The following is a 72,089-nucleotide window of genomic DNA, read 5'->3' as shown; positions in this document are numbered from 1 at the left end:
TTTCACCCCAAACGATTTGATCTTGATCAGAAATGACATTGGAGTCAACAAATCGGGGGAAGGAAAGCTCGCTGCTAATTAAAAAGGACCCTACAAAGTTAGCAAAGTCTTAGGAAAAGGCTATTATAAGGTGACCGACCTAAGCGGCACCAAGTTACCAAGGTCGTGGCATGCTTGTAACATGAAAATGTACTATAGTTAAATGCAAACTCTACTCCCTGATGTACTCTTTTCCCAACTTCACGATTTTTTTCCAAAAATCAAAGGGTTTTTTCTGAAGAAGGGTTTTTAACGAGGCATCACAGTAGAGACTAAGGGATCATAGATAGTGAAAAACCCTTAGTAGCAGTAAAAGTACCTTCGCAAATAAATAAAGATCTTTTATCTCTTATAAATTCCTTCTCGTTTGTTTTTCTTTCTACGAAACGCGCCGACTTAAGCTTGACAAAGCGTGAAAATTTCATGAACCGACCTAGATGGTCGTCAGGATAAAACGACGAGGTACAAGTCGGTGTAAAGAGGTTATAAAAGTTGATCGTGAAAACTCGGAAACATTCCGACTCATAGGTCGAAATGAAAACCCGAGAAGCAAAGAAAACGCATCGCAAAAATAACCTAAGTCATAGGAACTCAATAAATCAAAAAATTGAGTATAAGGAATACTAAAAAGAGATCGAAAAACCTATCAAAGAGCCAAAAGACTGTCCTGAGTCCTTAAAGTTAAAAGGCTCAAAAAAGACAAACAGTCAAGAAAGAGGTTTTCAAAAAGATCGAGGGGATTTTTCAAAAACCAAAATCAGAAAAGCATGCACACAACAAGACAAAGAAAGGTAACTTAAACCCTTATCAAAAAAAGGGGTATTTTTCATCAACCTAAACCCTTATCCAAAAAAGGGTATTTCTACAAATATTTTGTTTACGGCCTTAAAAGGCCAAGAAATGTCAACAGACCACCACAACATAAAGAGTTTAAAAAAGAGGGGACCCACAAGCCGGGCCCCCATATAGCCACAAATATTTTTAAAGAGTATCATCACTAGAGCCGAAGGGAGTAGTCGGATCACCACCAGAGTCAGGGAGAGTAGTCGGAGCGCCATCAGGTCCAGGGAGAGAAGTATCCATAGGAGCCGGAGAGGAGATTCTGTGAGCCTTCGAGGAGCTCGGAGCATCCTTAGAACGAGGAGGGGACTCCATTACCCTCTGTCCCTGAGTCTTCAAATCTGACTCGGTGACATATTGGGGAGAGGGAGGAGAGACTATAGCCCCGTCAATAACGACCTTGTCCGGATCCAAAGGTGAGAGATCCAGGGCGGGAGCAAGGACTCCGACCTGTTCCTTAAAGATCCTCCATGCTTCCTCGGCCCCGTCAGCAATAGAGTCCTCCAATTCGGTATAGTCACTCCGAACTTTCAGCAAATCTTTCTTCACCACCACGAGGTCCTCAAACAAGCTCGCATAACTCTCTTGCGCCTTCAGCCTCAGGCCCTCCTCCATGTTGCACCTAGCTTGCAACTTCCGCTCACTCTCCTGAAGGCCATCCCTTTCCTCCTTTAATTTGGCGACCTCCTCCTTCAGCGCCCTCTCATGCTCCTAATACATGAGAAGCCTCCCCTCCAACTCTTCAACCCTCGAGGTTGAACCCAGAGAGCTAAGAGGAGTCTTCTCAAACATATCAAGGAACTTTGTGCATACCCCCGCCGCCCTGATACTCTCCTGATCCAGAATAGTGAGGTAGTTTCGAATAGAAATATCATCCATACCTATGCGTGTATGGGGATAGATGTATTTTCGGACAAATTGAGGTGCATCCACCTTAGCCTCACCTTCAAAAGAAGAGCTAGACTCCAAGGTCTTACGCTTCTTCTTTTTTGGCTCAGGGGAGGATCGGGGAGGAGGGGACGACTGAGAGGAGGTTGAAGACGAAATGACAATAGGTCGGTTCGGGGTCCCCAAATTGTGAGGAAGGGGGGAAGGAGAAGGAAGAGGAGCGTTAGTTACCCTGGCACCGCCAACCCTGGCACGGGACCTTGCCTTGGCCTCCTGGACTCTCTGGTAAGACTCCCTGGAATTCTTCTTCGCCATCTCTGTAAAAAATAATCAGTAGCCAAAGAGTCAGAAAAACAAGTCGGTACAAACAAGTCGGAAACAAAGTGAATAAATAAAAGCTACCTAGTTGTATCTGGACAAAGGTCGGCGACCCTTGGAAAAATTTTTTGGTATCCAGATAGGGGCCCTCCCCCACACTTCTCGAAGGAACCCCACAATGGCAGCCTCCACCTCATCCAGATCGTCCAAACTATATTTCTCATAGGGGGAGGCCTCCAGCTAGTACAGAGGAAAGCAAGGGGAAGAACTCTCGTCTAAGAAGAAGGGGTGGTGACCCTCTACAGCTTGAACTTTGAAAAAATAATTTTTGAAGTCATGAAAGGATTCATCAAAAAGGGTGAAGACTCTCCGACCTTGTATAGCTCGGAAAGACACCAATTGTTGCTTATTATTTTGTCCACTGAAGGGCTTGGTCATGTGGAAGAGATAAAAGAAAATCCTCAAGGAAGTCGGAAAGTCTAAAGCATGGCTGATAAACTGGTAGATTTTCAGAAAACCCCAAGAATTGGGGTGGAGTTGGGTAGGAGCAACACGGCAGTGACGTAAGACAGCCATTTCGAAGTCAGAAAATGGAAGGAAAATACCCAAACGGGTAATCATGCTCTCATACATAAAGAAGAAATGAGGGGCCATCTCAGTAGCCCTCCCGAAGCAAACCCGGTCTTCCGGACCCGGGATCACCAATTCATACTTCGGTTCATCCTCCTCAGAAGTACAAATTCTGTGGTGAGTGCGAAGGTTGGTGATAAATTCGGTATCAACCAAAGGTTCCTCTCCTAAGACCGTAACATCGACCCACTGAGCAAGAGTTTCTATGGAAGACATTTTCTTTTCCTAAAAAAGGATTAGTGAAACCTACAAAGGAAAAAAGAAAAAAGGTCAAGAACAGGGTCTCTAAGGAGGCATAGAATCAAACAGAAGCCTACAGAGTCAACTCCTCTCTCTAAAAAAGTAAAAACATACAAGCAGAAGCATTTCATAAAAGAGAAGAGGAGAAAAAGACTAACCTTTGTCTGGAAGCAAGGTAGAGGAAGAGGAAAGCCTTCAGACGAAGAATGCCCCACGAATAGATGAGAAGAAAATTTGAAAAACGCAGAAACGAAACAACGAAAGAGAGGGAAAGTATTTATAGACACGTTAGGGGCATAATGGTAAAAACGGAAAGCGGTCATTAATGGGTGCACCGTTACCAAGGTAATTAATACCTACGCGAACCCCTAACGGACGCGACATTTGATTAGACGTAACTATAAAAACCAAAAATCGCGAAAGTCACGTCGGTTCCGAACAATCACGTCGGTTCCCTTACAAGTCGGCTACGACCCCGAGTAGAATACTCGAACCCAAGTCTCAAAAGAAATTGGGCTCGAGTAGGGGCACTGTTCATACCCTGGCCCAATGATAAGGCCCAGGTCCAAATGAAAGGCCCAATCCAAAGGATTGAGCCTCGCCCTACGCCGACTTTCTTCCTATGAAGTCGGTCCTTACCACGACTTACCCTAAAGAAGTCGGGACGAGGATTAGCTGGCAGATAAACACTCATTCAAATGAGTAACTGCCCCTAAAATCTCTCTAACCACTTCCAGGAGCCATATCCCAACCTCCCTAAGATAAGGGGACGGTTATCCACCTTAAATGGCGGAACTACTGCAACAGTGGTTATGGGTTTACCACTATAAATACACTGACACTTCTCAGGTATCACTAAGTCCCAATACTCTCTAGACCTGCTTACCCCCTTGCTGACTTAGGCATCGGAGTGTCTTTGCAGGTACCACCCCCATTCACTCGTATTCACAAGTCGGACGGAGGCCCCGAAGACGCGAATCCGCCCGAAGGCTTCCCTCCATAGACGATTGGGCCAACCCAGCGAGTCCAGCCCAATAATCTCCGGTTACCCATCGTAACACCTTCCTATTAATAAAATAAAATTCGCAGAATGACTTCTTGATTAGCTAGGAACAGATACAAGAGCCATCCAACCAACCAATCGGAGGTTTGTTTATTTATTTTTTTAACAAAAAATATGTTCTTAAAAAAGAATATCGTATTTCTTTTTAAGTGCATCTAAAAAGATGAGCGGCTAAGCCCGAGAGAAAAGAAAAGATTCATAGTTATCTCTTAGTAATCTCAATATGTCCTAATTTATAAGAAAGTAAATTAAACTAACTTGTCCCCAAAAAGAAAAAACTAACTAAATGATATTTTTTTCCGAAATATTAGTAAATCGCAGTATAGAAAAGAGATTATTCTTGGTCATTGAATATGAATATGAACATATAGAACAATATAAACAGTTTGGACTTTTCTTTGCAGGTACATGATTTTCACTACATTTACAGCATTTGTGGCTGTTATTAGTATTGATTCCTAAGAATGAAGACGTGGTTTAGTGGGATGGATAGATAATTAAGTATTCGGTCTTGTTATACATTTAATTTTTTTTAAATTTAATTTAATTAAATTAGTTCAAGTCCAACAAAAATTAATTTTATTAGTGAGAGAGTGAATATACGCTCTAATTATTCTTTTTAATATGAATATTTGTATTTCACGTTTTTTCTCTTTTTTTTTTCTTTTTCACATTCGTTCCTTTTTTAGAGTTATCTTCTTATCGTCATTTTTTTATTATTGCTGTGTTGTTGTATTTTTTTTTTCTTTCTCTTCCTGGTACTTTTGTAACATTATATATATATTTATTTTTTTTTTGTTTATATTTTTGTCAAGAGAGTAAAATAAAAAAAATTATGAGAAGGTAAAACAAGAAAGAGAAGATGAACAAAAAAAAAGAAGAAGATGACGATATAATGAAGAAGAAGAAAATGAGTCTTGAGTTATGCAAAATTTATCAAACAATAATACCAAAATCTTTTAATCATGACACAGAAGTTTCTCAATTTTGACATCAAAATTTTTTAACCGAAACACAAGTTCTTATTAAGAGAGTGAAATAAGAATTATGAGTTAAATGTGTTGTGCTTGTTGTCATTAACTTAGATTTGTTATAATTAGGTCATATCAGGTAGTTATAGTGATTATGATGTCATTTAAGTCATGTTTATGATTTTTTTTTTATCCAAAAGTGATTTGGATGTATTTTTGTGGTTGATTAAATTTTATTTGTGTCTGTTCTCAACTGAGTTTATATGTCATCATTATTAAGTAATTTCAATGTCATTCTGAGTTAAATGAGATGCACTTGGTCTCATTGACTTGAATTTGATATAATTAAGTTATATATACAAGAGAATTGTGGTGGCCTCCGATGTCATTTAAGTCATATTCATGACTTTTTCTTATCTAAAATTGATTTGTATGTGTTTTTGTGGTTGATTGAGTCTTGTTTGTGTGCTTGTTTTGAATTGAGTTTCTGTGTCGTCATCGTTAAATAATTTAGTGTCATTCTGATTTAAATAAAGTGCACTCGGTCTCATAGACGTAGATTTGATATAGTTAGGTCATACAAGAAAGTTGTAGTGGTTTTGATTCATGACTTTTTCTTAATTTGATTTCTCCTTCTATTTGTATTCCTTATTTTAGTAGAAAAATCTGCAAGCTTAGAATAAATTTTATAGAGCTTTCTAACTTCTTTAAATGTGTTGAGACTTGAGAGTTATCCCAACTTTTGACACAAATTACTCATCAACATCACACAAACACTGCAAAAATACAAGAAAGTTATAAGCACAACACCATTGTAAACTAACAACAATACCGAAATTATTCATATTCGTAATCAAAGAATTGTATCAGCTCATTACTAAATGAAAATCACATAAAAGTAAAAAACACAATAACTAATTTCATTTAGCACTAAATGTATAGCATAAGAACCAACAACATCAACCATAAAATCATATATCAAAGTAACCACAACAAAATACACAACATTAAAATCGTTTCTACCTTGCACTAAATTATGTTTTAAACAATACCGAAACTATCATTAAACGTAACAAAAATAGATTGATAAAAAAAAAACAATTCAAAACTCATAGATTCCATTCAAAATCCAAATCCTTAATCATCAACACTGGTTTTCACAAAAAAAAAAGAAATGATTCATCTCGTATTCTAAACTACTATACAAGCATCAACTACTCGAACTACATCAATATAATCAAAGGAATGAATCAAACCTCATCGAATTGATTCGATCCAAAACAATAATCCAATTCGCCCCTAGTTCAACTGATCTGAACTTGCATTATACATTATTTTTAAAGATGAAACTGTTATATGTATAAAATGAAGATGATGATAATAATAATGATAACGATGGTGATGATGATGATGATGATAGAGGAGGAGGAGAAAAAGGAAGGAGAAAAAAATTCAAATGAAAAAAAAGGAGGAAGAGGATATAGAGGTGGTGGTGGTAGTGATGACGATGACGCTAACAAAAGAGAAAGATAAGGAAAAAGAAGGAGAAGGAGAAGAAGAAGAAGCAACAGGGGGTGTAAAGAGGAGGAAGAAGAAGACGAAGAGTGTGCACGCATGATGTGAAAAATGGTTTTAACAACTTAGTTAAACTTGGTTAAGTATTTTGTTTGGTTGTAGAGCTTTATTCTTAAGTATTACCTTTATTACTGTCAGATGTCAAAGTAGAATAAGTAGAGTATTTTTTTTCTAATGTTTTTCTTTTCATTGCTCATTATTAAGTATCTTCAATTTTTGTTTTTCTTTTTTGTATTTAGAAGGGGATTAAAATCCCAAACAAAAGACCACAAAACTAGATTGAAACATAAACCGTTTAGGGTATTATAAAGATTCTCCTTACATCATCTGTCAGGATTTGCTTCAAATCTCTTTGTGGCTGATCTATAAACATCCTAAGCTGGAGTTCAAACTTTCCTTTGATAACCAATCTACTCCCTTATTTCTCTATCTATATGTGTGTTGCGAATAAGACACCATTCCCCCTTGAAAAAACACCTTTGACAGAGAAATAAAATAGACACAATCACAACACAAGAATTTAACGTGGAAACTCCAATTACCGGAGAAAAAACCACGGCCGTTGTCAAATGACAACCAGAGAATATCACTATGTGAAAATTGTTACAACACATAGACTTCTTTCTCTCTAACACCGGCACCCCAGTACACCCACACTCTCTCAAAGCAAATATCTAACTACACCTCACAACACTCTCTAATCAAAGAGTACATAGGAAAAGAAAAATCAGATACAAGCTTAAAGTGTTTCTGACTGGTGCAAAAACAATGGAGAACTTAGCCTCATATTTATAGCCTAGGCCACCCACTCCATTTGCTATCCTAAGCAATGTGGGACTAATTCAACCAAATCCTAACAATCTCCACCTTGATTGAAATAGTCACACATCTTCAACTTCCATTGTCAACACCGACAATTCTTTGCTGCCATTGTCTATACCGACAATCATAGTTCAGAGAACTATCATACTCCACCATGAAAGTATACTCACTTGGAATTAGACCACTCCAAGCATTTCGCCTTGGTACAGATCGAAACCTTGCTGAAAATTCATGGTGCAACTTTCAAATTGGATTTTCCTGGAAGTTCTTCAGCCATTGACCTAACTCTACCACACACCTTGCATCTCAACGCCAACCAATGCCCGTGTGCAATTGTGGACCCGATTGCCACAACTTATCCTTATCCATGGCAGTGCGGTAATACCATGAGGATACTTCTTGTCTTCTAGAGAACATCATCTTCTCTCATAGAGAGAGCAACCAGAGATCTTCTCCTTCAACGCCTTATGCAAACCTGATTGTATCAACACATCCTTGACTTGTATTTGCCACAAGCCAAAATTGATTCTTCCATCAAATTTCTCTATTTCAAGCTTCACAGCACTTGAATATCCTGACATTGTTGCAACCGTATACTGGAATAGTATAACTCAACTGTAGACCGTGCATTAGGAAGGGTCCCCAGGAAAGAGAGGTGGGTCACAATGGACACACTTAAATACCAGGTCTTTCCTTAGCCAGAACCTTTCTAAACTGCACTCTCACAGTGTCACACTGCCTTCCAGCAACAACAACAGCAACCAAAGATCAACCTCAAGCCACAGGACAAAATTCTTTTCTGATGTGGAAGGTCAGACTAGGCTGCAACCACAGAGCATACTAAGAATAAATCCCACCGAACCGAAGCTCTGATACCACTTGTTGGGAATAAGACACCATTCCCCCTTGAGAAAACACCTTTGACAGAGAAATAAAATAGACACAATCACAACACAAGAATTTAACGTGAAAACTCCAATTACCGGAGAAAAAACCACGGCCGTTGTCAAATGACAACCAGAGAATATCACTATGTGAAAATTATTACAACACATAGACTTCTTTCTCTCTAACACCGGCACCCCAGTACACCCACACTCTCTCAAAGCAAATATCTAACTACACCTCACAGCACTCTCTAATCAAAGAGTACAGAGGAAAAGAAAAATCAGATACAAGCTTAAAGTGTTTCTGACTGGTGCAAAAATAAATGGAGAACTTAGCCTCATATTTATAGCCTAGGCCACCCACTCTATTTGCTATCCTAAGCAATGTGGGACTAATTCAACCAAATCTTAACAATGTGTGATTGAATATCAGTTGCCAATTGTAGGTTTTATAAACCTTGAGAAAAGAAAAGCGAATTTGAATCAAGACATTCTTTTCAAATTCAAGCATATTACTGAATTATTAGTAGGAGATTTTTTTATTTAGTCTCTTGCAACAACAGGATGTTAAAGATGAAAGAGTAGAGAAAATGACACCAATATGTATCATGGTTCAATTTTAAAGTATAATAAAGTTTACGCCCAGTTTCTACCACAATAATAGTAGAATTTCACTATATCAATCACTAAAATTACAAGTACTACCAATTCTAAGACCAAAACAAAGATAAATGAACCAAACTAATTCTATGCGATAAACAAAGTTACGATTCCGAGTTTCACAAACAAACACCAAGACCAAACCAAAATGCCAAGTCTAAACAAAAACCAAATGACAAAAACCCAAACTTAATCTAAAACTATTTTAGTTTTTCTTTATAGTTTATACCTTTTCACTTATAAGTTTTTTTAAAATAATCTTTTCTAGAATCATATGTCTTTTTCTATTTATTAGGAAGATTCAAAACAAAAATTGAGTATATTAAATTGAAACCCAATAAAAAAGAATGACACTCAAATGTGCAGTATATGAATTCTAAATTTTTTCATTGCTTTCCTTAAAAACTGATATTCTTCTTATAGCAAAATCAAACTTTATGATACTCACTAGTCATTGCTGTCAATCATTTCTCATAATTTTTATGATAATTTTTTTTCTATTGGTAGCAGTAATCTCTTCCATATTCTCCTCATATCTTGCTCTTGATGGTTGATTCTTTCTAAATATAATTAAATCAACATTTAAGTCAATGTCAATCTTAAAACTTTATTGCACATTTAATCAAACTATAAATTAAAATTAATCCTCAATCAAAACCAATCAAATTAAATATTTATCATCACAATAAATGATAAAATCTTTTCAAATTCAACCGTTTTTAACTTTTTATTAGCATCTTACCCACTCTTAATAATTTCACTATTACTAGCTCATTGCTTTACCCTTTTGCTTTGGACTGCAAATTGTGAACCTTGTAAAGCTTCAACCTCGCTTTAAATGAGTTCATCTCATACTTCCCTCAATTCTCCTAAAAAGCCACATGGAGGCACTAGATGAGGGTGTCCAGGCTCTCAGGCATGAAAAACATGGTGTCCGATCGGAGGGTTTGAGTGTCCATGAAATGGATAAATCAGCGTGTGCATTATTGTCGTGCTGTTGGGTGAAGGATGATGGTGATTGTGGTGGTAACATTACTACATTTTATACTTTTAGTAATATTTCTCTTTAAACATTTGTTAAAGTATTAGTAATTACCATAAAATTAAATATTAAATAATATTTATAAATAAATATTAGAAAATATATTTAAATTTTTTAAAAATTTACTCAAAGTGTTACCTATTCTCATTCAGAAATTTAAATAAATAAATTTCCATGTTCTGGAGGTAGAAATCGCTCGAAATCGTTCTCACTCTTACTCTCATACTATGAAATTAAACCACCTCTCGCTCCTCTTCAATCATCTCTTGCTCTGCCTCTTCGATCTCTCGTTTTGCCTCATCGACCTCACGGTTCGCGAATTGGAACCACAATCGCGTGTTCTCATTCTCACTTCGGCTTGCGTTGTCTTGCCTCTAGTTCATCCTCTTGTCGCTTGTGTTGTCACTTGCGCCGTCGTCTTTTCGCTGATTCCATCGTCTGCTCGTTCCACGACCTGGAGAGTTCTAATTCTCTTATTTAATTAGCTTCTTTCTCTTTCATTTCTCTTTAATCTTTAATTAATAATTAATTTGATGTATAATTATTAGTTTATTTAAGTTTTTAATTAGTTATTAGCAGTTAGGTTTTGAATTTCAATTTTAATTAAGTTATTTATTTGCTGATTAAATTGTTAAAAATCATATATTATTAATTTAGATATGCATCATTGTTTGGCAGATAATTAGAGCACACCAGATGTTTGATAAAAATTTCTACACCGTCTTTCAATTCAATTAATTAGTGCATCAATCCAAACAATTATGTTCATTGTTTAGAAGTGTAAATAATAGGAAAATATGAGTGCAGTGGTTGTGGCTGGGTCTTGGGTGATGTGATGATGTATACGAATAAAAATAAAAAAAAATTCTTATTGGCCGTCAAAAAATTAATAATGAGTTAATCCCCATATAATTTATGAAATTAGTTGTTTGTATAGAAATGTCTCAAATTTCAATTGCACCATAAATGTTTTTAAAATTGAAAAATTATACCATATTAATTCTTTATTTTTTTTTTGTCAAGTTACTTCTCATGCCGCAAGTGACTTAACGTATTTTTTTTATGTTGGACTAGACGAAACAAGTTAGCTTTAGTTTTGATGTTAAATGCTTGATAAAACAACGTTGTTTAACTTTAATGGTTATAATTTTTTTGGAAATAAGACATTTTATGGTTCATTAAAGTTAAATAATATTGTTTTATCAAGTATTTAGTGCTAAAAATTAAAGTAATATCATTTCGTTTAGTCCAACATGAAAAAATTATGTGTTAGATCACTTACGACATGATGAATAATTCGACGAAAAAATTGGATATCAATATAGTATAATTTTTTAATTTAAAAAATTTTTATAATGTAATTAAAATTTTAAAAACTTTTTAGGTGCAATCGGTTAATCTCATAAACTATTTTAAAATTTATCTTAACTAATGATAAATATAAAATTAAATTTTATTTTAAATATTAATATAAAATTGAATCAAATTAAATATTATAAATATTTTTAAAATTTTGTAAAAATTTAAAGTACAAAAATATACTTTATTTTTACTTAAAACTTTAAAATTTCTTAAAAAAGGGAATTTGGAATCAAATTTGACTACATATTATTATTGATAAATCGTTAAAAAGGGGTGAAAATATTCTTAAGTTTCGGCTTTCGAACAATTCACACACGAGCTTTTCTTTATACTATAATTAATCTTTTTTCAGACAACTTTTTATCCCCTTTTTGCTGATGTTGGCGGCTGCTTAACTGCTCAGAAAATAACTATCAATTTGATTGATCATAATGACAAGTGCAGCCCTCTTAATAAACGTGTTTAATTTAGTTACGGCAATTAATTTAAAATATATGTAATTATTATTTAATTATTAGTTTATGTTTCTTATCACTCTATTGTTAAAAAAAATAAAAAACAATAAAAAATTATTTTTTTATTTTCTCTTGTTCTGATTCCAACGTTACCATTAACAACAAAAAAAAAAAGCTAATATTACTTCACTCGTTACAACTCTTTAATATTTGTTAATAATTTTTATTACATCCAATATTACTTCATTCGTTACAACTCTTTAATATTTGTTAATAATTTTTATTACATCTGGTATTTTATTTTTATTTTTTTATTTTTTTTAACCAAATATTTTAAATAATAAAAAAAAATCAATCAATAATTTTGTACGCTTTTCTTTTTTAATAGTTAGTGATACTCAACTTTTAAGGTGTTGTTTAATTGTACCTAAAATGGTCCTATTAAAATCTATCAAGATTTAACATATCTAAACATACACACCTGCAAAGTAAATTATGACCAACAAATAAATATTGAGTATTTTTAACATTTTTTTACATAACATATATTATTATTCTATTCTATAACACTTAGTCTACCCAATCTGAAAATTAAACTTTATTATTAGTTTATGACACAATGAGATTTGAACAATTAAACTTTATTCATATACCATTATCATTTGAGAAGACATATCAGAAATTCTGAATGTGGTAGGACTATTATTTATAGTCAAAGATATAATTTTTAAAAGATAGGTTTGTAGTTAAACCCTAAAATATCTCTTGAGGTTGGTGTCGCGCACTAAAATCGTTCCTAAAATTTCAATTGTATTAATTACGTCTCTGAGATTAATAAAAATATACCATATTAGTCCTTGGTCCATTTTCTATTAATAACGTGATGACATGGCTTGATGACGTGGTCCGTTAGTGACACATGTCACTCTATGATTTGGCCACGTGTAATGATATGATGATGTGTTGACCAGTGACACGTGGCATACTGATGTGGATGGTTGTGCATGCCACGTGTCACAACCGTATTCGTCCATGTGTCATCCATTATGTCATCATTGTAGATGCACCAAATTAGTCCCCTTACTTTGCATTAGGTGACTCATTTTAGTCCCTAAAATTAAATGTCGTGCACTAGACTAGTCCTTTCACCAATTTTTTCTCTTTTTTTTTTAAATTTAAAATTTTTAATATTTTGGATGCACTCATTTCAATTCTATTTTTTTACATATCGTTTAAATACAAGTGTTTTTATAAAAAATTTTAATTATATAATTTATTTCTATAATAATTTAACATTGATAAATTTTGTAATATATAAATATGTTATTATATAAAAAGAATTATACGATTGATTAGACACATTTTTTTTTATCAAAAAACATGTGATTTTAACAAGAAATTAAGAATTAAAATACATATTTTTTTTCGATTCTTATGAAATTAAATACACGTTTCCGTTGTGTGTAAATGGGCTAGACTGAAGGCACTTTAAGCACCCCCACTACCATCTTCACGTCAATTCCAAGACGGTGGTTAGGGGTACCCGCAAGAGAAAAAATATTTTATAAAAGCACTTGTATTTAAATAAAATGTGAAAAAATAGAATTGGAATTAATAGATTCAAAAATATTGAGAATTTTGAATTTATAGAAAAAAAAACTAGTGAAGGGACTATTTTGGTGCACGACATTCAATTTTAGGGACTAAAATGAGTCACTTAATGCAAAGTGAGAGACTAATTTGGTGCATCTATAATGATGACATAATGGATGACACGTGGACGAATACGGTTGCGACACGTGGCACAAACAGGCACGTGACCAAATAGCATTGTGACACGTGGCACAATCATCCACACCAGCATGCCACGTGTCATTGGTCAACACATCATCATATCATTACATGTGGCCAAATTATGAAGTAACATGTGTCACTAATGGGCCACATTATCAAGCTATGTCATCACATCGTTAATAGAAAATGAGTCAGAGACTAACATATATTTTTGTCAATCTCAAAAATGTAATTAGTGCAATTGGAATATTAGAAACGATTTTAGTACACGACGCCAATTTCAGGGACTATTTTGGAGTTTAACTCGTCTAAAAACAGATAAATAGTTGAAAAAATATATGAGGTTTAGAAGTAAATCTTACGATATATACTTTTGGTCACTATAGTCATTATCACTACTGGTATAAAACGAACCGAAAATGCATTGTCTGTAGACTTGATAAAAATCAGCAGGTCAATGAAGAATAAAGAAAAGAAGAAAACAAGAAAAAGGTTTGTTACTTTATGTGTTTGTGTTTTTTTTTTTTTTCATTTACCAAAATTGAAGAATATAACCGTAATTTGTTTGTATTCACATGAGAAACTGCGAATAATGTATGTTGGAACAGGGAATAGAATATAAATAGAACAGAAATTTTTTCCCGGAAAAAATGTTATCATTCTCTTCAAATTATTGACTTGTCAACACACAACATTATATATGAACAAATTAAAAGTGGGATACAATTAGAAGGGAATTACCCTTTGCCATGAGTATATCAAAATCAAAGTAATCTCGCTAGCTAAACAATTTGGAGCGTAAATACGTGTTATTTTTTTAGGCATTTTTAAATTAATTAAATTTAAATACATCTAAAAAAGGACACTTATATTTTCATGACGTCTAAATACATGCATCTAATAAATATAATATTTATTTTTAACAATAATATTTGAAAAAAAATAAAAAATCAATTTAATTAATTTAAAATTATTTTATTTAAAATTAATTAATTATTATTAGAATAATTATATAATTTAAATATAATAAATATATAATTATAAATGTTATGTATATAAAATTATAGATATTATGTTATATAAAGTAAGTTTACATATTATCCTTTTAGTATTGCTGTTTTTACATATAGACTATGGAAGGAGTAATTAACCCAATAATAATTGATACATGCATTAAGATTGTTGTTGATTAATAATAGTAACAATAGCTAGCCAATGAGTTATAACTCAAATGATATAGTCTCCCCATATTCAATTAAGAGATTACAGGTTCGAGTCTCATATCTTTGATAAAAAAATAGTAACAATAGCTAATAAATTATATCTTAAATGACATAATCTTTTCATACTTATTTAAGAGATCGTGAATTCGAGTCTTTATATCTTCGGTAAAAAAATATATATATAGTAATAATACTAATTATTGAAAGAATCAATAATAACTATCTTTGGTACCTAGTTAATAAGTAGAGTTGTATGCAAGGTGAATCACTCCAAACTTTGGAATGCAACCTAAGTATACCTCTTGCTTTCTCTTTCAAATAAGATGCACAATCTGCTTGAATCACCATGCAAAGCTTGGACACTGCACCAACCCTAAGCATCTCAAGAACAACCTCCTTTGATCCCGAATATTTTCCGATCACCGATAAAATATGGATTGCCCGGTCGTCCGTCGCGGAAGAAACCCTAAGAATCCTTTTAGAAACCATTGCTATTGCCGCGGCATGTTTAAGAAACATTTCTCTACCTTCAGCACATGAACATAGATGTGCTAGAAGGTTGAATATAAGTTCGGAAATGTTTTTCTCCGGTTTTTCGAGTTCAAGTTCGATTAGGTCTGAAACTGCACCCGACTCGACAATGCTCTTTCGATTCCTACCCAAAGGGCATGTTTCTATGAGGATTTGCAAGGTGGATTTTAGGGCTTGTTGAGATATTGTTCTTTTTCCCAATACTCTCACCATTCCCTTGAAGAATTGGAAGTTCAAGTTCCCTAAGATGGTTGAATTTGTGTTTTGAATTGTCAACTTCAATAAAGGCATTGCTTCGTTTACTATCTTAACGTTGTTTTTGTGCACGTTAAGGTCCAAAATCCAAGTCAAAGAGTTGATGAAGTCCAAGTTTTCTCCAACAAGAGCCTTCATGTTGGTCCTTGATGGTATATTCCAGGTAAGATGAAGAATTCTTAGAGCTTCTTCTAGGCACATTGTCTTACTCTTACCTAAAATAATTTCAACTTTTGTATTATACACTTGTATTTTTGTAATCAAAGAACAACTTAGTATCGTAGAATAGTCGGTAATACTAGAAAGACAAAAAAATAAAAAACAGTCCGAATTTATCTTATTTAATATTTATTAATTATCACAAATTATAACTATTTTTAATTAATTTTTTTTATTACTAAACATTTTCAATAAGTAAATGCTAGCTAGACATCCTTTCTAAATTCTAACCCTAACTTATCATACGCAAACAATTGTACTATGAGTTTGATTAAGAAGTGAATTTTTTCCCATCAACATTAACCAAATTTTTTAAATTTAAAATCTTAAATTATATATCTTAAATTTTAATTTTAAATCTTAAATTTTTTAAAAATAAAAATGTAAAAAAATTATAAAAAATTAACTAATATTAATTATTTAAATATTAATTTCTTATATATACTTATTGCTATATGCTATATGGTAAGATAAGTTTTGCACAAACTCTTATTGCAAATCATGAAATTAAATGGAGGTGACTTATATTAGCTTGTTGAATCCTAGTTAATCAAGATCAAGCTAAGATAAAGTTTATCAATTTTTTTGGCTAACATATAACCAGCTTTTAAAGAAGCGGTGCAAAATATAATTATTTATACGGTAAAGCAAGCATTGATTGTTTTTGCCTAATCATTTTTTATTATCAAACATTTTTATTATTTATATATACTTTCTGCTAATACGCATGATATGATTTTATAATATTACTAATAAATGTGCCTTTTTAACAATAAACTATGAACATTATATATGAATAATTTTGTACAAAATTAAGTAGTGTATATTGACCACAGTCAATTCTATCTTCATTCAAACATTAACTACATGGATTACACTAAACACTTTTTACATAGTATAAAAATATAATTGTTATTAATTAATTTATGTATTTAAATTATTTTTAATTAACAAAATAAAAAAAAATACATATCTAATTATTAAGAAAATATGAATAGTAAAATAATATTTAATTATTGAATTAATTACCTTGTTGGAAACGCTGGTTAATGAACATAACCATGGCATTAGCAACACCAGCTTCAGCCATGCAAGTTCTAGTCCTCTCACTTTCCATGGCAAAACCATGCAACTTCTTCAGCGCTCTTTGATTCCTATGAGGAACCTTAAGATCCTTCACTAGCTTCTCAACTTGCACCTTCTCCAACTGCGGATTTGGAATCTGTTGATGATCAGCACCGTGGCCTCTAGCTGCATTAGTTGCTTCACTCCATGCCTGAATCAGTCTCCTTAAAGTGTGATTTGGGGTCAAATATTGCGAGCTTCGCGGCAATGGCTGCTTCGTCACGGGGCAAACGCACTCTTTCGCCTTCCGCAGCCATTGCTCAATGCTTTCTCTTTCGTATGTGATGCCTGTTACCGCAGTCACAGGCTCCTTCATCATCTCAAGGGAAATTGGGCAAAGAAAATATTCAGGAATCTCAGTTTCTGCCATTATTATTCTCTGTATATCACAACATACAAATTCTTTTGATATAATTTTTTTTAAATGTTAATTTGCTGAAGAGAACTGAATAAGAAGAATGTTCAGTGATTTGTTATGGTAAGAGAATGCGGCTTTTTATTTATAAGTATATTATAAGGTCTTCAATCTTGAGGGTCGACATTTCTAGATTATTTTTTTTAAAAAAAATAATAAATAGGAAGAAAATAAAGTTATATTGATTTGCTTTTTTGTAAATTCGTTGATTTTTTCCAGTCATAGATCGGTGCTGAATATTTTGTCAATGATGCGTTGGCTGGTCAAAACCTGTAGCAACCGTTTGAATCTAATTATTGTGGCTAAAGAAATTTTTTTAGATGCATGTACGAATTTTTCTAAGTGGGCATCATGGTGTTTGACGTGGCGTGATTTTATTGGCAGTTCATAGTTTAGATCGACGGCTGCTAACACCAATAATATAAGGAAGTAATGAGCAAGTCTTTAACTCTTTATGCTTGGTCTGGAGATTACAACTAAGTACACGTTGTACACAGTAAAAAAAATAAATTATTATTTAATGATTTTTAATTATTAATTTTATTAAAAAAATACTGTATATGAATTTTTATTTTATTACAAATAAAGATTAAAATAATTATTTTTTTTTTTGCAAATTATAAAAAAATTATACCCTTGTCTCAATACCATTCTAAAGCATTTTACACCTATATCTTTCATAATCAAATTTATCCAACAAAATTTTGAAAGTTGAGAATTGATATTCAATATTTTAATCCCGCCGCTTTGGGGGGTCTTTTGTGGTGTACATTTAAACCACACTTAACTGGAACTTTCAGAAATGGAAGCAATGGGTGGATAGTGGAGAATATATATGGCCGAAAATAAACATAATTTTCAAACTCTATAGTCTTCGTGCAGGCAATGAATTGAACTTTGAGTACGTATTTCATCTCTTTGAATATATATATTTGAACATTGTTTAAAAGCAACAAAAATTGTGGGTATTGTGAAGTTTAGTTTAGACTTTTTTAGTATTATTACTTCCATTATTATTTTTTTGTTTCCCATTTATTTTTTAATCCAAAAATTAAAGACCAATATATTACAAATTTGATATTTATTTAAAATTTATTGTTGACTAATAAATTATTACATAAATAAAATGAGGTTTTAACTTTAAATATTTATTTAAATAGATTAATGAACTATCTACTCGACTAACTCAATTTAATTATCTTTTCATTATTTCACCCAACTATGCAAGTGTGTACAACAAATTATATATATATATATATATATATAGAGGAAGCCACTCTGATAACGACGTCTAAAACATCTTTTTTTAAAGATGTTTTTTAATAATTAAAATTTAACACATATAATTGATTAAATCGTATTATTTTTTGTCAAAATTAGGCCAGATAAATTAATTTAATCGAAAAATGGTGAATAAAATTTTGAACCAGTCTAAGTTAATATTATTTTTATAAAAAATAACTACAATATCCTTATTATAAAAAATGACTAAAATACTCTTATTATATATATTAATTTTAAAAATTCTAAATTCTAATCATTTTCTTCTCTGTTATCATAGGATTAGGATTTAGAATTTTTAAAATTAATATATATATAGGGATATTTTAGTTAATTATTTTTATAAAAAAATATTAATTTAGACCAATTTAAAATTTAATTTATTAATTTTTTGACTAAAATGATTTATTTTCGGTCTAATTTTAATAAAAATAATACAATTTAATTAATTATATGTGTTAAATTTTAATTATTAAAAAACATCTTTAAAAAAAATATTTTTAACATTTTTATCTAACTAGCTCATATATATATATATATATATATATATATATATATATATATATATATATATATATATATATATATCTGTGTGGTCGGCCACCATGTCTTTAACCCACTTTCTTTTTTGGGATTGTGCGTATGTTTATCTTTTTGTCCCTAGGTTTCAAAGATTAAAGTGATGATCGAGGTTAGGTTTTGAATAATTGAATTCAAACAGAGGACTAAAACTAAGTTAGCAGTAGTTTTAGGACCGAAATTACCAAAGTGCCGAATTTCAATCATGATATATTGAAAAATAATTTTTTTTATGCCTAATTTTTTTCTTCACTTTTATATCTTCTTGATGTTTATGTTATGCAATTTGTTATCAGATGCTTTTTTTTTTGTGATTAAAAATTTAAAACAACCAAATAAAAAGGAAAATAAAATTCTAAGAGACTAAGAAGACACATGACGATCTCTCTAAATACGCATCTCAAACTCATTTTAAGGCACTGGAAAAAAATGCAATTTCAACGTCGTTTTTGACATGATGTTCACTACTATGTTTGCATATCGCAGGATCAAGCGAAAATCAATACGTCACTTCCAAGTCATGATATCTCTGACTTTAAGCACCAAAGGATCTACACAACCGGTATTATCATGAGAATTGTTAACAAGAATGAAAGCCTTCAGACAATCCATTTTGTAAATCACATCTCTTTACCCCAAGTTCCAGACTAAAAGAAATTCCCTCTAAATAGCAAACAACTCTCCTTGAAGAATATTGTAGCTCTCTATTATTTTCAAATAGTCTCGTCGTCAATTTTCGTTCAAGTCTCTGTTAACACAGAAAAAATCAATTTGATCCCCAGAAGCAGAGTAACTAGCATCACAATTGATCTTAAAAGTACCCATCAAATGAGGAACCCAAGAGCAACAAATCATATAAGGAATATAAACTCGTTGTAATTTGAAGACATTCCGAAACTCTTTCTCAAAGGCTTTGCCATTTTAAAAGGAGGTCAGGGCTCATGATAGTTAAAAATCTCATTGTTCCTAACTCTCTAAATTCACCACAGACCGGAAAAAAATTTAAAAAGATGCTCTTTGCTATAGGACAAGAACCAATTCATCAAATCCAGAGGATGACTAAAAATCTCTAGAGTCTGCCAAATAAACCGAGCTTTCGGACAATCCTGAATACAGTGAAAAACTGTTGCCTGGCAAGTCAAGCAATTGGAGCAACTATCTGTAGGTGAAAGGTCTCTCTTGAGACGAAAAACAACAGTGGATAGTGGCTCTAACAGACAAAGTCAAGCCAAGAATTTGATCTTTTTCGGAACAAACTGATGCCAAAGCCAAAGCCAATTCCCTCTCTCCTCCCATACAAACATCTTCACATAGAACCAGAAGTAGCCATTACAGGGATCATAAACCTTAGTCGTCCCACCAAATCAAATCCAGCCTACCACTGAACCCGCTTGCACATTCGGATTGTAGAAGAGAATACTTTCATGCAAAACCTGGTGAATCGAAGAATAACCTTCTCAAGGTGCTACTCCCCAACTGACCATAGATCTAAAATCTAGAGATCTGAATCAGAAATGTGAACATAATTAATCTCATTACATAGCTGTCCCTCTTTCCTCCATTTAGAGAACCGAAAATTCTAGTCTAAATCCCAATACACCAATCAAAACCATCCTTCAAAATATTCCAAATTTTACATAGACTTCTGCAAACATAAGATCCGTTATGCGTAGAACGGCTAAAAGTGTCACCCAGAGAAAAATGGTTTTTAGTTGCCAACAGTTGAACCCAAAGCTTGTGGGGATGATGGAAGAGTTGTCAAACTAACTTCCCAAGAAGAGAAACATTAGCACAAAATGGATTCCGTATTCCCAGACCACCAAACTTCTTTGGAGTGACCAACACCTTCCAGCTAGCAAGATTTAGTCCCTAACCATTGGCTTGACTTTTCTAGAGAAAATTTCTCATCATAGATGTTATAGAATTTATTATCCCTTTGGAAAAGAGAGACTTGCATGCGGTAAGTAGGAATAGTCGCCACAACCGAATTGATCAAACAGAGCCTTCCCGTCCTGTTGAGTAAACGCCCTTTTTAGCTGGCTAGCCGTCCTCGGATCTTATCTAGAACCTCATTAAAAGATACTCGAGTCAACCGAGAATGACTAAGACTAATCTCGAGGTATTTGCCCAAATTCTGGATGAAATGAATGGAGGACACCCTAGTAAAAAATTGTTTTAGTCACTGAAATATTATAGGAACACAACGCTTTAAACTTCTCCACATTAATCTTCATCCCAGAAGTTTTACAGAAGCTCTCCAATGCTGCCATAATATTTTGAACTTGTCATTTCTCCGCTTTATAGAAGAAAAGCAAATCATCGGCGACCATTAAATGGGAAATTCTCGAATCTCTCCAGAAACAGCAACCGGCTTCCACCTCCCCATAACAACTTGATGGTTAATCAAGCAGAACAGTCTCTCCATATACAACATGAAAAGATATGATGACGTAGAATCTTCTTACTGAAGACCCCGTCAAGGAGTAAAACTGTCTAATTTATCGCCATTTTAGAGAATAGACAAAGAGGATGAAGTGACATATCTCATAATCAGCTTGACTGTCGAAATAGAAAAATCGAATTTCATGAGGGTCTGCTTTAGAAACCTCCAACCAACTTTGTCATACGCTTTCTCTAAATCAATCTTAAATGCAGAGTTCCTTTCTTCGACTTAGTCATTTTCATGAAATGAAGAACCTCTTGCGTTATAATAATGTTGTCCAGTGCTCCCTTTCTAGGAATAAACCCCGTTGGAGAGGGTCCACAATATCCCTAAGCTAAGGCCAGAGTCTGTAGACTAGAACTTTAGTAATGACCTTGTAGACCACATTACAAAAACTAATAGGTTTAAATTTTTTCATCGATACTGGTGAATCCACCTTTGGAATTAGAACCAAAGAGTCTCCATCATCCTTAAATCAATAGTACCCCCAGAAAAAGCTTTCCTAACCATATTTCAAACATCCGAACTAATAATCTCCCAGTATTTTTTGAAGAAGTAAGCTTGGAAACTATCCGGACCCTGAGCCTTAAAGTATTTTTTTTCAAACCGGTGAAGCCTTTTCGCCACCTCAGTATTATTTTTCACCTTTCTGTACCAAGAAAACGTCTTCTAATAGTCTTCAAGTCAAACAGAGCACTATTCCCTAAAGAATTGGCAAACTGATCAGTACGTCTACTCGAAAAATGACAATCCTTAGTTTCATGAGAGAAAAAAACCTCATTAAAATCACCGAGGATAATCCAAGGCCCTTAAAAAGACGAAGACTGAGCTACCAGGTAACCCCAAAGAAGACATCTAGTATTATGTTGAGGACTACCATAGATACTACTACACTTCCAAACCACATTTTCAAGATGAACTTCGATTGTGACACACTGATCGCAAGCATTAATTAATTTGCAGCAAGTACCTTGCATTGAAGAAAAGAACCAGATACCACCCTTATGCCGAACTGCTTCTTCTATACCCAAAGGATAGTAACCGAGTCTTTACCAGAACAGTTTTAAATTGAAAGGGAGAATGGGTCTCAACCACAATTAAAAAAACAGGCCTAAATTTTCTAACAAGCTCCTTACAATTTATCCGGGCTAACTTATTAGAAACAGCTCTAATATTCTAAACTAAGATATTTAAACTATCCATTAAATAAAACTGATAAGAGAATATCAAGAAAAAGGTGAAATTAACTTGCACCACCAACCTCAGTAGAAGACTTGTCCCCTGGAACGGAACAACTCGGGCCTCCATGCACTACTGCTTTCTGCTTCATTGATGATGCATATTTATCCCGAGCCACAATCGACGAGATCAGTAACGGCACATCGCTCTCCGTACCTCCTTGCACCCCCTCCTTTTCAAACATTGATGCAACACCAAACTCTCGAGCCCCACTCACAGGAACCAGCGGCGGCGCTACTCTCTTCTCTGGCTGAATCACGGCTGGACCCTCAAGGACCAGAGCATCCCCCGCTGCGCTTCCAATCGGTGAGTTCTGCAAGGATGCCGGACGCGGGCGTTTCCTGATGGAGGGCCTTCTCGTCACTGGCGTATGGGTAGACAATGGTGCATGCTACTGGGTTGTCGCATGCCCGACCCAGACTTCCTGCTCCCTGGATCCTTGTGAAATCTGAGGTTTGGGCTGTTGGTAGCCACCCAACCCAGAACAGATTTGATTGAAACCTTGGGCCTTCATTGTTAAATTGTGGCCCAGTTTAAATTTTTCTTTCTTCAACACCTTATGCCAGCCCACTTCCTCCTCTCCACATACCTCCTTGCCATTGGTCCCGTTTTCATACACGGAATCATCTCTAGATTTTACACGCAAATTAGTGTTATTTTTTTCTTGCCTAAATTATCGGCCAGATCAACAGTTTTTGTTCCGCCTAAATTTTGAAGACAAGCGTTTTATGTCATTAAAATGTTAAAATTTTTATTCTTCCCTTTAATAAAAAATATATCTTTTTTTATTTGTCATAAGTGTTTTATAGATAAGTTTGGATAAACAATTTAATTAAATTCTTTTAAAAAAGATACTTAAAACATAAGAATTTATATTAAAAGTGGCTTATAGATAAATTATTTTGTAGTTAATGTTTTATTCACAAAAGTACTTATTTTAAAAAAAATGATAAAAAAATTATTATAGGAGAAGTCACTTTTTTTTTTCGTAAGCATTTTTAAATAATTTTTTAGCAAGTAATAAGTTAATTTTAAAAATTATACCAAACATTAATGCTATAACTTTTCATAAATTAAAAGTTAAAAAATTACTTATAAACCTATTTAAACTGGCTTATAAAATCACCTCTTAACAAAATATTTATTTTATTATTCTTAAATTTCAAGTATAGTTTTCATGTTAATATTTAACTCTTAATTTTCATTCTTGAATTTAATTTAATCAAAAAGCATATTAGTCATTGAATATATTCGTGCCTTAATCTAATTTTCAAAGTTTCGATTTGCTTAATTTAATTCTTTAACTTAGCATTTGTGGTTCACGTTAGTCTCTGGTCTTAATTTTGTCATAAAATTATTAACAGCGTATTTAAATGAACTGACAACTACCCCATTAGACTTTCTAATGGCTATGTAAAGTGACAATTAAAAATTATTTTTGCCTTAGTTTGCTCCCAATAAAACATTAAAATCCTAATCATAATTTCACTGAAGAATTTTAAAGATTTCTTAGTGAAACAAATAAAGATAAATAGTTTCTATTACCACATCAGATAGTTGTTAGAATATCTAATGTAATAGTTGTCAATCTAACATGAGCTACGGATGTTAAGTTGGAGGATTAAATTGAGTAAATTAAAACTTTGAGGACCAAATTAAGACGCTAGTATAATTTTAAAGACCAATTTAAAGATTAACACCATTAAAATTAGTGTTTATAAACATTTAAATTCTTGGTGTTTTAATATTATTAATGTAAATAAATTTTTGAAGATCATGTAAAAGATAGGTAAAAAATAATTTTATTTAAAACTAAGGCCAGTTTGGATAAACTTCTTAAATAAGCTCGTTTGAAAAAGGCGCCTAGAATATCAGGCCTTTTATTAATAACAGCTTATAAATAAATTATTTTGTTTTTGAATTTTTAGTTATATAAGTACTTACTTTAAAGTTGTAGCGTTTAGATAAAAGACTCAAAAAATACAATTTTTTGTTATATAAAGAGAATGAATATTAAAATAACAATGATAACAAATATTTTTTAATATTGAATGTTAATTTTACATAATTTCATCACTGAGATTTTATACCACAATGTTAAATAATACAAATTTAATAATAAAAGTAAAGTGGTAGAACGGTAAAAAAATTTCTGGAAAGAACATATGCAACAGATGCTTCATATGGAACATTGTGTGAAAATGGTGGTGGAAGAAAAATACTTCTAGTAGATGAAATCTTGCGTAAAAATAGTGGTGAGGAGCCAATATTTCTAGCAGAAACAGAAAATATTTTTCGCAGCCAAGAATGAATTAGCACCAATGGTCTCTTTTATTTTGAAGTCAAATTTTTTTAATGGGAGTGATAAAATAACTTTTGCGAAGGAAGAAGTCATATTTTTCTACTTCTTCAAAAGCTCTCAATTAACTTTTCGAGAAGTTAAAAACATTTCTAAAAAATAATACCAAACACTCGTAATATAACTATTCCAAGGGTTACCTGAAACTAAATTACCTTTGGGTTTATATGTGAGGCCCAAATCCTTAATAGAGCGGATTTCGACTTAGCTGACGTCCAATAGCCGTCGTCCGAGTTGTTTGTGAGAAGGTGGGAGGTGGTACCTGCAAAATACTCCGATGCTTAAGTCAGCAAAGGTCTTAGCATGTTTTAGGATATTGGAACTTAAGTATACCTGAAGAGTATCGGTGTATTTATAGAGGATGAGCCAATAACCACCGTTGGAGTAGTTCCACTTCTGGTGGTGGATAACGGTTCCTTTATCTTAGGGTTGTTGAGATCCCTCCTCTAGAAGTGGGTGAGAGATATTAGTGGTTAGTTATAACTCCTTTGGGAGTGAAGGGATTACCATGCAGCGCTTCAGTCTGACCTGTGAAGAGGTCGGTTACGGCAGCTGTGATTTGGACTTTCTCTGCTTTTGGACTTGACTTATATTTTGGGCCAGGTATGAACAATAACTTTTCACAATCCAAAAGTTAAAAAAAAAAGTAACTTTTGCTACTTTCTAAACAGGCTCTAAATCTTTTAGAGTGTACTAATTAAAGTATGAGTAATTACCCAAGTCAGTCAAGGATTTTAAAAGGGACATTTTAATCTCTAAGAAAAATTAATACACAGATCAATCTCCAAGGTTTTACTTCTGCAAACAAATCAGTCCCCAATTTATTTTTTGCAGAGTAATTACCCAAGTCAGTCCCAAAAATTTTAAAAGCGGACATTTTAGTTCCTAAAAAAATTAATACACAGATCAATTCCCAACATTTTTTTCTGTTAGACATAATAGTCTCCGTCTGTTTTACTTTTACTATATGTCAACCTTTATTATTATTAACTTAGCTTTGTGTATGTGGACGATGATACTAGCATATTAATACACTATTTTCATTAGAAACAAGTAAGGTAAATAATAATGCTTTAAAATCTAAATTAAAATATTTTGTTAATACAAATATATTTTTTAAAATAAGACATCTTTTGATTATGTTAAATACAAAAATACCAAATGGTTTCAACCTTGAATTTTTTGTAGCATAATTTCTAATAATTTTTTATTATTATTATTATTATTATTATTATTATTATTATTATTATTATTATTATTATTATTATTATTATTGAGTGACTATATATATATATAAATTTAATGAATAAATTTATTATTATTTTTGTCCAAAAAACATAAAAAATTATGGTATAGTATTATTATGTAATTAATAATAATGATAATAACAATTTTATTTTATTTTTTTTTATGAAAAACTGTTATGTTTGACAGAAAAAATGTTAAAATTAATCTGTATATTAATTTTTTTGGAGACTAAAATATTTGCTTTTAAAATTCTTGGAGATTAAATAATTACTCTACTAAAAAATGAACTGAAAACTGATTTGTTTATTAGAATAAAACTTTAAAGATAATTTTGTATATTAGTCTAGTTAAAACATCTAAAACCTTTTTCCCAAGGAATGAGTTAAATGCACATGTTATGCCGATAATGGTAGTCATTGACGATGAAGTCAAATTATGAACGGAGGCTTTCAGATTATAGAGCTAGCTAGAGGAGACGTGTGAAACTTGCTAGAGATGAGTAAATGAAAGACACTTTGTTTGCATCCTTCAATTTATGTGTCTCTAACAGAGAAATAGTTAGGGTTTCAGCCAAGATGCCATAATAACTTGGAAACATGGTTATCCTTTTTGGACTAAGCTCTTCAAAGTGAGGCTCAATTTTATCGTTATAGAAGTCTTGTATGTGATGTGTCTGGTTATGAATTCGTGGGGTGCTAGACAAATATGTGGGACAGTTTTTTGTGAGTGACAGGGGGTAGAATTCGAACCGTGTGAGTTCTTTGTTTAAAAAAATTGCTGAACAAATCGGAGGGTCCGATTTGGAAGGTGAAAAAATTTGAATTTCGAAACAAGTAAATCGGACCGTCCGTGTTGTATATTGTTCGGTAGGTCGGCTACCGGACGGTTCGGATCGAGATCCGGGATGTTGGTAGGGATTCGTCAGGTCGTGGACTGCCGATCGGAGGATGCGAGGTCACGATGTCCCGTGTTCCTTGAGGAGAGGGGGGTGTCACTTGCAAAGACACTCCGACGCTCTTGTCAGTAATGTGCTGGCGGAAGAGGTAGTATGATGTGTGACGTACCTTGGGGGGAGAGCCAGTCTTCCCCTTATATACATGTCAGTGGTGGGCCCCCCATGGGGATAGGCCCATGTTCTGAAGGATGCCGTCCCCATAGCTGCGTGCGAGCCGTACAGGACGCGTGTCCGGGTCGGTTGCAGGATGCGTGGCCGGACCGGGTGGAGCTCGGGTCGGATCGACCCGCGGGATCCTGGGCCAGGCCGTAACAGTGCCCCCGACGCGCCAGTGATGGTCGTGAGGGCTATTGGTGGCGCGTGATGTTCTCGTTTCGTGTGTTGTCGTTGAATCGGCTGGCCGTGGGGTAGACGCATCTCTTGTGCGCGTGTCTTTTGGTTTGCTGAGGCGTCCGTTTGTCGCTTCGTTATTCGCGCTGGGCATTAAATGCTCATAATGAGTTGAAAAATCCCGTGCGCAAAGACCATTTTGCCCCTGCCTCTTTTCGCGCTCCTTGTGGTGGTTTTTAAACAGTTTCTTTCTCTTTTCCTCCTACTCTTGCTATTTTCACCTTCCTCTCTCCCTGATATCCAAAATTTCTTGTTCGAGCGCCCTCGTGCCTCTTTTTTGCTCTCAAGTTCCTGCAACCAATTCAGGTAATTCTTGGTTCCTATTCTCTTGTGTTTACACTATGTTTTACTACTGCATAGTTGCTGTTTGTGATTGTTGCATGCTTGGTTTACTTTTGCCGAATGACTTTCCAATGGTGGGGTAGGCGAATTAAGGGAGGGGTACCATTCCTGGGTAGGTTTTTAGGTGGTTTGCGTGATAGGCGTAGCTTTTAACCGTATTTGGCCATGATTTGAGTTTGAAAAGGTGTAGTTTCTGGGTTTTTATGGGCTCCCGACCTCGTAGACTGACGGAGTGGTACCCCGTTGTAGGTATGCCTCGCATTGTCTCCCGGGCTTCTGCATCTGGCGCGGCCTACGACCCGTATGCCTGGGTAACTTCCAACATAAAGGATTCGCCCAACCAGATGGATCTGGCGGAGTTGACCGAGTTCCGGCAAGCCGGTTACTTGTGTGGGGGAACAGACGAGGAGGCCAACTATGAGGCCGCTGTTCCTGCCCCCAACGAGCGTATTTATGAGATCAATTTCCACTCTCCTCGTGTCCCCGATTGGATTTGGTTCTACAAATCCATGTTCACTCAAGTCGGCGTTCGGATACCGCTTTCTGACTTCCAAATGGCGCTCCTTAACCGGATATCCGTCTCCCCCTCACAGCTCCATCCAAACAGCTGGGCCTCAATCCGCTGTTTCGAATTGGTTTCGAATACCTCGAGCTACCGGTGTCGGTGGACGTCTTCCTCTTCTTCTTCAATCTTACTAATCCTTCCAAACAAGGGAAAGCTAGGAAAAGGTTCCTTTCTTTCCGATCTGCCCAGGGTAGGAGAATATTCGGCCTCTTCGAGGACTCCTACCATGGGTTTAAAGATAAGTTCTTCAAAGTCCGCCCCGTCAAATGTCGCCACCCCTTTTGGTTGTCGTTAGAGGGGGAGCGCCTTATCCCAACTTATTGGAGTTTTGGGGCGGGGTCGAACTCTTTCATTAAGGTGACGTATAAAAGGTTGTCGCCCGTAGATAAGCAAATAGCCGATGTACTTTTTGCTATTTTTGAGAAGAACCCCGTGAACCCCCATCTCCTCATGGGTGAACGGGAGGTCGCCAGGAGCTATATCCGTGAGTTGTCTTGTTTGTTTGCCTTCACTTGTTTATTATTGTTTTCTTTACCCGATCTAACGACTAATGCGTCTGTTGTTTGCTGTAGTGGAAATGTCTGCCACCGTGACCGGACTTGAGAATTTGATGAAGACCTTTTTTGAAGCGAGCGACGACGAGAATGCCGAAGAAAAGGATGCCGGGAGGTCGGAGGGTCCTTCTGGGGAGAAGGATAATCAGGCTGTGCCTTCTCCCCACGATACCGGCGTGTTGGAGAAACAGACTGCAGGGGCCCCGGCTTCCCCTATTCGTGAAGAGGTGCCCGTTGAAGGGCATGCGTCCTTTACCCCCCAGCCGGACAGTGACGTGGAGCTCATCCATACTCCCAAGAGGCGGAGGATGTCTTCCAGCCCGGAAGGGGCCCTCACTATGATGGAAAGGAACTTCGATGTTACCAAATTTATTGACTCGCAGCTGATACCCGGGACCGAGGAGCATTTTCATGGGACTGATCTGTCCGGGCAGGCGAGGTGGATGTACCGGACCTTGCTTCGTGGAGCCGTGATAGCTCGAAAGGCTGAATTCGAGTTGTCGGGAATGGAGGCACTCCGGAGGAAGCTCGAGTCGTCTGTCAAAGCGAACAATGACTTCAAGGTCCAAGATGAACTGCTCCAGGGCCAGCTGTCCGAGATGGGGGGAAAGCTCAGTGCTTCCGAGGAGAAAGCGTCGTCCGTTGCGGAGAAGTTAAAAGCGTCCGATGAGACTGTGGCCCGGCTGTTCGAGCGTGAGATGACCTTGGAGGGTCAGCTGAATGCCGCTCAGGGTCGGGTCGCCGCTTTGGAAAAAGAGCGGGAACGGGCCGTCTCAGAGGCGAAAACCGCTAAAGCTGAAGCTGCAGAGCTTAAGAAGAAACTCAAAGTGACCAAGGAGCAAGGGAAGAACGCGATCTCCATGACCGAAGAGGCCCTGAAGGCTCAGCTAAAGATCGCAGCTCCTGATTTTGACACGTCGGCAATTGGCGTTTTCAAGATTATCCAGGACGGAAAGATTGTTGACATGCCGAGGAAGTGAGATCTTGTAACTTTGGATATTTTGTTACGCATTTACTGAACAACTTATTGCTCGTTTTTTGTTTTGACTCTTTATAAATTATGCTTGTTCGGTCGTTTGGCCGGGTTGCCGTTTACTATATTTGTTGCCGTTATTTCTCTCGGGGTGGGCTCACGCCCGTTTTCCCGTTTTATGTTTGTTATGGCTTGGATCGCCGTGGTCGTGTTGTCGCCGTCATTGGCTTTGGTCGTAAGGAAGATGGCCTCCGAGGTGATCAGTCCCGGTCTGCCGTTTCAAGGTGCGCTCGTGCGCGGCACGCGTAGGGAAGTGGTAGACAAGTACGAAAATTTTTGACAAGGAGGAGTTAATCGTTAGCTAGGCAAATTAATCAATACGGCGAGTATTTTATAAAATAAAAAGGTAAATTATCATGCGAACAGAGCAAGTATTTACTATCTGTTTAGGTTCTCCGGTCGCTAAGTCGTCTGGTCATGAGTAGAACCTTCTTAGGTTACCCGCATTCCATGTTCTAGGTATTTCCTTGCCGTCGAGTCTTTCGAGCTTGTAGGCACCTTTTCCGAGCACCTCTTTAATCCTGTAGGGGCCTTCCCAATTTGCTGCCAGCTTCCCTTCTCCCGGGGTCGGCACGCCGACATCGTTGCGTCGTAGGACGAGGTCTCTTTCCTCGAAATCTCTTCTGAGGACTTTAGCGTTGTATCGCAGGGCTATTCTTTGTTTTAACGCCGTTTCTGATAAGTGAGCCATCTCCCTTGTCTCCTCCACCAGGTCCTTTTCCACCGCTTCGCTCACCCCTGCGAGCAGTAGCCGGGGGCTTGGCTCGCCGATTTTGACGGGTATCACCGCGTCGACCCCATATGTTAGGCGGAAAGGGGTTCCCCCGTGGCGCTTTGCTCGGTTGTTCGGTAGGACCATAGGACAGAAGCGAGCTCGTCGGCCCATGCTCCTTTCTTGTTGTCTAGGCGCTTCTTTAATCCAAGTAGGATGACTTTGTTTGCGGCTTCCACTTGCCCATTCGTCTGGGGATGCTCTATCGAGGAGAACCTCTGTTTTATCCCCAGGCCAGCGAGGAATTCCGTGAACTTCTTGTCCGTGAACTGTGTCCCATTATCCGAGATGACGACCTCTGGGATACCGAAACGGGTTATCACCTGCCTCCACATGAACTTCCGGCAGTTGGAGGACGATATTGTGGCCAGTGGTTCAGCCTCTACCCATTTGGTGTAGTAATCAATGGCGACAATGAGGTATTTGACTTGCCCTGGGCCGACCGGGAAAGGTCCCAGGAGGTCAACTCCCCATTGACCGAAAGGTCGAGTGGTCGTTAGTGAACTCAGCTCGGAGCCCGGTGCCTTGTGGAAGTTGGCGTTTTGTTGACACTTTATGCACCTTTTGACAAATTCCTTTGAGTCTTTCATCATTGTCGGCCAATAGTACCCGGCTCGGATGAGCTTCCTGGCTAGGGCTTTGCCCCCGATGTGGTGCCCGCAACACCCCTCGTGGACTTCTCTAAGTACATAGTCCGTTTGGTCGGGGTGTAAACATTTCAATAGGGGCTGGCTGAGTCCCTTTTTGAACAGTTGTCCTTGTATGATCGCATATCTGGCCGCCTCCCTTCTCAAAGTTTTGGCTGCTTTCTCATCGTCAGGTAACTTGCCGAGTTCCAGGAAGTTCATGATGGGGTCCAACCACGAGGGGCTTGACTCCGTCAGATGGAGAGCGACCGTTGGCTCCTTCACCATGCCCTGGATGAGAGACCGGTTACTCGTTTCCAGTTTTGTGCTCGCTAGTTTGGACAAGAGGTCCGCCCGTGTGTTCCTTTCTCTTGGGACGTGTTGGATCGTGACCTCTTGGAACTGACTCGTCATTTCTTTAACCTTTTCCAGGTATTTTTTCAGGAGGGGGTTCCGGGCTTGGTAGCTTCCGTTTACTTGGGAGGTGACGACCTGTGAGTCGCTGCATACTTCGACCTTCGTTGCCCCGACTTCACGGGCTAGTATTAGTCCGCTTAAGAGAGCTTCATATTCCGCTTGATTGTTCGACTCAGGGAACTCGAACTTGGTTGATTGCTCGTAGATGACTCCTGCCGGGCTTTCTAAGATGACCCCTGCTCCCCCGGACGTTTGATTGGAGGCCCCGTCCACGTGGAGCTTCCACCGTGTGCCCTTTTCCTCAGGGGGATCGCCCGTTACCTCAACCAAGAAGTCGGCCATTGCCTGGGCTTTGATTGCGTGCCGGGGCTCATACTGCAAGTCCTATTGGGAGAGTTCGATGGACCAAGTCATCATCCTACCAGCCAAATCAGATTTTTGTAGTACTTGGCGAATTGCCTGGTCCGTTCTCACGACTATACGGTGACCCTGGAAGTATTGCCTTAACCTTCAGGAGGAGGTTAGAAGTGTCAAAGCCAGCTTTTCTAGTTTGCTATACCTCAGCTTGGCTCCTTGTAGAGCCCTATTCACGAAGTAGACCGGCTGCTGAGTTTTCCCTTTTTCTCTTACGAGCACTGCTGCAAGCGCTTCCTCTGTTACTGCCAGGTAGAGGTAGAGTGATTCTCCGGCCTTGGGCTTCCCGAGTACCGGGGGCGCTGCTAAAATCTCCTTGAAGTGGTTGAATGCCTCCTCGCACGCCGGGGTCCATTCGAATACTATTCCCTTTTTCATCAGATTGAAGAAGGGCAGGGCTTTTGCTGCCGATGCACCGAGGAAACGGGATAACGCCGTCAGTCTCCCCACCAATCGTTGGACATCTTTGATATAACCCGGGCTCTTCATCTGGAGAATCTCTTGGCATTTCTCGGGGTTGGCTTCCACCCCTCTTTGGGTGATCATGAATCCCAGGAACTTTCCTGCCTCCATGGCAAAGGCGCATTTGAGCGGGTTAAGCCTCATGCCGTGTTGCCGGAGGGACGCAAGTACGCCTCCCAGGTCACTCAGGAGATCGTCTGGCCTTGTGGTTTTTGCGAGGATGTCGTCCACGTAGACTTCCACTGTCTTGCCTATAAGCTCACTGAATACTTTGTTCATCAGTCTCTGATATGTGGCGCCAGCATTTTTCAGACCAAATGGCATTACTTTGTAGCAATAGGTCCCTCCTGGCGTTATGAACGCCGTTTTTTCCTCGTCGGGTCGGTGCATCGGTATCTGGTTATACCCAGAATAGGCGTCCATGAAGCTCAGATACCGGTATCCCGCGGCTGCGTCGACGAGCACGTCAATGTTGGGAAGGGGGTAGCAGTCCTTAGGACATGCCTTATTGAGGTCGGAGTAGTCTACACACATTCTCCACCTCCCATTGTGTTTCTTCACCAAAACTACGTTCGACAGACAGGTCGAGTAGTCCAGTTTCCGGATGAACCCCGCTTCAAGGAGGCTGGCCGCCTGTCTGGCCACCTCCTCTGCCCGTTCCTGTGACATCTTTCTCTTCCTCTGGGCCACTGGCTTGGCTTCTGGTTTGACGGCCAGATGGTGTGACATGAGCTGAGGATCTATCCCTGGCATGTCGGCTGACATCCAAGCGAAGAGATCGGCATTGGCTCTAATCATCTCCATCAGAGGCTCCTTTAATTCATGGGGAAGGTTTCTATTTATGAACGTGAATTTCTCGTCCCCATCACCAACCCTAAATTTTTCCAAATCCCCTTCTGGTTCAGGTCTGGGATTATCTTCTATCCTGGCGTCCAGGTCGGCGAGGAAAACTCCTGAAGCTTCTTTGGACTTTTTCCTGAGAGAGAGGCTGGCGTGGTCGCAAGCAACTGCCGTTTCCAAGTCTCCTCTGATAGATCCTACGGATCCGTCATCAGCAACGAACTTCATCACGAGGAGCCTCGTACTAATGGCAGCCCCCAGGTCGTTGATGGTCTTCCTCCCCAAGATAACGTTATAAGCTGTGGAATCCCGTAAGATTACGAAATCTGCCATGACTGTTCTTCGTTTCTGCCCCTGCCCCACGGAGGTCGGGAGCGAGATAATTCCATCCGGCTTGATGAAGTGGTCTCCCAATCCTACCACACCGTGCTGGTGGGTCGCCAGGTCGGCGTCTCTCAATCTCAGGGCGTCGAAAACATTTCTAAACATGATGTTTGAGTCTGCTCCTGTATCTACCAGGATTCGTTTGACGAGGCCTGTTCCGATCCTGGCCGTGATGACCATGGGTGGACTTTCCGGCATCTCGTCGAACCATTGGTCTTCTGGGCCGAAGGAGATGGATGGGAGACCCCGGGAACTTCTAGCAAATGAGGAGGAGACCGTTAGGACCTTGGCGTCCTTTTTCTGTGCCGATTTTGACCTTGGGGCGGTATTCCTGGCCGTTACTACATTTACCACCGTGAGGCTGTGGTCGTCGCCCTCTGGTTCTTGGCGTCGTCTTGTTAACCGGGACCTGTCCTCGCCATCGTGGTCCCGATTACGTCTCCTCGGCTCCCTTATAAGGTGTGAGAAGTCGGCTAGTTTTCCATCCATGATTGCTTGCTCCAGGACATCCTTTAGGTCGAAGCAGTCTTGGGTCTTGTGCCCGTAACCCTTGTGATAGTCGCAGTAGAGGTTCTTGTTTCCTCCCGTCCTGTCCTTCAGAGGTCGAGGCCTCGACAGTATCCCTTTCTCTGCAATCTGTTGGTAAACTTCGGTGATCGTCGCCGTGAGGGGGGTATAGTTAGTGAACTTCCCGACTCTGGGGGCGGGTTTGGGTGCTTTGCCTGGACCGCCGTCCCTGGCGTGTTCCTTTGGCCTCTCTCTGCTCTCGTAATGCCGGGTTTGGTTGTACGCGGGTTGCCGTTTATTGGCAGCCACGACCCGGCTAACTTCCTCATCGTTGATGTACTCTTTGACCACGCGCTGGATCTCTTGCATTGTCCAGACGGGCTTCGTGGTAAGATGTTTCCTAAAGTCCTCATTCGAGAGGCCATTCGTTAGACACAAACTTGCCACAGAGTCCGTCAAGCCGTCAATCTCGAGGCACTCGTCGTTGAAGCGATCCAGGTATTTCCTGGTCGGCTCCCCGGCTTTCTGGGTCACCCCCAGCAAGTTGATCGGGTGTTTAGCTTTGACGATCCTGGTCGTGAACTGAGCTAAGAAGGCATGGCTGATGTCGGAGAATTGGGTCACCGAACCCTGCGGGAGGTTATTGAACCACCGTATTGCTGGGCCAGCCAAGGTGACTGGGAAGGCGCGACATCTCACCTCGTCGCCTACTCCTTCCAAGTTCATCCTGGCCTCAAAGGCTGTCAAGTGTTCCAGGGGATCTTGTGTTCCATCATACTTCATGTCCGTTGGCTTGTCGAAGTGTTTTGGCAGCCGGACCTCGAGTACGGAACGGTGGAAAGGGGTTGCTCCTATTATCACGGGTCCATGGGTAGTTCTTCTCGACTCGACGTTCTCCTGACGCACGTCCTCGTCGCCTCTGTTCGATGCGCGTCGCCTCTCGCGTCTGGCGTAGATGATGGGGTCTCGACTTCTTCTTCTGGCGCGTCCCCGTCCCCCCGTGCTTTCCGACTCATACTGGGGGCTGGGTGTGCGCCTTGAGCGGCTCCTCGAGCGGGAACTGGTGGGGCTTTGCTCCAGAGTGTGTTGGTCGCGTTCTTTGTCTGCTAGCCTGTGTTCCAAGTCTTGCATCCTGTGGCGTAGCTCTTGCATTATCCTGGCGTGGTTGTCGCCAGTCCCTCCGAAGGGACGTCTTTCGTGAGTCTGCGTCGTGTCCCTTGGAGGCGACCTCTGTTGTTGTCGAGTTTCCGTCGCAACGGCGCCTCCTCCAGGCACGGGGGGCGCGGCCTCGCAACCTGTCCCAGTTTGGACTAGGACGAAGTCCATGGACGAGTTCAACCCTTCTCCCCACAGACGACGCCAATGTTCGGTAGGTCGGCTACCGGACGGTTCGGATCGAGATCCGGAATGTTGGTAGGGATTCGTCAGGTCGTGGACTGCCGATCGGAGGATGCGAGGTCACGATGTCCCGTGTTCCTTGAGGAGAGGGGGGGTGTCACCTGCAAAGACACTCCGACGCTCTTGTCAGTAATGTGCAGGCGGAAGAGGTAGTATGATGTGTGACGTACCTTGGGGGGAGAGCCAGTCTTCCCCTTATATACATGTCAGTGGTGGGCCCCATGGGGATAGGCCCATGTTTTGAAGGATGTCGTCCCCATAGCTGCGTGCGAGTCGTACAGGACGCGTGTCCGGGTTGGTTGCAGGATGCGTGGCCGGACCGGGTGGAGCTCGGGTCGGGTCGACCCGCGGGATCCTGAGCCAGGCCGTAACATATATATATCCGAATTTTTTATATGAATGCGAAAATGAAATCGCTCGGTCCGATTTGAATATTATAAATTTTTTTTAAATCAGCTGAAACTAATCTACAGGTCCGATTTATGTATAGATGCATATATAAAAGTGTGTAACTCATATAGAAGAGATCAGATCCCGTCTTCTTCTTCTTTTTGTTCGGCTTCTTCTTCTGGTTTCTTCTTTTCGTGTTTCTCTCTTGCTTGGTATGAAGCAAAAAAATCTGGTAGTGAAGTTTCTGTTCTTGTTTAGGTGAGTGAGAGAAATGGATAAAAGAATTCTTTTAAAAGTGTATTATTTTAGTCAGATTTTGTACAAACATATTTGAAAGAATAAAATTTATTTGTGAAAATCTATTAGATGTTATTCCCTTCACAGTCTCATTTGAAGAGCTCAAAGGTGCGATATATGAGAAGATAGATTCTGAGATGTCAAAGAAAATATCATGTATTTTATACAGATATCTCATACCGGTGTTTGGTGGATTCGTCCAATTTTGAACCAAATATGTAACGGACGAAACGAGTATGCAAAAGATGTTTTCAATGTATATTGAAAGTCATGCTCAAATCTCGTTCATCGAGTTGTACGTTGAATTCGAAAAATTCTCATCAATATTACAAGATCTAGATTAGTTGTTTATTTATTTAGGTTACAAAAAATGTTATAATATCTAAAATTATAATTTCTAAAATTAATTATAAAAGTTAATTAAATAATTATAATTTCTAAAATTATTACAAAAAATTGTAACTATGTAGTATTTTTTACTAAGCTATCATATTACTCTAACTCAAATATTATCATTCATTCAAATATTCTCTAACTACATTTAAACAAACATTCTAACTATTATTTAACATATATTCCTAAATTTTTAAAAATAATAATAATCATTCTGTTTATATTCCTAAATTCAATTTCTAACAATAATAATAAATATTAACTTCCTAACAATAATAATTATAATTATAAAATATTAAAACGATTTCAAAAAAACTTACATAATCAGGATGACTGAAATAATGTATAATATGAAGTTCAGAACGATAAACATCTCTAGAGTTTTGTTTCTTTGGCATTTTGATTTTTCTTCCAGCATGCAGAGCAAGAAGCAGTGGAGAAAGGAAGAAGAAGAAGAAGGAGTGGCTGCTCTTTGGTATGAAGGTGAAAGTGATTGTTCGAATGGTGGGTGTGGGTTCAGCATGGGTCTATGTTGGGATTAAGGGCACCGTTGCGGGGAGAGTTCTGTGCGCGACACGTGGCTGGGGCATCACAACTCGGACTGTGCATTTTGCCCCCAACAACTCGGACCGTCCGATAAGCATGCATGAACTCACATGGTCCGATTTGTGTTAATCTAACACCACACAGATGTAAAGCACCTGTGTTCTCCATGACCTTGTCCAACCCCATTGTTGCCTCCATATTAAAATTAAAAAGCGTCAAAGTGAGTTTAACTTCCTAACTACATAAAAATAAATAAATAAATAAAACTGATACGAATATAATGAGGAGTACATAAATAAAAACAAGGAGTACATAAACAAAAGTCAGGCACGGTCGGAAAGAAGGGTTGTAACAAACCATGGACAGGTGGCAGCTGGTCCACCTATTCTAGGCAGCAGGAAGAGCACTAGGGAGAAAACAAATAGCAAGTGGTTAGAGAATTATGATCATTAGTGAATTGTGGTATGAATTCTCCATTCCTGTAGCTATTCTCTCTTCCCCTATTCTATCCCTTTTTTAATTCTTCTCAATTTCTCAGTACACCCTTTATTCTTGTCTCAGGTTACTGGTTGCTGGCTGCTTCCTAAGGCTAGGAATTTTTGCACCTTCTTAAACCCCTTCTTCTTTCTGCTAGTCATATTCTTCAATTCCTTTATACTCATACTTCTATATTGTGAATTGCTTACTGATACACCTACTTAATATTAATACCACACTACACTTTCTCAATCTATTGGCTTCCCTATATCATTTGGTGCTTTCATCCCATGGCTGTAGTTGACAATACCCGCATGAAAGGCATGGAAGCTGACTTCAAGAAACTCTTTCAGATGTTCGAATCCATTTCGGAGGAGACTCACGCTGAGCACGCACGATCGTCAGAAGCGACGAATGTGAAAATTGACGCGCTGCAACAATCTATTACTCAGCTTCTCCATGCCCAGCCTCATCACAGGTCTGAGTTGCATGAGCTCTCCCATGGTTCGAACTCAGGATCAGAATTCCACCAGCGTCCTTTTATGCAACCGCGTCGAGTGGGTTTCGATCTGCCTAAATTTGATGGTTCTGATGCGTTGGGTTGGATCTTTTCTCTAGATCAGTATTTTGACTACTTCCATGTGCCTGAGGAAGATCAAATCAGCATCGCGACTATTCACATGACCGGTGCCGCGATTCCTTGGTTCCAAATGTCACAACGCGCTGCTTGATTTCGTTCATGGAATCAGTTGAAGCGTGCCATTGAACTCGAATTCGGGCCTTCTCTGTATGAATCGCCACGGGAATTATTATTCAAATTGCAACAATTGGGTACGGTGAGTGACTATTACAACGAATTTGTTGCTTTAGCTAATCACACACAAATTGATCCACCTGATGCATTGAATGATTGTTTTATTAGTGGGTTAAAATCTGATATTAGACAAGAGGTGAAGGCACAGTGCCCTCCCTCCTTGATGCGTGCGGTCACATTAGCTAGACTTTACGAGGACAAGTTTTCTTCAGTACCGAGGAGCACTTATGGTCCGGCCTCTCCCCGTCCTCAGCCGACTCCTGCAACTGCAATTTCGAGTAATAGGCCCATTCAGCGGAATACTCTGCCGCCGTTGCTTCCAACTCCACCCCAGCGTCCTACCTTACCGCCGATGAAAAGCTCGGTGCGGAAACTGTCCCCGGCGGAGATTCAGAGCAAACGGGAAAAGGGATTATGTTACTGGTGCGATGAAAAATTTTCAGCTACTCACCGTTGCCCGATTCGCCAGTATATGCAACTGCAGCTAGTGTTAGATGATGCAGATGGAGGGGACACAGGAATGCAAGAGTCATCAGAATCTGAGCCCAGTTTGGAGGCCTTGGAGTCTCAGGTAGTTGAGCATCATTTATCTTACAATGCTATGCATGGTACAAGTAGTCCTGCTTTGATCCGTGTTAACGCCATCATCAATGGCCTAGAGGTCCAGGCCCTGATTGATGGTGGCAGTTCGGATAGTTTTATTCAACCTCGCATAGCCAAATTTTTGAATCTACCTATTGAACCTGCATCGGGATTTAAGGTGATAGTGGGCAGTTTTGAAGTCTTGCCGGTAGAGGGTCGCATTGCTAGTTTGGATGTTAATCTATCAGGTTGCCTTGTTAGCATTCCAGAGGTTTACGTACTCCATGTGGCTGGGGGAGAGTTGGTGATTGGTTCAACTTGGTTACAAACATTGAAGGCTCATATTGTAGACTACAATTCTTCATTTCTTCGCTTCTGGCATAAAGGGAAATTTGTCACTGTGCAGGGTTATAAGAGTCCACCTTCATCTCAAGCTCAATTTCATCATATACGAAGGTTGGTAAGCACCGATGCAGTGGCTGCAGTGTTTACTCTTGAACTTCAGCAATTGGATGGGATTGTCAAGCCACCCTTGCAGTTACCAGAAGCTCTTCACCCTGCCTTGGTTAGTTTGATGCAGAAATATGCTGTTATTTTTTAGCAGCCTTCGGGTCTTCCTCCCCGACGTTCCCAAGATCATGGCATTCCTTTAATTGAAGGGGCTGCACCAGTTAAATCCCGTCCTTATCGTTTCTCTCACAACTTGAAAGCACAAATTGAAACAATGGTGTCTGAGATGCTGCAAGAGGGGATAATTCAACCCAGCAAAAGCCCTTTTTCCTCTCCTATTCTTTTGATCAAGAAAAAGGATGGCACTTGGCGTTTTTGCTCTGATTATCGGGCACTAAATGCAATCACAGTCAAAGATTGCTTTCCCATTCCTACCGTTGATGAGTTGTTGGATGAACTCTTTGGGGCTACTATTTTTTCGAAACTGGATCTTCGCTCGGGTTACCACCAAATCTTAGTCAAACCTGAGGACCGCTTTAAGACAGCGTTTCGCACGCATCAATGGTTGTATGAATGGTTAGTGATGCCCTTCGGCCTTACCAATGCCCCTGCTACTTTTCAGAGCCTTATGAATGATATATTCAAGCCTTACTTGCGCAAATTTGTACTAGTTTTTTTTTATGATATACTTGTCTATAGTAGTGGTTTCAACTTACATTTAGAGCATTTGGAACTAGTCTTAAAACTGCTGCAGCAAGAGTCTCTATTTGCTAAACTTTCTAAATGTCTTTTTGGCTCCCCGGAAGTTGATTATTTGGGACATACATCAGGGGCGGTGGGATTCACATGGAAACGGCTAAGGTTCAGGCAATTCTGGAATCGCCTCAACCTGCAAGCGTAAAGCAACTTCGGGGGTTTTTAGGCCTTAGTGGTTATTATCGACGATTTATTAAAGGGTATGCCTCATTAGCAGCTCCTCTCACTGATTTACTTAAGAAAGACTCATTTAATTGGTCGGAGCAAGCTACTCAAGCCTTTCGACAGCTGCAGCATGCTATATGCACCAAACCAGTCTTGGCATTGCCCAATTTTAGTATTCCTTTTGAAGTGGAGACAGACGCTTCAGGTACTGGTGTTGGGGCTGTTTTAATTCAACAAAAACATCCCATTGCTTATTTTTCCAAGAAACTACCTCCTACTTTACAGAAGCAATCCGCTTACATCAGAGAGTTTTACGCCATCACTGAGGCCTTAGCTAAGTTTCGCCATTACTTGCTAGGCAAAAGATTTATTTTGCGCACTGATCACCAAAGCTTGAAAGCGCTCTTAGAACAAGATCTTCATACACCAGAGCAACATAAATGGCTTCATAAATTGCTCAGGTTTGATTTTGAAATCCATTACAAGGCTGGGACTGAAAATGTTGCAGCGGATGCACTCTCTCGCAGCTTCTTTGGGGCTTGGTCGGCGCCAAGAGTAGAGTGGCTAGACCAACTTCGTGCAGAATTGGTGGCGGATGAGGATCTTCGAGTATTATTGGCAAAGTGCAACTCCAATTCGGTTGAGGATTTGAATTACTCTTGTCAAAATGGCCTCTTGTTGTGGAAGAACCGATTAGTGGTACCTTCCAAAAAACACTTTAATTAGGCAAATCCTCCATGAATACCACGATAGTGTGATTGGTGGTCATGCGGGAATTGCTAAGACTGTGGAATGCATTTGTTCCATTTTCTATTGGCCTCATATGCAAAAGGATATCAGGCAGTATGTCTTATCTTACTGCATTTGTCAACAAGCAAAGGTAGAAAATAAGGCACCAGCCGATTTGCTCAAACCATTACCTATCCCTTCACAGGTATGGGAAGATATTGCAATGGATTTCATTGTATCTCTGCCAGTTTCATCTGGCTATTCAGTTATCATGGTGGTTGTCGATCGTTTGACTAAGTACGCCCATTTTCTTCCCTTGAAACAAGATTTTAATAACAGGATAGTTGCAGGAACTTTTATCAACAATGTGGTTAAGTTGCATGATTTCCCAAAATCTATTGTATCGGATAGAGATTGGGTATTTATCAGCAAATTTTGGCAGCACCTCTTTAGTATCCAAGGTACTAAATTAGCATTGAGCTCAGCTTATCATCCCCAAACTGATGGCCAGAGTAAAGTTTGTAATCGAACCCTGGAGATGTATTTACGTTGTTTTTGTTTCGAGAATCCTAAGCGTTGGCTGGAGTTTTTGCCGTGGGCTGAGTTTTGGTATAACTCCTCGTGGCACAGCAATATCAAGATGACTCCCTTCAAAGCTCTTTATGGCAGGGACCCTCCTACTTTGGCTCGTTATGAACTCTCTAGTACTGATAATTCTTTCTTGCAAGAGTGGCTTCAAGACCGTGATCACTTACTCGATCAGCTGAAGTTTAATTTGGAACGCTCCCAGCAGTATATGAAACATGTTACTGATAAACATCGCCGACAAATTGAATTTCAAGAGGGCAATTTGGTGCTTGTGAAGTTACAGCCGTATCGCCAGCATTCCGTGGCACTGTGTAAACATCAGAAGCTGGGGTTGCGTTATTTTGGTCCTTTTCCGATCAGCAAAAAACTCAGTGATGTAGCCTATAGAGTGGAGTTACCTCCAGAAGCGCGTATCCATAATGTCTTCCATGTTTCAGCTCTCAAACGATTTCGGAGAGAGGGTACTTCCCAATACTTCCCTCTCCCATTGACCACTACTAATGTGGGGCCAGTGTTAGAGTCTTCCAGGATACTTTCTCCACATTCTATTATGAGGGGTGATAAACTAGTGCCACAATGTCAGATGCAATGGGGACAGGGCAACTTGACAGAGACAACATGGGAAGATGTTCATCACTTTCACAAGTTGTTTCCGGAATTCAACCTTGAGGACAAGGTTGTTGCTGATGGGGAGGATAATGATACGAATACAGCAAATGAGGAGTATATAAATAAAAGCAAGGAGTACATAAACAAAAGTCAAGCACGGTTGGAAGGAAGGGTTGTAACAAACCATGGACAGGTGGCAGTTGGTCCACCTATTCTAGGCAGCAGGAAGAGCACTAGGGAGAAAACAAATAGCAAGTGGTTAGAGGATTATGATCATTAGTGAATTGTGGTATGAATTCTCCTTTTCTGTAGCTATTCTCTCTTCCCCTATTCTATCCATTTTCTAATTCTTCTCAATTTTTCAGTACACTCTTTATTTTTGTCTCAGGTTAATTTTTCAGTACACCCTTTATTTTTGTCTCAGGTTACTAGTTGCTGGCTGCTTCCTAAGACTAGGAATTTTTATTCTTCAATTTCTTTATACTCATACTTCTATATTGTGAATTGCTTACTAATACACCTACTTAATATTAATACCACACTACACTTTCTCAATCTATTGGCTTCCCTGTATCAGAAACTATCTACTAATATGTATTCATTCATTTTATTCATATATAGACTCTTCAATTATTCATCTTTAGACTAATAAAATCAATGCCCCCAACACATTCATTGCGCATGAGCAAAAATGTTATTTGTATACTAAAATTAACTATAAAAATCAATCACTATATATTTTATATATAAATATGTATATTTAACTTATTTTTAATATATATTTTATATTAATAATTCATTTTAATAACTAATTTTAATAGACACCTAATATTATTAAAAATAAAATTATCTAAGCTGGAAAATGGAGTTAATTACCTTGAGAAACTTTGAGATAAACTCAAACCATAAAACTTATTCACTCTTCTTTTTTAGCTTAACAAAAGGAAATATTTGGGATGAAAAATTGTTACGCCACTCTTATAGGTTATAAGGTGTTTGTTGCTCTTCTTAAAATAAATATTTGCGATGAAAAATTGAAGAAAAGTCTAGAATTTTTTTTATTTATAAATATTTTATTTATCAATCAATAATAGATATCTAAACAGGCACCACAAACAAAGGCGCAAGCCCATTCTGTAGTGAAAAAAATAGTTTATCAAGGAACCAGGTCGAGTGGTCAGCTTACTCGTCCGCTTAAGCAAGTGTCGGGGGTTCGAATCCCGTTTTGTGCGTGCAGTAACCCATTGGCCAGCGGCAGATCCTTAAATGGAGCTCCAATCCGCAATGGATTAGTCCTTGACCTGTCGGATTGGAAGATACCGTAGACAACCAAAAAAAAAAAAACCAGGTTGTACAAAACAATGGCCATTTTTCCATTATGTGGAAGATACTAGTCATCTCCCCAAGCCTCGTCCCTCAACTTTTGCCTGGTAACAATGCGGTCCCTCCTGGCATCCTCTTGCTTTCTGTGTTCTCTGGACCCAGATCCTACCGACGGTAACTTTAATCCCATGCCATGAGCAATCAGCCGCTGTGCTGCTTGGGCAGATGTTTTTGGTCGTTGCCGTGGTGGTTCCAAGTCTGAAACAAGGAAACAAGAAAACCATGATATCAAGACAAGGATAATTCATCTTACCCCTAATTGAGGAACAAGTGCTCATAATAATTGAATGATTTTGATTGAATGACAGTCAAGAAAAAATTTTCACGACTAGTTGACAATCTAATGCTGCCTGACTGCCTGTTTTAACACAGTCTAATAGTTATTTATTATTTTCTTCGATTGGAAGTGAAAATCCACTTAAACTACAAAAGTGCAAATGGAGCAATTACCTTTAGTTTTAATTGAACCAAGGAGTGTATCATCTTCACTAAGTATCCTTACATTGAATGGACAACGAATACTTTTTCGAGCCTCAAGTGCTGCAATACAAAATGTTTCATATAAGTTGCCAAGAAATCAAACTAGAGATCAAACATGGAGGGGCGGGGGAGAGAGTAGAAACAGGAAAAATTGTTCACAAGAATGGAAGGTGGTGTTGATTCCAGGGTATCTTATTCTTAAATATTGATGCATGAAAATTTTATGATGGTACTGCTTATAGTAAGAAATAATACTAGAGTCAGGAAACTATGAAATTACCAACTGAAGGTGTTTGGAATACTGCAAGAGCAACTGTATCATTAACCCAGCGAATCACAAATCCACGATCTTTGAAGTCCTCAAAAAGCCTCTCCAGTTCGATTGTCCTTGTACTTGGTGGAAAGTCAGCCAAAACAAGAACATGTGCAGTCCCGTATTTTGCTGAATTTGAAAAAACAATAGTTAAAATCCAATCTCTTCCAACACACTGCCTTATGTATAGAAAACCTAGCACAATGGATAAATTATCTTTTAAATGAAAATGAATCTTTGATCTGATATATTATGAGAATTCATAACCTCCTAGCTGCACCACATACAATTAGATTTGATACAAGAAAACGCAGATCTTACACTAAGCACATAACCAGTTATTACAGTTCAATTGAAATGTCAGGGGTCATTACTTACCGTTCTGTACAACTTTTTTATCTTCTGAACTACAGTGACTCCCTTCATCCTCAACATCGTCGACTGAGCTATCACGTAATTGATCACTATAAAGTTCATGTTTTTCATAAGAAAATGTTCCTCTTCCACGCCGCTTTGGGGCTGGACTCTTAGAGTTCTCCAACTTAAGATTTGATACTCCAACTATACAATCTGAGGATACTGTGGGCAGTAACTCATCAGGCTCTCGATCTGCCATTGCTTCCCAATCTGTGACATTTCATAATATCATTCAAATTGCACGATTTCAATAACAAACATCATTAATTTAACATATAATATGATCAGCTTCTACAGGAAAGGAAGTCAATGACATAACAAAAAGAAATATCTATTAGAAGAGATATATTTGGTCCCTCCCTCCCCCAAGAAAATAAACCCATCAGGAAAAACTAACAATAACTGCATGGTATTCCCAAATGCCTACATCCATCAATGAGAAGAATAACAAAATTCACTATCATAATGAGATTTAAGGATTCAGTTAATGCGTACATGGTCTCTAACCTCTAACTTCTACAGAGTTTAAGGTTATCACAATCTCAACATTGACCTACATATTAATAAAAGCATGTTAGTGTTTTCCCTATAAATTCATTTTTGCTTCTGTTATGACACTGTTCACCTACCCAACTGTTCTTTCTTTATTGAGTGTCACCCACATGCTGTTTCATTCTACCTCTTCCATTCTTTTTGGTGCCTCCCTCCCTTTTGTCTTCACTTTAATTTTTGCCAACCAAACAAAGAATTACCAGTTCACTCTTTGGCTTCCCTTCAATTTTCTAGTTCACAAACACAACACTATTTTCCCTCTCACCAGCTCTCGTGTCACTATGACAGCACAATGCACTTTTCTCTTAACGTTACAATTATAGGCCAATATCACAATCGTCTCCATCAACTGTTTGCAAATGCAATATTTGGATTGGGAATAATATTTAAATGTACAAATGCACAATCATAAATAGAAACATCTTCTTTAAGGTGAGATTGTCTCTAAAGTTAAAAATTAAGGAAGTTAAGCTTCCACCCTTAAGTCATTGAGTGGATTATGACTGTGATGCTACACCTAACTTGATTCTAAATCTAAAATTAAGCAACTTAACCAAGAACAAATATATAAACAAACAATTGTTATCCAAGATAATGAAAATTGAAAACATACCATCGTCTGAAGAATCATTGTGAGGGGAAGTCTCAGCAGGCAATTCCGCATGCTTCTCATTAAGCCCTTCAGAAGATAAAAAATAAATAAATAAATAAATAAAAAGAACTAATTCCGATTAACATAGGCACATTGCAACCAATTTTTGCAGGAAAATTTACGCTACTTTACCACGATCCAAATCCCCGTTAAAGTTAGAATCTTTGCAAGACGAAGAAGAAGAAGAAGAAGAAGAAGAAGAAGCAAGATTAGTCGGTGCAATCCTTTCCCCCTCGTACTCTTTCCCAACTCGCGTCTCACTGAAAATGGAAGAGGGGGGGGGGGACATTTTGTTTAGAAATTCCTAATTTAAGTGTTGCATTTCAAACGGAAGAGGAAAGAAAAAAAGAAGGTACTTTTGTTGCGTTTGTTTGATGAGAGAAGCGCGGGTTCTAAGTTCATCGGCTTTGAGGGAGAAACCCTTGGATGAGTAAAGTGTGGCCAATTCGGTGAGAGCGGAGGCCAATTGGAGCTGCGTGACGATGGAATCGGAAGGGTCTTTTAGGGTTTGGAGCTCAAGATTTGAGATCACCGATTCGATGAAAGCGATGGCGCCGTCGGTGTCTCCGGCGGCGGCGAGGTCCTCCGCGGCTTCGCTCCAGTTTTGTGGTGGCTGTTCGACTTTCTCCATTTGATTTTGCTTCCTTCCAAGTTCCAACCCAATTGTGAATTGTGCGCTTAATTTTTAACTTCTTCGGAGATTTGTTTTTTTCTAAATAATTCTGCTTTTTTTTTTTGTGGTTTTTATCCGGGAACAAGATACTTTTAATTGTTAAAAAAATTTGAGCGAAAAAAAATCCAAGACAATAGATGCATTTTATTTAAATAAAGGAAAGAAATATAAACATCTAAAATCTAACCGTCAATAACAAAAGAGGGATGGCTTTTCAATTACAATTGAAACTCAAATAGGAAAGAGTAAGAACTAAGTGAGAAATTAGGGTCCAAAAATTTTTTTGCAATAATTCTTCAATTGAATATTCAGCTACCTTCCAAATCTCTTCTGGTGTCAATACTTTGCCTTCAAAAATTCATTTGTTACGGCTAGTCCATATGCTCCAAATCAAACACGCTACCAAACTTCTTCGTTTCTTTTGGTGGCTATCGCCGTTTGTTCTGTCAAGTATTGTCTTCCACCATTTGCAAAATAGATTATTGTTGTCTTCTTCTTTCGGGTCAGCTGCTGAAATTTGAGCTAGATTCCAAACCTGTCTTGAGTGAATACAGGTAAGTAAACAGTGGTTGACTGTTTCTTCATGTTGGTTACACCGTGGGCATGTGCTGATTATGGCTGGAATCCTTGCATTTAACCTTTTTCTAATAGGGAGGCCTCTGTGCAAAGCTTTCCATAGTAGAACCTTCATCTTCATTGGGCACTTGAGGTCCCAGAGTGCTGACCAAATTCGCTTATTCCAAAAGTGTGCTGGCATCATTTCAATTGGGGCACGGAAGAAAAGGAACCCCACCTCATATCCTGATTTCACAGTGTAAGTCTCTTTTTTTTCCTTATTCCATTTGATCTTGTCTTCCCCTGAATGAATCTGTGTTTGTATGATGGCATGTGCAATTTTTGGCTGAAAATTATTATTAATTAATTCAGTGTTCTAATTCCCAGATTCTGTGATGAGTTGAGCTACCCAAATTAAATTGGGGTTAATTTGTTGGTCTTGCATATGTGATAGCAGTCCCTAATTTTCAACCCAATGATCCTCCCAAATTCTAATCATAAACTGTCTTCTAACTTGCCATATAACACCTTTTTCTAGACTTTTTTTACCTTCTAGTAAACTCCTCCAAGCCCATGATGGATTGTGCCATGTGTCAGCTTTTAGGAAGGAAGTGTGTCTGAAATACTTACTCTTAAACACCTTTGTAACCATTGATTGAGGTCTAGTGATTAAACGCCATCGTTGTTTGCCAAGCATAGCCAAATTAAAAGCCTTGAGGTCCTTGAACCCCAATCTCTCGTATCCTTTTGGTCGACATAAAGTGTCCCACTTTATCCATTGTATCTTCCTTTTCCCCTGCTTTTGTCCCCACCAAAAGAGTGTCAACAAACTCTGAATCTCGTCCACAAAAATCTCAGGAAGCTTGAAACAGCCAAATGTATAAATTGGGATTGTCAAGCCAATTGATTTAATTAAAACTTTTTTACCACTAACTGATAGCAAAGTTCTCTTCCATTGCTGCAGTTTTTTGCTAACCTTTTTCTTGACAAATTTGAATGTTGATTTTTTTTTATTTCTAGACAGTGGTCGGCAACCCTAGATATTTATCTTGAGCATCAACATTGGGGACCTGAAGAATATTCACAAGCTCGTCTCTGTTATACTGTGGTGTATTTCGGCTGAAGAACACGGCCAATTTATTCAGGTTAGTCTCTTGACCACTAATAAGTCCATATAACTGTAATATCTGCATAATACTCTGGCAAGACTGAGGATTAGCTTTACTGAATATGATAGAGTTATCAGCAAAGAATAAATGGCTAATGGTAGGGCAATGACTGTTTAATTTAAGGCCAGTTAGCCCATTATTCTGTTCTCCTCTGTGGAGCAGATGGGATAACCCCTCTGCACAAAGAATAAATAGGTATGGGGAAAGAGGGTCTCCTTGTCTGAGCCCTCTAGTAGGTCGAAAGAAACCTCTAGGTTGACCATCCACAGTAACAGAATATGAAACAGTAGACACACACTCTTTGAGCCAATTAATCCATCGATCACAAAATTCAAGCTGTTGCATAATCCTCCATAAAAAACTCCACTCTACCCTGTCGTATGCCTTACTCATGTCTAATTTCAAAGCCATGTCCCAATCCCCAAATCTCTTATTCTTCAGAAAATGCATAAACTCATGTGCTATAAGTACATTATCATTTATTAACCTTCCTTTGATAAACGCACTTTGATTTTCACTAACAATTTTATTCATGAGGAATTGAATAAGCATTTTTGAAATAATCTTATAAAAAACTGTACTCAAGCTTATAGGTCTCACTTGAGCCATAGTAGTTGCATTATTAATCTTTGGTATGAGGCAAATATGAGTGTGGTTAAAAGTTTTAAGTATTTTTTCTCCCCTAAAGAAGTTGCGAACTGCCCTTAGAACATCCTCTTTGATGGTGTCCCAGAAAAATTGGTAAAATTTTGCCGTATAACCATCATCCTCCGGAGCTGAAAACGGGTTAATAGAGAAAACAGCTCTTTTAATTTCCTTTTCTGAGACTGGTCTAGTAAGAAACCAGTTATTTCTAGCTGTAACCTTTCTTCTCATCGTTGAGATTATCTCCGTTGGGTTAGGTGGGATAATTGTTGTAAACAACTTTTCAAAGTAATTTTGGGCTATTTGACTAATACCCTTTGCTTCAAAGCTTGCTACTCCATTTTCATCTTCCAATTTCTGAATTTTGTTGTTCCTATTTCTGATTTTTGTTTTTGAATGAAAAAATCTGGTATTCTGATCATCCCCCCTCCCCCATTTTAGCCATTGCACCCTTGATTTTTCTTTCCAATATCTTTCTTCGCTGAGGTACGCTTCAGTAAACTCCTCTTCTAAAATTCTGAAAAAAGTTCCATCTGCCTGGTCATGTTTGCCCTTTTCATCCTCAATTATCCTCTGCAAATCCTTGATCTGGTTCAAAGAGTTAGCCCTGCCTAGTTGCTGCCAGTTTACTATTCGGTGCCGACATCTCTTTAACTTTGTGAACAGTTTGTACATCGGAGAACCCGTTGCTTCTTCCTTCCATAACTCCTTCAAAATTTGCACTACTTCTTCATTTTCACACCATCTTTCTTGAAATTTAAACTGTCTCCTTGCCTTCCTCTGTATTATATCAAAGTTTAGCAAGATAGGTCTATGATCTGAACCTTGGTCAATTAGATGCATAATCCCAGCTCTTGGATAGTCCTCCAACCATCGGATTGAGGTTAAGCATCTGTCTAATCGTTCTCTAACTAACATCCCTCCAAATTGCCTATTGCTCCATGTGAAATGGTCTCCCTCAAAGCCCAGGTCTACCATACCTCCGGCATTAATAAAATTGTTGAAACCTTGCATGGACGTTGTTGACTTCGGTCTTCCACCCTCCTTTTCCTCCGGTGAAGATATAGCATTGAAATCACCCAGTACCAAATAATGTTCCCCAACTGAGTCTATTTGGTCTAGGATGATTCTGTATTGTAAAGAACGCTGGCCATCTTCGTTATGTAGGTGAACCCCCATCAGGTCCCATGTTTTTTGGTTACTCTAATCTTGCAGTCTCCAATGAATGTAAAAGTTTTCATACTTTATCACTGACACCTTTACCTCGTCTTTCCATGCAGAACCAGCCCCCCTGACAAACCTTGAGACTCCACACATCTCACGTTTTGAAGCCCCAACTTGTTGCACTGTTCAGTCACAAACGAAGTGTTGTTTTTGGTTTCGAAAAGAAACAACACCTCGAGGGAATGAGATCTAGTGATCTCTTGTATGTTGTGAACTGTCAGGGGTTTCCCCAAACCCCGACAGTTCCACATCAATAGCTTCATCCCTCGTTGGGTGCCACTTGAGGGTTGGAACCCTGTCCCTTCAAACTTGAGCTCTCCTCATTGATGCATTGCTTCTTCACATTCTCTGTATCCTCCCCCCCCCCCCCGTTCTCTGTTTCTCTCCAATATGCTTGGTTAATTTTTCACCAGGTTTTCTTGCCATATGCTTTAGTTTCATTGACCTTTTCTTGCTAGTATCTGCAGAGAAACTCTGACCAATTTGAAAGCCTGACTTCACAGTTTCTCTCAGACCCTCCAATTCGCCATTCTTACTGTCTCTCGCTCCTACAGACCCATTTTCCTCTTCTACCTCCTTTGCTGCCTGGTAGGTGATTAGTTGCAAGCTTAGAACCAAATTCCGACCCGACTTGCCACACTCCCCTTTTCTCTGACTTATTTCACCATTACCATTTATTGAACTGCACACCTCCTCTCCCTGGTGCCCCTATTTTTCCTTCACTGACAAGCTAGCAAAGCTCTTCAGCAAGCTTACTGGTGTTGGGCGGTTCAGGGTCTCTCTTTTGTTGATCTCCATTCCTTGAGCATTAGGGTTAACATTCTCCTTTTGTTCCTCCACTCGCCAGCCTGTTTGCTCCGCCTTCAGCCAACCTCCCCATCCATCTTCTTTTATTTCATCCTTTACTGTATCCTCCAGGTAGTTGTTGCACATTCTCCGTTCATGTCCTACATAGCCATAATATGTACAGAAGCATCCTAAGCATTCATATTTCAAAGAGATCTCCAGCACCTTCTTATTTGGTCCACCAATTTTCAAAACCCTTCTCAATGGCCTTGTTACATCGATCCGCACCTGTACTTTAACTATTCGCGTCTCCCTGCCTTTCATTGAAAAGATGGCAGCATCCATAACTTCACTTAGACTTCCCCCAAGCTTTCTTCCTAACTCTTTAGTTTTATAATGTTCTGGGATTCCCCACATTTAGACCCAGATCGGCATTATTACCAGATCATCGTATTCTCCCACTGTTTCTTCCTTCCATCTTGTGAGGTTAATGATAAAGTTTTTAAACAGCCATGGGCCTCCTCTTTCTATTCTTAGCACATCGACTTCTTTTTCAAAGAAAAATTGAAATAAATTACCTCCTAGTTCTTGTACTTTAAAGCCTTTTGGGTGAGACCATATTTCTCTCATAGCTCCTTCAATGGTTCCAACAGTAAAAGCTCGATCCGCCAGAATTCTACCAACGAGGCTCTTTGAACAGATCTGGAGACTTTCTCCTATCTCCTCTTCTCCAAAGACTATAATTTCTTCTTCATCCATATTACCCTTACCACGGTCCTCCATTACCTCTTTTTAGAGACACTAACTTGGATGATAAACTCTCTGAGTCCAATATAAAATCAGACCACAAGATGAATACTCTACTGAGTTGTAAAAACCCTAGCAGAGTAACAATTTGAATTCGAAATTCGAATCACATCTATTACTCTCTCTTAATAGCAAAAAAAATGTGATTTCTAATCTTTTACTTTTTTTACTTATATTTCTTTTGTTCTCGTTTATAAAATTAATAATGAAAAATCATACTTTATTTCTTTAATTATTAAAAAAAAATTAAGAGTAATCAGATGGTCCGATTACAAGAATCAAATAGTATACAAATCGGACTGCGTACTGAACTTCACCTGGCGTGCGTACAGGCTACAACGCCCCAGCGTTGGCTTTCTTGGCTTCCATTGTCACCCTCCTTCCCTCCCATCACTTTCACTCTCACTTGACACTTTACTTTCCTGAAAGAGCTGCTTTTCCAACCTTACTACTCTCTTTATTTTCATTCATTTTTGGACCAGCAAGGCAGTAGAAAAAAAATTCAAAAACAATACCAAAAAAACAAAAAATAAAAGAAGTAAATAACCATAATTTTATATTGTTAATTATCTTAGACATCTAAATTATATAAATTTTTATTATCAAATATTTTAATTTAATAAAAATAGTAGTGATAATATTAGATTTTAGTAAAAATATTATAATAATACTAATTAGAAATAAAATATGTATTATTATTATTATTATTATGGGAGACTGATTTTTATCATGTTTTTCATATTGGAGTCATCCAATGTCAATTAACAATGATTAATGCTCTAATCGAGAGATGGCGGCTTGAGATTCACACATTTCATTTTTCGGTTGGTGAGTATGTTGTGACATTGGAAGATGTGGTGATAATTCTTGGTCTTTCAACAAATGGTCTTTCGGTTACAAGACCGACCATGAGTAGTTTTGAGGTCTTAGAGGCCGAATGCTTGCACCAGTTTGGAGTTGCACCAAGGAAGACGGATTGTAAAGGAAGCTTCATAAAGTTGACGTGGGTTAGGAGTTTGAAAGACCGCTTAGTCTTGACTGATGATATTCACATTCAGAGATACGTAAAGTGTCACAAAATGTTATTATAATTTAGTTTTGAGAAAAGGACAAAGAGGTGATTGACCTTTTGATCTGCAGATATTTAAGTTCTCGAGAATTTGAAAATACATTTAAGTCCCTAATATTTTCAAAACCTAGACATATTGATCCCTCATATTCACTTGGATCTGTCAAACTCAACGAAAAAATCAAATGTGACTCTCGTTGTACTGACCTGGTTGATACGGATGCACATGTGAGAGAGTTTTTAAAATTGAACAAATTAGACTCAAGGATCGATATGTCCAGATTTTGAAGAGGTCAGGGACTTAAATGTATTTTTAAATCCTCAGGGACTTAAATGTTCGCGGACTAAAAAATCAGGGATCGATTTATCCTTTTTTCTTTACTTTTTTTATAAATTTTTATGTTATCGGGTACCTAATTATCCGATCCGAACTAATGCGTTCTTAATCGATTTAGTTTGGTTCGGATACAAAAAAAATGTAAATCCGAATCAATTATAATTCAATTGGTTCGATTCTAATTTCACCCCAAACTCGAACCAACCTGACCTGTAAACACCCTTAAGTCTGTCATTGGCCAATAGGTTGCTATATGCACATGGCGAAATTCGAACATTGGCCAATAGGTTGCTATATGCACATGGCAAAATTCAAATTTTTGACACGTACTTAAGCAGACAAGTGAAATGACCAATCGACCAAACTAAATTAGTTTAGTGTGCTCTATATATACCAGTGCTTATGCACTCTTGTAATCACCTTATTTGTTTGGGCATAAAGCATTCTCTCTGTTTTCCTTTCTCTCCGAACTTAGTTCTCATGTAATCTCATGCACGTTCATATTTCATTATGGAATCATCAAGTCTGGACGAAAATCCAAGATTATTTTTCAAAAATCTCCAAGATGAAGATACAACAATTAAAAATCCAATTGAAATCAATCCAAAAACAAGGGTATTCAATACCACAGTGAAAGAAAATAAAAGAAAGAAAGCCTAATTCAACAGAGAAATAAAATGCAATGCTCCAATAATGATAGCTCAAACTTTCATCATCTATTTATCTCTTAACTAGTGGAGTATGAAGAATACGTACTCTTTAAATTGTTCTATTAGAATTTTTGCGGTGTTTTTAAAGGTTTTTTTCTTTTCAACCTTAATTTTTTAATTCTCTTCTTATTTTTTTAAATTCTTTTTTCATATGAATCCATTTCTTACAAGTTTTTCTCTTTCTTCCACTCTTTTTATTCTTTTTATCTTTCTCTCATTCTATTATCACATCCTCATTCGTATCATTAACTTAAAATGGGAGTAAATCTATATCCAAATCCAAGGAGCATGGAAGAAGAGGAGGAATTGGTGTTTGTAATAGAGAAAGACTTCTCTAAGGGACTAGAGACATGTATAGAGCTTGTAACCAAGAAAATGTGTGTTGAACAAGAGTTAATTGTTAATCAGAGGGTGGAGGGTGCCAGCCGGTCAATAGCACCCCAAGACCCATGAGAATATTATCGTAGAATTGTCAGAGTTTGGAGAGACCCTTGACAGTTCACAACCTTAAAGGGATTATTCAATCCCACTCCTCTGAGTGGGTTTTTCTTTGTGAAACAAAAAATCAATCTCGACATGTGAAAAAAAATTTAGGGCTTGTGACTACTCTAATTGGCAAATTGTTGGTTCTTTTGGTAGTGCGGGTGGACTTGCGTTGGCATGGAAGGATGATTTTATTCTTCATATTTTCAGTTATTCTGAGTTCTATATTATTGCCTTGATAAAAGATGTCCCTCTTAACAAGGAATGAAACTTTGTAGGTGTTTAATTAAAATGTAATGAGAATATTCGGCTATTCAAGTTCTAAAAATCTCTTTGGTGTTCTCCCAACTTCAAGGTAAATCGGTTATTGTTGATGATTTCAATTCCATTATTGATCAAGTGAGAAACTTGGTGGTAATCATAAATCTCACTCTTCTATTGCTATTTTTAATTCCTTTAATTGAGATAACTCGTTAAACGATTTAAGAATGATGGGTAAACTATTTACTTGGAGTAACAGACGCAAGGAAGGTGAACTAATTCAGAAAAAGCTTGACAGAGTGCTTGTTGATGAATCTTGGTCCCAATTATACTTTCATCCTACGATCTTTAGACTATCAGATATAGGTTTTGATCACGTCCCCTCCTTTTGGACACTAACTACCAACCGAAAAGATCAAAGAGGAGATTCAAGTTCCAATCCCGTTGGTGTGGTGAAGAACAAATTCACAACTTCATCAGCGAGGTCTGGAACTCAGATATAGAAGGTTCAGCAATGTTTAGATTATTTCAAAAGCTTAAATTGGTTAGACACTGATTAGTTATCTGACAAAAAGAACAATGCTACTAATCCTAAAAAGGAGATTGTAGAAGTTACTGCTCTTTTAGAACAAAAATGAACATCAGACATCATGGGAGACACTGAATTACTTGAGATTGAACAACGATTTGAAAAAGCATATTTGGACGAGGAACTTTATTGGAAAGACAAATCTAGAATTAAATGACTGAAAGAAGAAGACCAAAATACAAACTTCTTCCATCAAACATTTAAATCTAGAACCAGAAAAAATAAGATATGGCATTTGTAGAGGGATAATGAGGATATGGCAACAACCAATGCTGATATTGCTAAGATGGCTGAGGACTACTTTAAGAGCATTTTCACATTTTCTAATCAAGCAGATCTGGGACCTTTTTTCATAGACATCGAATCTAAGGTTACAGCTAACATGAACTATAGGCTCAGATGATTTGTTTCATGGAGGAGGTAAAAAAAGCTACTTTTAGTATCTACTCTCAGAGTGCACCAAAAGAGGACGGTATAATGGTTGAATTCTTCCAATTCTACTGGGGTATAGTGGGAGAAGACGTGTTCTGGGTTGTGAGAAGTTTCTTTGTCGGAGGTAGAATTTGAAAAGTTTAACCATACCAATATCTGTCTAGTGCTAAAGGTTCCAGATACGAGTGATATGACTCAGATAAGGCCCATTAATTTGTCCTCTGTTGTCTACAATATCTCTTCGAAGGTACTGGTCCACATACTCCAAGGGTGTATAAATAAGGTAATTAGCCCAACTCAAAGTGCATTCTTAAAAGGTAGACTTATTTCTGATAACATTCTTATAACACACGAATGTATGCACTACCTTAAACAAAAGAAGCGAGGTTTGGAATACGAAATGACACTCAAACTTGATATGAGTAAAGCCTACGATAGGGTGGAGTGGCATTTTCTATGGTTTATTATAGAAAATTTGGGCTTTAAATCGAGATTCATTGACTGGATTTGTCAATTATTGACAACCGTTTCTTACTCTATTATTATGAAGGTCAACCCTATGATTTTTTTAAACCAAATAGAGGCATCTATCAAGGTGACCATTTATTCCCTTTTCTTTTCTTCTATGTGTAGAAGGACTTTCCTTCTTGCTACACAAAGCAGAGAAAAATAGTCTCATTTGGAGAATTTAGATAAATAGAAGATGCCCAACTATAAATCATTTACTATTCACTGATAATTCCATTCTATTTAGTAAAGTCTCGGAAAATAGTTGTGCCTCTTTTCTAGAATTATTGGAATCTTATGAGAGTTTTAATGGGCAAAGAGTTCATCTTAATAAATCAGCCATGTTCTTCAATAATAACACTCCATAGCTGATTAGAACCTCCCTAGCAGTCCAGCTAAATATTTCTCACATAGGTGCACATGATAAATATTTGGATTTACCTTTCCTTGTCAACCGCTCCAAGAAAGTCACCTTCAACTCAATCAAATATAAAATTTTCAAAAGGACACAAGGATAGAAAATGTGCTTGTTATCTAATGGAAGAAGACAGGTATTACTCCAAATAGTTGGTGAAGCCATACCAATATACATATTATCATGTTTTAAACTTTCGGACAGCTTGCCAAATGAAATTCATAGTATTATAACCCAGTTCTAGTGGAGGCAACAATGTTTTAAAAGGCGAATGGTGTAGATTAGCTAGGATAAGATTACTAGGCCTAAGAAAGAAGGCGGACTTGGTTTTAAAGATCTCAGGCTCAAAACGTGGCTCTTTTAGGTAAACAATGCTGAAAAATCGTGACTCAACTTAACTCTCTTCTTTCTAGAATACTTAAAGGTAAATATTTCTGATTTAATTCTATCCTTACAACAGAAATAGGAACCTTATCTTCTTGGGGTTGGTAAAGTATTCTTGAAGGGAGGCGAGTTGTAGAGAAAGACATTAGTAGGAAAGTAAGTGTTGGTAATATCTGAATCTTCAGTGAACTATACCTCCCTCTTTCTTACCCCTTCACTGTTCCTCCATCTGTGGCACTACTATCAAAGAGTTACCATCTGTTACAAGTAAAAGACCTATTTTTGTCAAATAAACAGTGAAATTAAATATTAATCTCAAACCGTTTTTCTCTAGAAATTGCTTAGCGAATCCTCTCCATAACCCTAAGAGAAGATGAAGACACAATCAAATAGGTAATGAATAGATTAAAAACATATGATGTTGCATCAGGGTACAAGATTGCTTACCAATTTTACCACACCTCTATTGAATTTTGTCCGAACTTCATGCAATAGATACCAGTTTGGAGTCATTTATGGAAGTTGAAAATTTCTCACAAGAGTTTGCTCTTTGTGTAAAAATTTCTTCATGGTAAGCTTCTTGTTCTACTTCTCATCCACCAGCAATTCCCATCCATTCTGGCAACTTGTCCAATCTACAAGTCAGCTCCAAAATCACTCATGCACTATCTATTTTTCTGTGGAGACGCTAATCTAGTGTGGAAGAAGAGTCATTTGACTTATCTCATTCCAGACCATAGACGTTCCTTATTCTTTGATTGGTGGAGGGATTCGGTATTACAAATTGGATTTTAAGGAACAAATCCTCAAAGTACTTGACAGGTTTTGATTATAGCTTGGAATATTTAGAAGAAGAGGTGTCAGCGAGTCTTCTAGCATATCTAGAAGTCTCTGAAAAAAGTGCTAGCAACGTCGCTTAAGTTGAACCAGGAACTATCTATTTTACCTTGTGCATAGTGTGCTAAGATTTCTTCTTTATCTACTTTTTTATATTATTTTTTTCTTACAATTTCACCTATCCGTAAATATTTAATTTTTTTTATTTTTCTTATCCTGACTTTTGAATATATATTGTATTTATTTCTGTATTGAATAATATCATTATTATCTTTAAAAAAAAAAAACTTTCATCATCTACTTAACCCGTGTGACCAAAAACCATGTTCTTATTAGCCACATTTCTTTATACGTTGTATTGTATGATGAAATTACATTTATGACAATTTTTTTAATTTAGTACATATCATTAAATATATACTTTTTTATTATAAACATAACATTTTAATTCTCTTATTTTTTTATTATTCATGTTTAATATTAAAAACAAAAACTATATACATAAAGCGTATAAAAAATAGGGTATATAACATTTCTTGCGTAAAAATGCTCAAATCATCATGCAGTTAATAATGATAATAGTTTAAATAACCAAATAAGTGTAAATTATCATATATAATATGTTCCGGATATTTACATAAACAATAATATATGTACGGAGAGAAACATATACACTACCATTCATAAGCTGGCTAAATTCCACTACCATTTATAACAAATAAAGCCAAAGCAAAGTATATTAGAAAGTATATATGTAATGTACTATTTTAATTTACTATAAGTTTCATCCTTACATGATGAAGCAAACTTCAACATAATTACCCTCCCACATATAGCTAAAGTCTTCCAAGAAATCATCACGTGATTCCAAAATGTATGTAGTGGTTGATTCACAAAAATAAATGAAAAACACGAGAAGTAAATTACTGTGCTAACACTCATATATCACAGATGACATAACTAACTCAAACTAATTAAAAGAATATCGAGCATTAAATTACATACACGACTAACAATTTTTTTCTTTGCTCTAAGATATATATATAGAACCTAAACTTTGAGAAAATTGTGATCTCCAATAATAATAATAATAATAATATCTTAGGTTGCAGCTAGGCCACAAAATCACGCAACAATTGATGAGAAGCAAACCTCTTCCGATTTTGCATGTCAATGTTGTTGTTGTTATGATCATAACTTGTTCCTGAATGAGAAGAAGGTGTTGTGGCATTGTTCTTCATTCCACAAAACTCATCATCATTGGTTGCTGCTTCAATCTCGTGATGATGATGATGAATCCTTCCTCCTCCTCCTCCTCCTCCTCCCAAATGCATGTTGTGTGAGGAGAGAAACTCTACTTGTTGGGATGGAAAGTTATTGTTGGTGTTGTTGTTATCACTTGGTGGAAGCCCTAGAGTGAGTGAAACACCATTCCCATGGAACCTTGGAGCCACCAATTGTTGATGGAACCTTCCAATGTCTTCCATGGAGAATGTAGTAGAACCATAACCGCTACCGCTACCCCCGCCACCGTCGTGGTTTTCATTCCCAAAAGAAGCCATCAAAGGGTAACCGTCTTTATTAGGGTTCCCTAATTCAATTCCAAAATTTAGGTGGTTGTTGTTGTTGTTGCTATTTGTCTCTCTTATCGGCTTCATTTCCATGTCCACAGAAAGGATGCTACCTGCTGGAGTAGACTTTAATTACTTTTTTGAAGTACATTATTCATGTAAAGTTATTTTTTATGAGGATAATAATTAAAATAATTTAATTTATTATATTTAAGTAAATTATTTAACATAATACATTTTAATATTTAAGCTATCATTTTAACATGTAAATATCTCTGAATTTTGCATTAATGATTATTTTATTAGAAATATAATTATTTATATTTTTTTTAATAATTTAAATTTTTTAGAGAATTAATTTTATAATATAGTATTAAACTTCTATAATTTAAAGATTTAAAGTTAGATTTTTGTTAGCCAAAAAAATAAAAAAATTTAATATAAAATCAATTAAAAAAACTTATACAAAAAATTCAAGTAAACCTTAAAATAAGGTTTTGGCGTAAGAGAATGTATCAAAAATATATATAACTATTCAAATGTCTTTTGTATTAATTTAAATTTTTGGGAGAAGTGGTTGTATGACAAGTTTTTGTTTACATTTTTAAAATTGTAGGAAACAAATTGTGCGTAAATCAAAGTTTGGGTAAAATACAATTTCTCGAGAAAAAAAAAAAAGGAAAAACAAAGAAGAAGAAGAAAAGAATGGTACCTGGAGAGTTCATAATCTCATGATGAGGATTCCTTAGATTCAATGGAGATGTTGAGATTGAATTGTTGTTGGAATTTGCTGAGATCTCAGTTATTGGAGTAGTGGTGTTTTGGTTGGAGTTTAAGTGGTCAAGTCTAATGACACTACTACTACATGGTGGTTGTTCTAATTGTGATGATGATGATGACCATAATTCCTTGTTTGATGATTCTCTTATTAGCTGCTTCTTCTTCTTGTTGGCGGTGTTAGTGTCATCATCATCATCATCTTGGGAGCCATTATTGTTGTTGTGTTCTTGATCCTTAATTTCTTCTAAGTACATTTCTTCAACCATTGGTTTCCATAGCCTAACTCGGGCATTTATAAACCAGTTTGATACCTGCATGTATGCATTACAAATTACTATGTATGTCACAAACCTTCTAGCTAGTTCTCAAAAACATATTGATATCTTTTTAGATAGTATAATACTTTGAGTATTTATTTTGTTTCGTATATTAGGGTAACATGTATTTATTCACTATTGAATATATAAGATGTGAAATTTATTATATTTTATGTAAATCACATATTGCATCTAGTAAAAAAAAGAGTATGTGTTAATTTATACCGTGAGAAATAGAAAACTAATACGAATAACATATTTTTAGCTACGTAATAATGATCAAATTATCAATTAACATGTGTGTAGAAATATTTTGGTGCTCAATCTCAAAGCAGAAGGGAGAAAAAATCATTTAAACTTTTAAAGATGTAAGATAAAGTGTTAAATAAAACAATAAAATAAAATGTCATTTTTTTAATATGAGAATATATAATGTTCTTCAATATAATGGCGGTTAAATTTGCCATACTAATAAAAAAAATGACTATGTTAGGTATATACCAAAATCAGCAACTAAAGTCAGTCATCAGTATAAAATATGAAATATAAATACACATAAAAAATAAATTAAACCATATATATTTATACAAAAATATATTAATGGTTGATTTTAATGGTTAATTTTAGTGTACGAATAGTATTTTTGAATAACAAAAATTAAAGCTGTTCTAATGGAAAAAGCAAAAGCTTTTATTTGGACATTTTATGCTTCAAAACGGAAGTGTATATAAATCGTGTGAGTGCTCAATATAACTAAACGATGGAATCACTAATAAAATTGCTTCATCGATTGAAATATATATACCTGGCTCCGAGTAAGTCCAGTTTGTCTTGCAAGCATAACCTTATCGGAGTCCTTTGGATAACTGCAGAAGGCCACAAGTAAAAACTCCTACTAAGTTATTGAAGCAAGCTTAGTATCCATCAATGAGAATAGACCACTTGAAAAAGAAAACAAAAATGAGAAAGAAAAAAAAAAGGCTCAAATTATAGTATTTTATAGAAGAAGTTATAACTGGTTTCATTTGAAGGAAGAAATTTTTTTTTTAATTGGACAGACTAATGACTAATCAATTATGGATCGAAAATTTATTTAAAAATTTATTATTAACTAATAAATTACTATATATACAAAACATAATTTAAACTTTCGACAATTGTTTATACGAATGAGTAAGTTAATTATTTTTTTTTTCTTATAAAATACTTAAAATAAAAACAAAACACATTCTATAAAATCAATAAACACGTTTTTATTTTATATTCTGTTCTCTACTTGTCATATCAGCAAATTTTAGTAGTTAAAAGATAATAATATTGTTAGTTAGCACCTTTCTAAGAAATCAAGAAAAGTAAAGTTTTAAATTAATTTGTAACTACAATTGATAATTCAAACGTTTCAATTATTCGTCAACCAATTTTTTTTATTCCTTTCTCACTTTTAGATAACGATTAGTTATAATCAATAATTTAGGAAATCTAAATAAGAGACAATAGCACTTATTTTAGATTCAGGAATTTTTTGTGCTATAATAATAATAATAATAATAATAATAATAATAATAATAATAATAATAATAATAATAATAATAATAATAATAATAATAATAATAATAATAATAATGTTCTATATGTATTTACATTATTATTCAATACACTTAGTCGATTTATTGTTTTTAACTATTAGACGAGAGACAAAATTTAAAATAATTAGAAGAATAATGAGAAGTGCGAAACAAATAGGTTTAGAAATGTAAGTAAAAAAGTAAAAATTTATTTAACTTGTATTTTCAATTTTAATTTTTTTGTTTTTATAATTTTATTAAAAATTAGAACATATAATTAATAAAATTTTATTATTTTTCTATTTTTTCTTCTTTCCTTATTATAAAATACTTATAAAAATAAAAAATCTTTAAAATCAATAAACACAAATTTCTCTCACTTTGTATATGATAAGTTTTAAGTGAAAACTTAGCTGCTGTTAATTTAATGTGAAGTTGATAAATAAGTTGATAAATTTAACTAAATTATCATCTAACGACTCTCATCTATCAATTTCATATAAAATTAACTGCACATGAGTTTTTATATAAGTTTTACTTACGGGTGAAGAAAATGTTCGAAAAGCCAAGCTCGAAGAATAGAAACCGCTCGTTCGGGCAATCCTCTTTGTGGTCTCCAAGCATTGTGTTGTATCATTCCCAACTGTTGAAGCGCCCTTTGTTGCCGGAGATTGTGATCAATGAATCTAAGCCTTGAACCCTCGACTTTAACTCCCATGCAGTTGTCTTCACCTAGCGTCTTGCCAGTCGTTTTGATCTGCAAAGATATTGCATCTTTTAGGCACCGAAATTGCTTCGATATTGTCTTCAATGCAAGTGCTGTGTATGTTCTTGCAGCTCCATAACCAGCTGCTTCCTCAAATGATGACGTCACAATTTGCATTTGTTGCTTGTACTCTCGGTATCTTTGCTCCACCTAATAATTCCAAACACAAATTAAAATTTACATAATTTTCACTGTATAAACAAGAATACCTATTTTTATAAGCGTCATTTTAAAAAAAGTTAAAAATAATTAAATAATTTAACATTATTTATAATTTTACAATTTTATCTTTTTATTATTTACACTTGAAAAATTTTTTTGAAAGGGAGGACAAATCGATGATATTGATATATAGAGTGAATTATCACAAAATTTTTGGTAAAATGAATTTTCAATAATATATCTATATCATATAGGAAGATTTTTAAGTGTACCGTCATATCGGTGTATTGGTGATTTTTAACCGTTGATCTTAATTATATATATTATATATATTTTTTATAATTAAGATCAACGATTAAAAATCACTAAAACACCATCCAGTATGACGACACACTTGAAAATTTTCCAATCATATAACTGCTCTCTTTCATGTTGAGAACAACTAAGAATCTCTATGAAGGACATTCAGCATAGTACGATAGAATGTCATTGATGACTGAAAAGTAAATGATGTTTAATTTTGAGATGGTTTCATGAAGGAAGAAAGAAAATCGGACCCATATAATAAGAAGAAGGCCTCACTTAACTTTTTACAATAACCCCTTGCTCAAATCTCAATCAATAATGGTACAGAGATTTTACATAATCATGAAACTGACCCAAATGGGCCCAAACCAAAAATTATTCTCTGACATTCACCAATTCTAATCAATTTTTTTCTTTTTAATTCTTGTGATCGTTTTCATTTACCCTACACAAAACAAACACACTCTTTTAGGAAAAACAAGTAAAAGAACTTATAGTCACTATTAATTCATGTCAATCTCACAGTTCTCTATGGCTCTATCTATTGCATTGTCGCATTCTCTATTATCATTATTTCTTCTTCGGTTACCCACTTACCCGAAATTAATGGGGGACCCCTTCACAAGTTGAATCATACATAAATTATTTCCAAGAAATTGAACCAACACAACCCGCAACAAATGATAAAAACCAATCCACAGCACAATTACGCGACACTTTACCCACCTTTTAAGATTTTTTAGGGTTCAGCCCCGTCAAAAATTAATTTGTCATTCACTAATGATAAATTGTTGTATATGTAATACAAACTTCAAATTTTCAATACTTAGTTACACATTCTAGTAAATTGACTATTCAACTAATTTAAGTTAATTATGATGATTATTTGATAAATTTAAATGTAATTAATTTTATATAAAGTTAATAACTAATAATTTTTAGATGACAATCAACTATCAACTTCACGTAAAATTAATTGTATCTAAATTTTACAGTTAAGATATAAAATAAGCATTTAGAGATTAGTTAAATAAAAACAATTATAAATTCATGTGTATCCAATCATTAAACACATGCATGTAGCTTATTATTAATTTATTATTACCTCATCAAGCATGGTAACAAGCTTGGACTTATTCATATGAAGCTCTTGTCTTTGAGCAGTGTTGAGTTCACTTCCTTGCTTGTTGTCACCACCACTATTTTCACCGTCGCCCCCACCACTTGATCTATTATCATCACCGCCACCATCAGACGTGGATTCAACATTTTTATTCCCTTTCATCTTCTCTTTATTGTTGGAATAATCCACCTTATTATCGTTACCCACGTTAACGGCTTCATCAAGAAGCTCCTGTGCCACTTTCAGAAACTTGGATCCAAGTACAACACTTTGTATACTACTATTCAAAGCCCCACCGGCGTTGGCAAAAGACCTAAACGGAAGTTGTTGAGAGGAAAGACTAAGTGACAACCCTTGCGGATGATGATGGGATTGATGGCCTCTCGCTCTATGAAATCCCATTTCTGTTGTTGCAGTTGTAACTGTATGTTCCGAATAGTCACGGTTATTCGGAAGAACAGTCACGGTTGCTGCAACAACAGAAGAAGAGGAAGAAGAAAGAGCGGTTTGATCCATGATGGATCCCCAATTGTAGTGATGAACACGTGGTGTGGGCCCCACAAAGCCATGGAAGCCGGAGATCTCATTGCCACCGCCTGCAGGTCCTAGGATATTATTTGAAGCAACTCCGATAATTTGTTGTTGGGGCGGCGCGTGAGTGAGACTTGCGAGGTTGAGCGCGTGGGGAGTAGTAGTACTATTGTTGGGATTGAGGAAGAGCATGTTTGGTGTTGGATTTTGTGCGGTGTCAGAGGAGAAAGGTACGTAGTTGTTTGGATTCATGAGAAAGAGTGTCTGCAATCCCCCTCCTTCTGCGGAAGATTGATGATGATGAATATCCGAACTGCCACTGTTGCCGCCATGAAAGTACGTTGCCATCTTTTTCTGTTCTCTGTGATTCTTCTTCTTCTGTACGGAAAGCCAGACAGAGAAACAGAACCTGCTGTGACATGATGACAATAACAACAATCATGATGGAAAAAAAAAAGATATTAATAAAAAAATCTTTTTTCTTGCTTGTTTATTTGCGAGTGTAAATTTATATGTAATTTAATTAAACTGATCAAATTATTTATCAATTTTTAGCTATTAATTTTATACAAAGATAACTGTATTTTATATGTGTCTTGATCTGTGCACACACCTTAGCTTGGTTTCGATTTGGCAACACTACAAGTAGTGTATGATTAGAATATTAGTAGTTGTGTTCTTGGATCTCATCACTTCTTGTGGTACTTGCAGATCCTGAAAACCAATCTAACATATTAAAGAATTGAAAAAGTAGTAGATAAGAAGAGAGAAGGTTGAATTTTATATATGTGATTCATCTTGTGATTGATGAAAAAGGAAGAAGCAGTTGAGAAGGGAAGGTGTCCGTACCATTTTGTGAATGGGAAAGAAAATAAAGAAGCGTGGTGATTTGAGGATTGAGAGGAAGGTAGAAAGGTGCTATCTTAACTAGACAAAGTGTCCATCTCTCTCTCTCTCTCTCTCTCTCTCTCTCTCTCTCTAATAAAGCTATCCACCCTTTTATTCCACACAGAGAGATTCAAGGTTTCTGCTCTCTTTCCATACTTTGATAGATAATGTAGTCCATGTGTCTCAACTATTCCCTAATATCTCCTCCAACTCTTTTTTTTTCTGATTTTATTATATATATTAAAAGAATATGTATTATTAAAAGAATTTGATTAGTTTATTATAATAAATTTGATTATTATGTTGTTAAATATAGATTATTCTTATAATTTATTAATTATTTTATTAAAAAATATATAAGTTAATATGTATAAATATATACAAATATACAATAATTATTTTCTATGTTCATGAAATGTTTTTGAAATTCTTTATAAATCTATAGGATACTAATACTACTTTTTGATCTAATGTATGTATAATTTAAAATTTGTTTTCAAATTTTAGAAATAATTTTTTTAGTTTATTATGAGACACCTGATAATTTCAACCACATATATTATAGGAGTATTTATATTCTGGTGAATTCTACCCAACCCCCTCTAAAATAACATGTAAGTTACCCTTCATGATGTGTCACATTTTAATTGGTCATTACTTAACTATAGTTGGGTTATTTTGTAATTTATTATTTGAGATGGGTAATTGTATAATTTCTTAAAATATTAAAATTCTACCCCATTAATTGAAGCACGTTCTCACGCAATTTCTTTCTACAGTGCATCATTTCTTAACGGGTCGTTGAATTCCCATGGCTCGTAACTACCCTGTTCTTCCCAGTATAGCCACCGCGGATTTCATTGCTATCTCTTGTCTTCTCACTCAATCCCCCTTTTTTTTTTTTTTGCCATGAATCACCCATTACCAACATCAACAACATTAATGGTTAGTTCGGTTATTAAATTTTTTCATTAAAAAAATATATATTTATTTAATTACAAGATGGAATATATATTCATATTTAAAATATAATATAATAAAATAAATCTATTTTAAACATGTATTTTTTTGTGTGACTATTTTAAACATGTATTTTATATTTATATCCTGAATATCTATATAATTTGCTTTTGTATTTAAAAATTTTAATATTAACTATTTTTTATTTAAAATATCATTTTTACATTAATTTTTAAATTGGTATATTGGTCTCTTCTTTAAGATTATACAAAAAAGATTTTTCATAAAAATAATTTATTTAATCATTAATTAAATAATAAAATATTAATAAATTAAAAATTAAAAGAATAAAAATACTATAAAAATTACTTGTAAGAAAGTTGAATTTTATCATTTTAAATTTGTGTTATTAATTTTAACAATTTATTTTTTTTAAATAATTTATGTATGATAAAAGATATGTTTACTTGTTTAGAGTACAAATTTTATTATTATATTTGTATATTCCTGATTTTAATTATACTTTTAAGTACTCTTAATAGATTTATTTTATTATATTATATTATATTTTACATATGAATATATATTCCATATATTATTTTTAATGAAAAAAATTTAATAACCAAACTAACCATTAATTATATTGGTAAGGAATGATCCATGGTAAAAAAAAAAAAAAAGAGATTGAGTGAGAGGACATGAGATAGCAATGAAGTTGGTGCTGACTATACTGGAAGTCGGGTGCTGACTATACTGGGAAGAACGAAGAAGTTACAAGCCATGGAAATTCAACGACTCGTTAAGGAATGATGCACTGTAGAAAGAGATTGCGTGAGAACGTGCTTCAATTAATGGGGTAGAATTTTAATATTTTAAGAAATTATATAATTACCCATCTCAAATAATAAATTACAAAATAATCCAACTATAGTTAAGTAATGACCAATTAAAATATGACACATCATGAAGGGTAACTTACATGTTATTTTAGAAGGGGTCGGGTAGAATTCACCTTATATTCTACCCTAGTAATTTTCTTAATTTGTTTTAATACTAGAACCATAAAATCTAACACTAAGTAGTAGTTACTTAGATTGTTTATATGTCATATTTTATTAGGGTTAATAATTAAGGGCATTATATATATGCAACAGATTTTGCGTTTAACCTGCTAATTAAAAGCTGTTGGGAATTAATTTTTTACTCCCAACATATCTATGTCAAGAGTTAAAATCCATATAGAAAAATAAAATAAAAAATTGAAACCAATATTTTCCATACAACAATTAATCAATATTTTTTATTTTAATTTTTTCTTTCTTTGCCTTAATTTTTTCGTTTGCGATTTTATTTGCCAATAAAAAGTAATTAATTTTTAACAAACGGAGACAAAAAGTAAATTTTTCGGCGACCAATGAAATTTTTGGATGAAAATCCTCTAAAATAAAAAAATTGATAAAATGATGAGTTAATTATTTTTAAATTAATATAATAAAACACACATTTTATCAAATAATATATAATTAATGGTGATTAATCCTTCACTTTATTACGTTACTAATAACTTTGTCTCTTTACTAGGTCCAAATTCGAGATTTTTATACAGACTTCTATGATGTCTTTGATTATCAAGTTATCATGCATAAACTACCTACAAGACCATTGTCTTCCTCTTGCCACCTATGATAGCACTTTCAATAAATTGCCACTATTTACTGTGTTAAAATTTTCTTTTCATTAATAATAATAATAATAATAATAATAATAATAATAATAATAATAATAATAATAATATATTTAAATTTTAATATACACGCAGTTTTACCTTTTACTTTTTTAAATATAAAAAACTTTATTTTGTTAAAAATTAATAATTAATATTTAATACTTTTTTTAGTGATTCAATTAATAAAATTAAACAGTGATATACCATATATATATATATATATATATATATATATAAATTGGTTATTTTTATAAACATGGTAAATATTATAATAAAAGATATGATAGAACTGGCGAATTATATATACTGAGCAACTACTTGTATTTGTTAAACAATAATATAGACATACAGCTCGCAAGTTATTTTCTTGTTCTGCTGTACACTCTATTACTCTTACCTATATTACTATATATCATAAATTAATCATCCACCATTTAAATTTTATTATTACTTTTCTTTTCTTGATCTCTGTCTTAAATATTTCTTTTTATTCATTAATTGGATCGATCTTTATAAACTTCTGTCATTCAGCTTGTTTTTAAAAAATATTTTTGATTATGAAATTTATCATATTATTTTATGTTAAGATTCATTATGTTATAATTTTAAATTAAAAATATCTTTCGCTTCGAAAAAAAAGTTTAATATATTTGTTATTTACATATTCTCCTCTTGTAGTATACTATAAAAAAAAAAAACTACTTTTAGTAGTTAATAGTATTATGGTCACTTTTATTTTGTTAATTAATTTTTTGTGAGAATTATAAATATGCCACTATTACCATATATTATAATTAAAAGTTATTGAACTTTTGTAACCATTAAAAAAGACTTTATCAAAGATTTTATAATTATTATTAAAATTTTTTAACAATAAAATATAAGATGTTTAATGTCTAATTATTAATAAATATATATTAATAACTATTTCTATTGCTGCTAAAGGCCATTGGCGGTGATTTGTTTATTTGTACTCTATATATAAATTGTTAACACAATAACAATACAATACAATATTTGTATATCAGAAATTAAATAAACAATTTGTTAAAAAATTTTATAATCAATTATAAATTTTGAATTTTGAATTAGCATACAAATTTTAAGAATGACAAATATTAAAAAAAATATAATTGGTTAAGAGAGTAAATAAGACAAAATTTTAATTGGTTAAGAGAATAAATAAGAAAAAAAATTTCATTTTTTTAATATATTAAATGCATAAAAAACTTAAAACAAAACGAATATCTACTTTGTATATTTTACAAAATTTTCACTTTATATGTGGTATCTTTAACTAGTATCAATCTACTATTTAAAAAAATGTATTAAAAATTTTTTTTTTCACACTTATTAGCAAATTTGATTGATGTCAATTTGTAATGCTCAAATTTCATCAACATGCAACCAGGTTGGGTTGGGTTGGTGTTAGCTCACTCGTGTTTTCAAAAAAACATGTTTTTTTTTTTATTTTTTTAGTATTTTTATTTTTATTATTAAAAATTTGTTAAACACGTTAAAAAATAAAAAATAAAAATTTTTCAACGAAAAAAGATTTTTTTTTTTTACTAAAATATTGGCACCTAAACAAGCACTAAATGGAACTTAAATTCGCAACGAATTAGTCTTTAACTTATTAAGTTAGTGATACATAAGAAACAAAAAAAAAAAAATCATCAACATGCAATTAATGAAACAAATAACCGCCGGTATCAGCTTCCGACACGCACTTGAAGGAAATAGGGATTTATTCAATTAAGTTGACACAATCGCTTAAGTCTTCACTAAAAAAAAAAAAAAAATCAATTTGGAAAGAGAAAAAAGTAAAAAGAGAGTAGCGAAAACAATTTTTCAAGAAAATATCGAATGTGGGGTATGAGATGGAAGACTTGGGCAAGCAAGTAGCAAGGATATGGGGTATATATATATAGATCGAACATTGAGGGTGATAACTCCCCTTCTTTGCTCTCTAATACTTTCCTTTCACATTTACTCTTTTCTCAAAATTCCTAGTTTTTTAGTCTATGTTCTTTTCTCTTTTTTCATTATTATGTGGTTGGAAACAAGACCTACAAGAGATATAAACAAATTAAATACGTATAATAGTTCTATACAATCCATGCATACTAGCTATTTCACTTTTAGTTTAATCAATAAATCATCCAAAAAAATTAGAGTAGTTGATAATGGAAATTTTATAAATTAATTGGTTTAATTTATATATAATTAAGATTTCTTTTAACTTTTATAATTCATGTGCATACTAAAATTAAATTAGATAATTATTTAGGATAAGGGGAGAAAATAATCAATATATAGAGTTTAATATTAAATTTTCTACGTCACATTTAAACTCTCAATCGTGTATTCAGGCTATACTCTTATCCTTCCATCATTTAAATCCTTTAATGTGAAGATATTTTTGGAACGAAAAAGGAAAAAATACAAAATTAGAAATTCATCTGCAGCTTAAACTTGTGAACTAATTAATTTAGTTTTTCCTTTTGCTATTGATTGATGATATGAAAAGTTTATGGGGGGGAAAAAACAGTTAGCTCAAGGCGTATACAACTTATTTGATGCACTATTACTAACATATTTGTAAAGACACCAGTAAAGCAACTTATTTGTGCCACATAAATATGTATTTGGAAAATTAAAATTAATATATATAATTGTTCAAGCATATACATGAACTGTGTAGTCACCAAAAAAAAAAAATGAACTGCATAATATAATATAATATAATTGTCCCC

The 72,089-nt window shown here is 35.8% G+C and overlaps 4 protein-coding genes across 10 annotated transcripts; all 4 read right to left on the bottom strand.

Moving 5' to 3' along the window:
* Window positions 1-14,802: 14,802 nt before the first annotated feature.
* Window positions 14,803-17,405, bottom strand: LOC112737462 (E3 ubiquitin-protein ligase PUB23-like). Its single transcript, XM_025787378.2, has 2 exons — window positions 16,844-17,405; window positions 14,803-15,810 (listed from the first exon to the last, which is right to left on the bottom strand). The coding sequence occupies exons 1-2, from the start codon at window positions 17,307-17,309 to the stop codon at window positions 15,029-15,031; spliced, it is 1,248 nt and encodes a 415-aa protein (XP_025643163.1). The 5' UTR covers window positions 17,310-17,405; the 3' UTR covers window positions 14,803-15,028.
* Window positions 17,406-32,667: 15,262 nt separating this feature from the next.
* Window positions 32,668-36,090, bottom strand: LOC140177457 (uncharacterized). The gene is made up of 3 exons (XM_072210567.1): window positions 34,299-36,090; window positions 33,470-34,172; window positions 32,668-33,295 (listed from the first exon to the last, which is right to left on the bottom strand). Exons 1-3 carry the CDS (start codon window positions 36,088-36,090, stop codon window positions 32,668-32,670), a joined length of 3,123 nt encoding a protein of 1,040 aa, XP_072066668.1.
* Window positions 36,091-43,992: 7,902 nt separating this feature from the next.
* LOC112737461 (uncharacterized) lies at window positions 43,993-47,661 on the bottom strand. Its single transcript, XM_025787377.3, has 7 exons — window positions 47,112-47,661; window positions 46,888-47,015; window positions 46,717-46,782; window positions 45,513-45,761; window positions 45,102-45,263; window positions 44,792-44,881; window positions 43,993-44,539 (listed from the first exon to the last, which is right to left on the bottom strand). Exons 1-7 carry the CDS (start codon window positions 47,384-47,386, stop codon window positions 44,349-44,351), a joined length of 1,161 nt encoding a protein of 386 aa, XP_025643162.1. The 5' UTR covers window positions 47,387-47,661; the 3' UTR covers window positions 43,993-44,348.
* An 11,728-nt stretch (window positions 47,662-59,389) lies between these two features.
* Window positions 59,390-66,858, bottom strand: LOC112737460 (BEL1-like homeodomain protein 1). 7 transcript variants are annotated; one of them, XM_072211300.1, is made up of 7 exons: window positions 66,609-66,858; window positions 66,373-66,473; window positions 65,211-66,171; window positions 63,414-63,787; window positions 62,112-62,172; window positions 60,922-61,300; window positions 59,390-60,322 (listed from the first exon to the last, which is right to left on the bottom strand). In XM_072211300.1, the coding sequence occupies exons 3-7, from the start codon at window positions 66,105-66,107 to the stop codon at window positions 59,751-59,753; spliced, it is 2,283 nt and encodes a 760-aa protein (XP_072067401.1). In that variant the 5' UTR covers window positions 66,108-66,171; window positions 66,373-66,473; window positions 66,609-66,858; the 3' UTR covers window positions 59,390-59,750. The 7 variants fall into 7 exon arrangements, with proteins under 7 accessions (XP_072067401.1, XP_025643157.1, XP_025643161.1 ...); XM_025787372.2 differs by having other exon boundaries at window positions 59,390-60,325; window positions 65,211-66,168; XM_025787376.3 differs by having other exon boundaries at window positions 65,211-66,168.
* Window positions 66,859-72,089: the final 5,231 nt, after the last annotated feature.

The sequence above is a fragment of the Arachis hypogaea genome, chromosome 13 (genome assembly GCF_003086295.3).
Source record: "Arachis hypogaea cultivar Tifrunner chromosome 13, arahy.Tifrunner.gnm2.J5K5, whole genome shotgun sequence".
Taxonomy (NCBI): domain Eukaryota; kingdom Viridiplantae; phylum Streptophyta; class Magnoliopsida; order Fabales; family Fabaceae; genus Arachis; species Arachis hypogaea.
The sequence above is the reverse complement of the archived record's forward strand: the minus strand, read 5'-3'. Positions and strand labels throughout refer to the sequence as shown.

Excerpts from the sequence above, each read along its gene's own strand:
- LOC112737462 (XM_025787378.2), bottom strand. The coding sequence starts at position 17,309 with ATGGCAGAAACTGAGATTCCTGAATATTTTCTTTGCCCAATTTCCCTT. Across the intron at positions 15,811-16,843 it reads TAACCAGCGTTTCCAACAAG|GTAAGAGTAAGACAATGTGC; the intron begins GTAATTAATTCA and ends AAATTATTTTAG.
- LOC112737461 (XM_025787377.3), bottom strand. The coding sequence starts at position 47,386 with ATGGAGAAAGTCGAACAGCCACCACAAAACTGGAGCGAAGCCGCGGAG. Across the intron at positions 46,783-46,887 it reads TAACGGGGATTTGGATCGTG|GGCTTAATGAGAAGCATGCG; the intron begins GTAAAGTAGCGT and ends TATCTTCTGAAG. Across the intron at positions 45,762-46,716 it reads CAATGATTCTTCAGACGATG|ATTGGGAAGCAATGGCAGAT; the intron begins GTATGTTTTCAA and ends GAAATGTCACAG.
- LOC112737460 (XM_025787372.2), bottom strand. The coding sequence starts at position 66,107 with ATGGCAACGTACTTTCATGGCGGCAACAGTGGCAGTTCGGATATTCAT. Across the intron at positions 62,173-63,413 it reads TTCGAACATTTTCTTCACCC|TTATCCAAAGGACTCCGATA; the intron begins GTAAGTAAAACT and ends GGCCTTCTGCAG. Across the intron at positions 60,326-60,921 it reads TGAGATTATGAACTCTCCAG|CAGGTAGCATCCTTTCTGTG; the intron begins GTACCATTCTTT and ends AGTCTACTCCAG.
- LOC140177457 (XM_072210567.1), bottom strand. The coding sequence starts at position 36,090 with ATGGACTTCGTCCTAGTCCAAACTGGGACAGGTTGCGAGGCCGCGCCC. Across the intron at positions 34,173-34,298 it reads CCTGGCGACCCACCAGCACG|CTTATAACGTTATCTTGGGG; the intron begins GTGTGGTAGGAT and ends GGGATTCCACAG. Across the intron at positions 33,296-33,469 it reads GACGCAGCCGCGGGATACCG|TGAGCTTATAGGCAAGACAG; the intron begins GTATCTGAGCTT and ends CAAAGTATTCAG.